The sequence below is a fragment of the Talpa occidentalis genome, unplaced genomic scaffold (assembly GCF_014898055.3).
Source record: "Talpa occidentalis isolate TD23 unplaced genomic scaffold, MPIMG_talOcc4v2.1 talOcc4.9, whole genome shotgun sequence".
Taxonomy (NCBI): Eukaryota; Metazoa; Chordata; class Mammalia; order Eulipotyphla; family Talpidae; genus Talpa; species Talpa occidentalis.
In genome coordinates this window covers 116,149,353-116,213,020 of record NW_023605305.1, presented here as the reverse complement: position 1 = coordinate 116,213,020, position 63,668 = coordinate 116,149,353, and the positions used below count along the sequence as shown (strand labels likewise).

Here is a 63,668-nt window from a genome sequence, read left to right as displayed (position 1 = left end):
GAAGTGGACGCAGTCGGCAGCGGACGCGGAAGCCAACACCGCAGCGTCCTGGGCCCCGCGAGCTTCCTCTCTCCCCAGGCCGGGCGTTAGATTACCCCATTTTGCAGAAGGAGGAAACAGAGGCTTCTAGCAGCTACAAGGCTTGGCCAGGGTGATGGATGCTAGAGGGAGACTGACCCGCCTGCCAGCACCCCACTTGCAGCCAGGCCAGCCTGAGGGGTACCCTGCCATATGGGGAGGAGCCTGGGGCTAGAGAAGGGAGGAGGGTCCCCCATGACGAGTCAGGATGACTTCCCAGGACAGAACCTTGCCTCTAGGCGCTTGCCTGCCTTCAGCTAGGCTTGCCTCTGTTAGGAAGGCTGTTTCTGGAGGTGGCCCTGAATCTGGGTCTTTCCAGCTATAGTAAGAGCCGCTCCTGAGGCCACCGCCCTCCACCGGCCTGAATCCCACACACCAAGGGGACACGAATGGGGAAAGCCTGCTCTGGACATCATGGGGAAACCCTAGCTGAACATTTTTGGGGACCGAGCCTACAGATTGTCTCCATGAGTGGAATAAAGCCCCCGCCCCGCCCTGTCCCATATGGTAGAAAGTGATCAGAGGGGCCTGGCTTCACAGCTGAATCCCAGGCCAGAGGACCCACTGAGGGCTGGGGTGCAGCTTCACCAGCAAGTCCCTCAAACCCCATTCCCCAGAATCTCCAGGGGGTGCTAGTGGGGTCGGGAAGGGGAGAGAGACCCCACAGGCCCCCATGACCTCCGCGGCTAAACTTCACCCAACTGGCAATCACTGAGCACCACTGCGTGTCAGGCTGGAGGGGGGCACAGACTCACTCTGGGGGGGCACCCTGTTTTCAAGTTCCTCTGCCTGGAGGGAGCCCCAGATGTCTGGTTCTCAAGAAAAGAAAGTAAGAGGTAGCACACTCTTACAGAAAGTAAGAGGCAGGGCACACCTTAGAGGAAGAGGAAATAGACCGCTCCCAGCCCCCGCTCCTGCTCTGAAGAAGCAGCAGGCCCTGGCAGGAGGGGCTGTCTTGGCTCCCGCTCCCCAGAGAAGGGAGGCGCCAATGGGAAGGGGGAGAGGGAGACCTCGGGCCAAAGCCACAGCTGCAAAGGCCCTGAGGCCGCCGCCAGCCAGCAGGAAACCAGTGCTCCGGAGAGGAAGGAGCGGGGCAGACCGGCTCCTGACGGGGCAGGATTCCGCCGGTTGTTCCACACAAAGGGCACGGGGGCCTGGGTGGTGGAAGGCCACCCAGCCGCCTGCTGTGGGGACACAGTAGATCCCTCAAGGATCTTCCACTTCTGCTAGAGACGGGATGGAAATCCCATGACAAATAGTCGGAGCCGCTGCGTGTGGGAAACGCAAGGCTTGTTCTGCAGAGCCCAGCGCCCGGCAGCGCCCAGGCCGCACGCGCGGGGCCAGGGAGTACCTGAGAGCAAGGGTGTTGCCCACTCTAACCAGGACCGACAGCCCAGAGGACCCTGGGGTGGACCCCAAAGGCAGAATGCTGGGTGTGAAGGCCGCCCATGGTGGGGCTGCGCTCTGGGGCCCCCGAGGGTCAGGCCCCCGGGACAGGAGGGGCTGGAGCGGGGTGGGCTGGTGTCTAAGGGGACCGCGTGAGGATGATGAGAAATGCCCTGGAGGTGACGCTGGCGATGGCCGCACAGGGTGGGGTTGTACAGGTAGGTAACAGGGTCAGTGTTGCGTAATTTCACCACAACAGTAAATACAAACATAAGAACGCAGGGCGATGACGAAGGGAGCGTGGAGTGGGCATTCCAGGCAGAGGTAACAGCAGATGCAAAGGCCCAGAGGCTGGACTGTGCCCGCTGCGGCCAGCGGCCTAGAGCGCCATGAAGAGGGCACAGTGAGGGGCTGGTCACGTGGCCTGGTAGCCGACGTGCTCCGTGTAGGGCCCGGGGAGGTGGCTGCAGCGGGCCTGATCCCCAGCTCACGTGCACAGCACTGAGGTAACCGAGCATGACGAGAGGTCACACTTGTTGGGGGGCCGACACGGTGCCGGCACAGAGTGGGCATTCATGAAGTTCTGGAGGGCTTCTCAGAGGGGGTGGCAGTCCGGCTAGACGGGCAGAAGGAATAAGCCTCGCGGGGAGCGGGCAGGGAAGGGGAGAGGCCTTTCTGAGGGGAAGGGAGTGGTGCTCAGCAGCGCAGGTAGGAAAGCTGGGAGCCACCGGGCAGGGCAGCGACAGTTGGGGCAGCCCCAGGTAGGTGGGCTCTGGAGTTGGGGGGGCTTTGCAGCATTTGTAGTGGGTGCCAAGACCTGGCTGGAGAGGCGGCCACCAGGAGCCTCCGGTGTCCCTGTGGAGGCCTGCCCGGCCTTCACCTCAGCGCAGCCAGGCACCGAGCAGCTCTCTGAGGGCCGCTGGGCCAGCGCGGAGGCAGCCCCCGCCCCGCGGCTCCAGCCCCGCCCCGGCACGGCGGCTGGCACACAGTAGGGCTGGCACACAGTAGGGCTGGCACACAGTAGGGCGTGCCCTGCTGACTCGCTGGGCGTCTGACCCCGAGGGCCGCGGACCGGAGGTTCTGACAAAGGGTCGGGAAGTGTCCGGCACGGAGCCTGCCGGAGGCCACTCCCGGGGCTGGCCCTGGGGAGGACTCGGCCCCGCCGGCGCGGCGCGGGGCGGGGGCGCCACGGTCCACAGGGGCGCGGGGCAGTCCGGGGCGCGCGGGTGCTCCCGGCCCGGCGGGGGCGGCCCGGCGGGGTCCCGCGGCGCCCGGGCGGGCCGGCCGGGGCGGGCGGGCGCGGGCCGGGCCGGGCCGGGCCGGGGCGGGGGGCGGGCGCGGGGCGGGGCGGGCGGGCGGAGCGCACCATCGCGGCGGCGGGGGCGCGCGGGCGCGGGCGCGGGCGCGGGCGGCGGGGGGGGTTGCGGGGCGCGCGCGGGGGCGCGGGCGGGCGCGGGGCGGGGCGCGCGGGCCGCGGGCGGGCGGGGCGCGGGCGGGCGCGGGGGGCGGGGCGCGGGCGGGGCGCGCAGGGTCCCCCCGCGGAGGCGGCGCGGTGGCGGCGCCCGCCCGGCCGGCGGAAGTGCCGGATCCGCGCGGGGCCGGCGGCGCGGGGCGCGGGCCGGGCGCGGGGGTCCATGCGGCGCAGGGAGAAGCGGCTGCTGCAGGCGGGGGCGCTGGCGCTGGCGGCCCTGCTGCTGCTGCCCCACGCGGGGCTCTGGGCGCCGCACCGCGACCGCCAGCCCGACGGCAGCCCGGGGGCGCCCGCGCAGGTGAGTCCCGGGGCGGCGGCCCGCGCGCCCCCGGCCCCGACCCCGCCGCCCCCCGCCCCCCGCCGCGCCCGGGCCCCGCGCGCCCCCCGGCCCCCCGCGGTCGCCCTTGCGGGCCGGACGGTTGGGCCCGGGCGGGGCGGCGCCGGCCGCGGGCAGGACCCCGGGCGCCTCGAGGTCCGCGCCCCGCGCGCTCCCTCCCCTGCGCCCCGAGGCGGGGTCGCGCTCAGCCCCTCCCGCGGGGGGCCTCCGCGCCCGGGTCCGGGGCGCTCCCGCTCGCCCCCCTTCTGTCGGGGTCGCTCTGCTCCCGTGTGTCCTGCTTTGATCTGCCCCCTTCTTGGGGCCTCCCCTGCTCCCCGCTTGCTTCCCAGCCCTCTCCCTTCCCCGGGGGCTCCCTGGAGGAGGCGAGGAGGGTCACTCCCCTGGAGCTTCAGGTGGGAAGGGGTGCGCTCCTGGTCCTTGAGGGCAGGCTCCCTTTGCCCTGGGAATCCAGAAGTGGGGACTTAGGCGGGGGCACCCCCAGATTTCCCAGGGGCTGTTTGTGCCCAGTGCCCTGGGCACCGGACGTCAGACGCCCTCCCTGCTCCCTCTGCGCCGCGGGCCCTTCCGAACCCCTGGGTCTGGTCAGGTGCCGGCAGTGATGCTTCTGCCTCCTCTGAACTCACCTGTGTGCGCGACCCCCGCGGGGACTGGCGGGCCACAGCACAAGTCCTGTGGGACGGCCCCTGCCCGCCACGCTGGCTGGACCCCCGGCCCCGGGGACGAGGTTTCATTTGTGCTTCGGGCGCAAACTTGGCTTCTGTTTGGCGGGACGAGGGAAGAGCCGGCCCTCCAGGCTGGCGGCGGCCTCTCGGCCCTGCCGGCTGTGCCATGCTGGCGGCTCAGGGCGGCCGGTGCAGATCCTGCTCTGGCCCGCGGTTGGACTCTCGCCCCTGAGTGGGCTCCAGAGGCGCTTTGCCGTGGTGGGGTCTCTGCTCTGCCCCCGCCTGCAGCGGCATCCGGTCAGGAGGGCCGGGTTCTGTCCTGCCGTCGTCGGCTGTGTGTCCTTGACCCGTCTCGTCTCCCTCTCTGAGCCTCCCTGTTCCATCTGTCAAGTGTGGCGATGGGGCCAGTCCCCCCTTCCATGGTACCCTGAGGGCCTCAAGGACGCCACAGTGGCCACGTCCCCTCCCCTGGGACAGGCATCGCCGGTTGAGGGGGCTCCAGACTGGACGCGGCCCGGCCCGGGGAGGAGGGGAGACAGCTGGCGCTCCACCGGGAGGAAGCCCTCATGTTCCCTTTGCTGGGGTGCCGGAGCCCCCCAGTCTTCCTTCTCTGCAGACCCAGACGCAGAGAGAAGGTCAAGGTTAACTGCCAGTTTGACCTGAGCTTTCCAAGTCGGTTCCTCACTCATGCAAGAGAGATTGGCTGGACTCGGGCCTCCTTTGGGGCCGGGGCGAGGGGTGGGCTGCAGCCGGCGATGGCCGGAGCCGCTCGTCAGAGCCCCCAGCTAGGCTCAGGGGGATGCCCGGCTCCTGCTCTCCTCCGCTCTGGATGGTGATGAAGAGCCGGGAGGAAGCGGTCAAGGGTGGGGGCCACAGCTGACCGCGCTTCCTGTGCAGGGGGCCTCTCTGCTTCCCGGGAGCGGCTCTTCTAGGTGTGGGGGCCCAGCACGCACCTGCTCCTCCTGGGCCGCGCCGCCAGATCCCCACACTGCCCCTTTTGTTCCGCTCTCCCGCAGATGCTCGGCCTGGGCCAGCCTTGCCTGCGCGTCGTCAGCTGGCCTCGAGGCCTCCCTCCCGCCCTAGCGCTGGGACTTGCGGGGAACACGGCCAGCGACGGCGGGGGGCCCGGGGGCCTGGGGGCCCTCTCCACAGCGCCGGCCAGTTCTGCGTGCAGGGCTGGCTCTCTCGTAATCGTTGAGAATGATCCAGAACACCCTGCGGGTCTCCCGGGCAGAGAGAGCTGTAGGGCTCTGGGGGGCGTTCGGGACGTCGTCAAATGGCGCGCGGAGGCCGGCCCGGAGCTGCCTCTCTGAGGGTCACTTCCGCGGGCCGAGGGGCCTCCCAGCGCGTCTCGCCGCCGGGGGAAGCTCCGGCCTCTCCTCCGCCGGCCGCGCGCAGTGGGCGCTGTCTGCCCCCGGCGTCCACGCCCGCCTCCTCCAAGGCTGCAACACCAAGCAGGGGATGCCGGCCCTGAGGCGGCTTCACTTCCGCTGGGGGAGTCTCTCCTCCGGCCCGTCTGCCCCGCGTCCCGGCCGCTGCGACACTTGCCTGGAAGCGCCCGCTGGGCCGTCCGGGGTCTGAGCCCTGCTTCTTGGCCCGGCGTGGAATGGGGGTTCGCGGGGCCCGCCGGCCTGAGTCTCCTCCTGGTGTCAAAGCTGAACTTGACTCCCAGCACAGCCAGAAGTCGGGGTTTTCCCTCTTTTTTGCCGTCTTTTCTTTCTCCCGGTCTCCTGGCAGCAGCACCTTCCCTGTCAGAAAGCTGAGCCGCGGGAGCTGTGGCCAGGAGGATCCTCTCCCGGGTGGGGGTGGCTGGGCCCCTACTCGCTGCTTGCCCAGCTGAAATCCGACGCCCGTGGGCGGGTCTGCGGTGGCTTTCGCGTCCTGCCCCCAGGCTCCCGGGAGCTGGCCAAGGCAGGCCTGACCACACGGGCCCGCGGGCTGCCCTTCCCTTGCCTGGCGCTGGGCGGCCACAGGGGTTTGCCAGGCGATGGAGGGTGTCAGCACAGGGGCGGCCTCCTGAACGGGCTGGCGCACCCCCTGGTCTCGTGGGCGCAGAGGCCGAGGCCCAGGAGAGGACGGACATCTGTGCTCAAGGGGCGGACGCAGAGCGGAGCCGTCTCGAGTGGCCGCTCCGTTTCAGCACCACCGTTTCTTCCCGCCGCGCCTCACGACCTTTCTGGTCGCTCCCGAGCCAAGGCTACGTCGCTCCCCGCTCAGAGGCCCGTTCACTGAGAGGAGCACCCGGCTTCTATGGCGCAGATCCGTATTTGTACATTTTCTGACACGTGAGGCGGCAGCGGGACCAGCAGGGCGCTGGGAGCGGGCTGCGTGTCGCGTGCCCTGGCAAGCTCGTGGCGAGCGCCTGGAGCCCTGGCGCGGGTGGCCGTGACTGCACTGGCCGGGCCTGAAATGAGGGCAGGACGTGTTCGCTCCTGTCACGGCACTGGGCTTCGGGGACGGCGTGATCTGGAGGCTCAGCTGCTGGCCTGAGCCCCCATCGGAGGTGAAAGAGCAGCTCTCGGACCTCCTGTCCCCCGGCCCGCCCTGCGCGGGAGGGGCCGTGTTCTCGCCAGCACCTGTGCAGGAGGGGACTTGCCTGCAAGTCCTGGGCTCTCCAAGGCGTGAGCAGCCCCCTTTGGTTCTGATGCGCTCTCTGGACTGTTCAGTCACGGGGCTGAGCGGTGCTGGTCAGTGGACCCACCAGGAGCCAGGCAGACGCGGCCCTCCACATTGCCGGAAGAGCCAGTCCCCAGAGAAAAATCTGGGTGCTCTTGTGGGGAGGAGAGGAACTGGAACTGCGGGAGAGGCCACCAGTTCCACTCGAGTCCCAGGAAGCTGCTCCTGGCACAGAAGCCCCGGTCTGCAGGCCAAAGCCTCCATGCCACCCTCGGCTCAGGTGCAGAGCATAGCCCAGAGGCCCTGGGGCTCCCGGTCTCCCCAGGTCCAGAGAGTCCAGTGATGCAGGTGAGCCCTGATTTGATCCTACTTGTGAGCTCTGCCAGCCGCCACCCCACGAGGAGCAGAGTCTGAGAGCCCCCCACAGACACTCAGTCACACACCCAGACACACACCAAGTCCGCCATCGAGGGCTCCTCTCACGATGGAAGAGAACTTGGGGCTCGGCAGCCAGGCTGGCCCCCAGCCTCGCGCTGGAGGGCGACGTGCTCTGGAAGCCGAGCAGCCGCGCTGGCCGGGCCGAGGGTATGGGGGGGTGTGTGTGTCTCACCCTCATGTCTCTCTTCTCTGCACTCTGGAGGTGCCTGCTCCCCGCCCTCCGCGGAGTCCAGAGAGCGGGCAGGAGCCTCCCGTCCCCTATCCCCTTCCCTGGGGTTCTGAGGGAGGGCCCCTCAGCACCGGGCAGACAAACCCTGTTAAGTTCTCCTGCTGGGGACGGCGGGTGGGCAGCCCAGGGCTCTGGGTGCTGGTGCTGGTTCTGGTTCCCACCCCGCTCGCTGGGCTGTGTTGGAGGCCGTGGGTCTCTGAGCCAGGACCGAGGCTGGACCAAGGACCTGGGGCCGCTCTCCCCCCCACCAGCTGCCAACCGGTATCTGAGCAGAGGGGGTGCCATGAGCTCTCTGGACGGTCGTGTGTCCCTGAAGGGGGGTTCCACCCCACCCCTGCCGAAGCCCCAGGGCCAAGCCCCCACGCCTCCTCTGCAGAGCCTGGGGGCCTGCACTGTGGCCGAGGCCAGACGGCGTACAATGCAGACCCTGGGCCTGGTGAAGGCCTCGGGCGCCCTCTCTCTGCCACACCCCTAGTCGTCAGCACCCCTGAGCCAACCACTCCCCAGAGTCCCAGGCCACTCTCCCCGGGGTGCCTGGGGACCCGCCTTTGAACTTAGGTTCCTGGGAAGTGTGTTTATCTGCAGTTCTGAGCCGCCAGCCAGAGCCCCGGGGGAGCTGGGAGGGCCTGTGGGCAGAGCCCCAGGGGAGCTGCAGAGTGCCTGTTGGCAGAGACGTTGGGTCTGCCAGCGGCTTGTGGCCGGATCCGAGATCCGGTGGGCGATGCTCTCTGCAAGGCAGGGCTTGGGGCTTGCACTTCCTCCAGGGTGGGGCCTCGGCCTCCCTTGGGCCTGGGCCAGGAGCCTCCTGGGAGGGGACGCAGCAGTGGCCCTCAGGCCCTCCGGAGCTGAGACCTGGACCAGAGTCCAGCCCAGCCCTGCCCGGGTTCCTCTGGGTCCTGCCCCTGGGCTCCAGCCCCTGCTCAGGAGGGCCCAGGACCACCACAGCCAGGTCGCCGTGACGATGAACTAGCTCAGGTTAAAGCAGAAAGCTGAGGTTCGGAGAGCGCAGACCGTGAGGCTCGGGAGGGCGGCCGCGAGGATCCGGCCCAGCTGAGAGTGCCCCTCTGGCCAGCCCTCCCTGGGGAGGCTATTGGGAGGCCCACAGCGGGGCTAGTGTGGCCGGGAAGCTCTTCACTGCTGCAGGCCGCAGGCAGCAGCGCCAGGGCAGGTTCCAGCGGGGCCCAGGGCCGGGGGGTTCCCCCTAACCAGGGCTGTGTCGTGCATCCCAGGGCGGGGGCTCCCGGGACGACAGGTCGGGACGTCTGGGGAGAGCGTGTGAGAATCACGCCTGTTGCTAAGAAGTGTCGTGCGCCCCCTGGAAACAGTCACTTCCGCGTGCTTCCTGCTGAGTATTGATCGGCCCGAGCCCGATTGGTGAGAGAGAGAGAGAGAGAGAGAGAGAGAGAGAGAGAGAGAGTGTGTATATGTGGTGGGGCAGGCGCCAGGTGCTGAGCCACCCCAGCCTGCGTGGAGAGCTGGCGATCCCGCCGCGGGCTGGGCTCCGCGTTTGGGTGCTGGTTATTTTATGGCTAATAAACCTTAATGACTGTCTCCTTCAGAGAACTCCTTTTATTGTTTAACTGGGCCTTCGCGTTGCTGTTGTCTTACACCTGGCCTGTGTGCTTGGAAGGAGGTTGCAGGCTGCTGCCCGCCCCCCGTCCCGCCTGGGCTTGGCCACTTTCCGTGAACAGTTCAACTCCCGGCGCACGGGGACACGGCGCGGCGGCGAAATTCCCACTTCCGGCTTCTGGGCAACCATCGAGGTGCGGCCGCTGGGCCGGGGGCTCTGTCCGCTGGCCACAGCCCGGTCACACGCTGCCCCTCCCCACCGGCCGGCCTGGGAGCCCAGTTGCAGAGGAGGAAACTGAGGCTCGGGAGTGTCCTCAAGAAACGGGGCCAGAGCCGGTGCGTGGGGTGGGAGGCCCGAGGCGCTATCCAGGCTGCTGCACACAGGGGCCGGCTGCAGGGTGGGTGCGGAGCTCGGCCCGGGGGACGCCCTGCTGTGTGCCGGGCGCTTGGCCCCTGGCGAGGCCTGTCCTGGCGCGTCTGTGGGGTGAAATGGCTGTAGGCGTGCGCACAGCCCGGGGAGCACAGCCCGGGGTGGAATGCGGGGGGAGAGGCTTTCCCAGGAGGAAAGGTGTACAGGTGCCACATTCCCCGGGGGGAGAGGCCGTTCTGGACCCCTCCGACAGGGGAGACCCCGGGTCTGCGAGCTGAGGCCCTTGGCTCCAGGCCCCTTCAGGAATCTTCCCTCGGGGGTGCTGGGTGGCCCTGGGGCGTGGTGTACCCCCTGCCGCTGGCCCTGCTCTGCAGCTCATCTCACCAAGTGAGCATCCAGGGAGCTTGTGCTCTGACTGTGCCCCCTCCCCTGCCGAGAGAAAAATCAGGGGCCCAACCACAGTCGCACCAGCCACGAGTCCTGCTGCCACTCTTGGCCGCCCCTTCCTTGCTCACCGAGGCCAGCAATGCTGCCAGCCGGGGGAGCCGGCTAGTCTTCAGCTGGGGACGCAGCTCCTCCTGCCGCCCTCCCTGGCAGGCATCAGGGCCGCCCCCGCTGGACTGCCTTCCCCGCCAGGCGCCCTGCCGGATGCTCCCCAGGTGCTCCCTGCCTAGGCCCCAGAGGGGCTGCCCTTCACCTCCTTGCAGCAGGAGAGCCGCCAAGACCTGCCGGGACCCTGGGGCACGTTGGGAGGCTGCCAGGCCAGAGCATTCGAGGGATGTTTGACTCACTTAACCCGACTCGCAGGCTCCTGCGCTCTTCTGTGGCCTCAGGGACTCCCCCACTCCAAGCTCCCACCTCCCCTCTCCCGAGCTTTCTGCCCCACCCCCCATGACGTGTGTGTCCCTGCAGTGTCTCCGGCCTCTCCTGGGACATGGCGAAGGTCTTCTGCGCAGGGGAGTGTCGCCTGGGCCGGCTCCACTCTGCACAGAAGGCAGCAAAAGTGGACAGGATGAGGGGTGTGTGCATCCCTGGGGGCTCTGGCTTGCCTGCTGCCTGCTGTCCGGGCTCTGGGGGGGTCTGTGGCGGCTTCCAGCATCAAGCACTCGGTCCTTCTGGGGCGAAAATGTAAGAACATTCTCGCTAAGTGGATAAAGACTATAAATAGTCTCGTGTCCGTGAAGGTCGGCTCTCGTCGCTAACTGAGTGCATAGGAAGGGCTTTCGGATTCTGGACTCAAGGCTGAGGGGCTGGTGATCCACGGCTGCTCACCACCTTTCTCCAGCCGCTGCCACAGGGGCCTTTGCACGCTCAGCCGTGCCGCTGGCTCCCCAGCTCAGGGCTCCTGGGAGCCACCCCCCCCCGCCCCCGCCTCTCTGCACCCCCGCCCCGGCCCTCCGCTCACCCTGGCCTTGAACACTCTCCGCGGGTGAGGTTCTCACGGCGGGGGTGCTGGTCCAGTGCCCAGGTGCACACACGTGTGCCAACATGGGCGCCCACAGACACACGCCAGCCACAGGCAGACGCTGGCTGCCCCTGCCCTCTGCCAGCTCCGGCGTGGGGGCCCAGCCTTGGGGGCTTTCTGGGCCTTCCTGCTCCACCCCCACCCATTGGAGCTGTTTGCTTTAAAGCGTTAGTTTGTGATGCCCGCGAGGATGGCGCAGGCGGCTGACTGTCCCCCTCACCGCCTCATCCGTGGCTGGCACCATGCCTGGCCTGGACGTCGCCCATCCGTGGGGAAATGAACAGACATTTGGGTGGACCCCACACCAAAAAAAACAAAACCAATTAGCCTTAAAGGCCTTTACAGCAACAGCCGGCGGGACCCGCCTGGGAAGCCTGACCCGCCCCGGCTCTGTTGGTGTCCAGGGTCCTGGCCCGATGTCCCTATTCTCAGGAAACACGCGCAGGCTGAGGGGTGAGGGCTTGTCACAGCTTCAACTTTGTCTCGTGTTTGGGGAAGCCCATTACAGGTGGGTGGGGAGCCGAGCACGGAACAGCCATGAGGAAAATGGTCACAGCAGCACCAAGGGGAGGCTGCCTCTGTCCCCGCCCAGCCGTCACCCGCCACCCGCCCACCCGTATCTAAAACTACCTGCTGGTACCATGTGTAGACGGTGCATTTTCTCTGTAGTTTGAGATTATTTCACTATAAAATTTTTGTGTAATTTACTGGAATAAATGAACAGGGAGGGGTCAGGACCCCCAGTGTGAAGGCGGAGGGCAGGAGATGGCTCCTGAGGAGGCGCCAGGGGCTGAGCAGCGGGCAGTGGCGGGAGGAGCGGCTGGGTGAGCTGGTGCCTCCCGCCGGCTGGTGCTCACGGGGCGGTGCGGACGCTGGGGGGCCTGACCTGCTGGGGCGCCTCCCCTGCCAGAACCCCACTATCCTGGGGTCAGCTTCATGCTGGACTCGCCTGGGGCCCTAGGTCTGGTTCCAGATGGGGCGTGACAGGTCACCCCAGCACGTGGCTGCCGCAGCAGACACATGACCCCTCGTCGGTGCGGGTCCAGAATCTGCTGTCCTGAGGGGCCCGTGACTGGGCAGAGGCCGCCCGGCCCCCGCTTCCGGCCACTGCACGGAGGTGAGCTCAGGCTTGGCCCGTGAGGGCCTCTGCGTTAATGGCTTTTGTTGCTTGTTTTTAAGTAACGGTGCTTTCGTGCACTTCTGTTGAAGGACAAGACGTTGCACATTATAAGTGTGCGACGCGGACTTCACAATCCGAACCATCGACGTTTCTCTTGTCCTGGCTTGCCCAGACGCCGCCCCTCTGGGCCCGCCCATCGCGCAGGCTGCCCGCACCCTGCTCCCTGGAGTCCAGGTCCTGCAGACGCCCCCCGCAGGGCTCCCACGTGCTCCCTTTGGGTGTGCATGCTGCCGCGGGTGCTGCGAGGCGGCTTGGCCCTCGCCGGGCTCCTGCCGTTCTCCTGTCCTTACTAGGGTCTTGGGGGCACGCGAGCAAAGGTGATTAAAGTCAGCTCTCGAAAGGCCCTGAAGTGAGCCTCACGAGGTCATGTGAGGGCGGCAGGCGGTGGGATGGGGCAGCGACAGGGTGGGGGCATCTGGGGGACCAGATGGCAGGGCAGCGCGGCCTGTGGCCCCCACTGGAGGCAGGAGGCCCACGAGGGCATTGGCCACAGCAGCGCCAGGAAGGGGTCGATGCGTGACCAGGCTAGACGCTGCCTCCAATGACAGGACAGCGGCCCTCCTGGGAGCGGGGCTCGCTCCAGCCCATCCCTGGCCCCCGCCTTCCGCATCCATCTGTGTTCTGCAGACTTCAGTGCCCTCAGCTGCGCCGGAGACGCGAGAAACTCAGCTCGTCCCGCCTGTAATTTGTTGCTAATCCTGATGGATGAGGTGTGCCTGGGAGGCTGGAGCTTGGCCACGCTGCCGCCCGCCCGCTCAGCAGCTCAGCACGTCGCTCTTCGCCTTCCTGCCGTCTGGGCCACCGCCCACCGGCTCTCCTGCCCAGGCGACCTCCAGGTCGAGCTAATCCGGACCCCACCCTTCCACCGCAAGGTCCCAGGCCGAGGGCTCAGCCCATGTGGCGAGGATTCCAGCCCAGGCCACCTGCTGTGCTTCTGCGAGCCGGCGTGGAGCTGCGCCCACGACCCGCCTTGGGCTGCTGAGGTTTGCTGCAGCGGCTCTCGAGCTCAGAAGCGTCCACTCCCGCGCGGCCTGGGGCGCTGAGCAGGCGCTCCTGTCCCCTGGAGCTGGGGCGTGCCCCCGTCTTACCAACCCGGAAGCTCCCCAGACCTCCTGACCAGGAGCTTTTATAGACCATAGTCTGCACCCCTGCCCAAAGGTCGCGGCCACGTGGGCGCCCCGCCCCAGGCTGCCGTGCTGGCACCAGCTCAGGTGTGCTGGGGCACTCCTGATGATTGACGTCACGCTGTCCCTGGATGTTCCGGGGCCCGGGGGCTTGTGCCAGGGGCCTGGGGCAGAGACCGAGGCCCTTCTCATCAGCTCATGGCCCCACCATGGCCCCCACCGCGCCCCCTGCCTCGGGCTTCGCCTTCCACCTCCTTTCTGTTCTCACCTCGTTGAGTTTCCTGCCGTCTCCTTGCTGCTTCTGCGTACGCTTCTCTTTTCGCTGTCTCCTCTCTTCTAGCTCGCTCAGGACCCCGCTGTCGATCCGTATCTTTGCCCTGCTTCCAGCCGGAGGGGCTGGTGAACCCCAGCACAGTCACCCCCTTGTCCGGCTTCTGTGCTCTTGTTCATGTGGGTTCAGTTACTGCTTGTAAGTCCGTTCACCAGGCTGCTGCCGTCCCCGTCTTTTGCTGGACGGAGCCACGCTCCTGCCCGAAGCGTGTCCTCGCCGGCTTCTGTCGGTGGGTCTCTCCACGGCAAGCTCTCAGGTCTGCTTGAGAGGCTCTCCAGTCGCCTGTTCCGGCCCGGGCACCTGCAGCCTGACCAGTGCTTATCCTCAGGCCTCCATCATGTTCTGCCGCCCGCCGGCTCCCGTTACAGCTGCCGGGAAGTCAGGGGTCACGTAACGATTATTCCTTTAAGTTAAAGCTGTATTTCCTCTGGCTACTTTTAAGATTTTATCTCTTTTTTGATGTTCTGCAGTTGCACTGTGATATAGGCTTTTTAAAAGCGACTTTATCCAGGCGTGATTGTCATGCAGTAACCTCATGTTCACGCAGCGTCGCTGGTGGGTTCCCGCGTGTGCACTTACCCGTGACCGCCCCACGTCGAGATAACGAACACATCCACCGCCCCCAAAGTCTCCTTGTATTCGTAACCTCTCCCCCCATACCCCTGGCCTCCCCCATTCCCCAGGTAACCGTGATCTGCTTTCTCTCACTGTAGCTGAGTTTGTATTTTCTAGAACTTTCTGTAAATGGAGTCACATGGTATGTACTGTTTTTTAATCTGGCTTCTTTCACTGAGTATGATTATGAGATTCATCTTTGCTGTAACACGTACCAACAGTTTTTTTTTTTTTTAAGATTTATTTTTATTTATTTATTCATTTATTTATTTATACAAGCACTGGGTACAGTCAGAAGCGCGGGAGGGTGAGAGAATTCACCAGAGCCAGAGCGGGGAGCAGAGCAGGCAGAAGGACCGAAGGACACTGCTGAGGGGAGCAGCGGGCGGCAGGAGAGGTCTGCGCGCCATGCGGGACCCTCCTCCGGTGGCCGGGGAGCAGCCGGGGATCGAACCGGCGCTGCAGAGGCTGCGGGCAGCTTCGCAACCCAGCGCTCAACTGCTGCGCCACCGGGGAGGCCCAGTTTGTTCCTTTTTTATTGGCCTGTAGTATTCCTTGCTGTAACGAAACCATTGTCTGTTTGTCCACTTACCTGTTATTGGGTTTCTGGGTTGTTTCCACTTTGGGGCTAGTCCAGAGTTGCTATGAACATTCGTGTACAGCTCGTTGTTTGGACATATGCTTGTGTTTCTCCTGGGCAGTACCTGGGGTGGAGTGGCTGGCTTGTGTGTTTGATGTACGTTTACCTTTATGCTGTGGTTTTGCCGTTTGCGACACTCAGCAGCAGTGGATGGGACTTTCAGTTTCTCTACGTCCTTGGCAACACTTAGTGTGATCAAGCTTTTAAATTTTAGCCATTCTAACGGGGGCGTGGCATTACCACGCGTGGTTGGATTTGTGTTTGATTCTGTGATGCCTGACGATGTCGACATCTTTCTCATGCTAATCGGTTCTGCAGACCACTTGTTCCCCTGTATCTGTTCAGATCCTTGGCCCAGTCTTTAAAAGTTTGGTTGTTTGGGTTCTAATTATTGAATTTCGAGAGTTCCTTACATTCTGGACGCAAGCCCTTAATTAGACGTGTGCTGTCCATGGCCCGGGCCCCCTGCTGCTCACCCCGCCCTGCAGCTCCTGCCTGGCTGTGAGCCGGGTTTCCTGTGGGGCGCCTGGGCTGCGAGGGCTGTGGCTGAGCCCCCGGAGCTCCCTTGAGGTGCCACCCATGGGTGCGCCACCCGCGCGGAGGGAGGAGAGCGAGGCTGCAGCCACCTCCTGTGTCCCGTCCGCCCTCCCTCCGCTCACCCTCGGGGCCCGGGTGTCTGTAGTCGCGACTGCTGATCCTGAGAGCACTTGTGCTCTGCTGCTGTCTTGCAGATGCCCGCGAGTGCCCGGCTCACAGTGGGGAGTCGCGCCAGCTTCCTTTCCTGCTTTCCTTCCCATTCCCAAGCTCGTTTGTCTTGGGAAACAGAAATTTACATACAGACATGGGCGTGAAGTCGGTTTTAAAAACACTCGAGAAGGTGGAGGCGAGGACGGGCTGTTCCCGGGGGTGGACGGTGAGGGCCGGGTTCTCGTTGAGAGTCCGACCTTGGACAACTCGCTCGGCCCTTCAGAGCCCCAGTTTCCTCATCTGTCCAGGCCGTAAGCCCCGACCTCTGCTTCCCGGGGGGCTGTGATGAGAATGAGGCTTTTCTAAGGGACGTGGGACCCAGGAGGGCTGCCCTGGCTCTGGGGGGCCTGTTCCCGGGCTTCTCGGCCGGGTAGTCGGTGCTCCCCATAGCCCCAGGGGTGGGGCCGAGCAGCCTTGCCGGCCGCCCTGTCACAGGGAGGCGTGGGAATTGCAGGTGAAGGGTCCCTGCCCGGCCCCTGTGCTCAAGAAGCTCAGCCGAGAGCTGGTGGCTGGTCCCTGCGTCCCTGCGGGAGGTGGGCTCTGGTGGCTCTGGTCTCGGTCAGGCCCTCGACCTTGCAGCCCTCGCCCAGGGGCATGGGCGGTGCAGGGGCGAGGCCGGGCTCTGCAGGGGCACCGCTGCCCGCTGCCTCTGGCCTTCTGGAAGGCGGAGCTGTGTGAGGCGTGGGCTGGGGCCTGCTCCCCTCTGCGGCTCTGCCAGCCCTAGGAACCCCGAGACCCAGAGACCAGGCTCCCACGTGGCCCTCACTGGGGCCGCGGGGTAAGGAGCTTGGGCAAAGCGTCCTCCTGGGCAGCGGAGGCAGCTCTGGGAGCTGTGAGCAGGCCAGACTCCCTCCTCGTAGGGGCCGAGAGCCCTCTGAGCTGGACCCTACGAGCTGGGCCCCCCTTTCAGAGCTGGGTCAGCCCTTAGGCAGTCGCGGGCGAGGCAGGCTGGGCGCCCAGCGGAGGCCCCGCGGGTCTGCCTGGGCTTGACCGTGCAGGGCTGACAGGGGTTGGGACCAGAGCGGGCGGCCGGCCGGTAGGAGTCTAGGCTTTACCCCGGCGGGTGGACACCGTTAGCTCTCCCTGCCGTGGCCCCGGCCCTTCTGCTCCGGGCGGGGAAGCGGGTCTGCAAGTGTCCCAGGCAGGAGCGGCGCTGGGTCCTTCTCCCGTCTGTAGTACGCAGCTTGGCACGAAGGCGTGTTTACTCCTTGCCAGACGCTGTGCTAAGCACTTTGCAGAGTGACTCACTCAGCCCGCACAGCCGAGCGTGTGAGGCAGACACTCCCCTTCATTCGTGCAGGAGGCCAGGCGTGAGCACGTGGGGCCAGGCCCGGGGAGGCTGCCTTCAGAATCGGGCCACACAGGCCCGGCCAGCGCCTGGGCCTGGGCCCCCAGCTCAGAGGCCCCAGCTCAGAGGCCCCAGCTCAGAGGCCCCAGCTCAGAGGCCCCAGCTCAGAGGCCCCAGCTCGGAGGCCCCAGCTCAGAGGCCCCAGCTCAGAGGCCCCAGCTCGGAGGCCCCAGCTCAGAGGCCCCAGCTCGGAGGCCCCAGCTCAGAGGCCCCAGCTCGGAGGCCCCAGCTCAGAGGACCCCAGATCAGAGGCCCCAGCTTGGAGGGCCCAGCTCGGGGGGCCCTCCCTACCCCCCTTTTCCTGCTGTGCTCTCCAGGACCTCGTTGGGCAGCCCTTATCCTCCTGTTTTGGGTTCATTCCTCTGTTTCCTGGGGACCAGGGCTTTGGGGGTTTGAGGATGTGACCCAGTGTTCCCCCGCCTGCCACCTCGGAGTCTGTGTTCAGTGATGCCGCCAGGCCGCTCCACCCCACCCACCACGCTTTATTTATTTATTTTTTTAAGATTTATTTATTTATTTATTCATTCATTCATTTATTTTATTTATACAAGCACTGGGTACAGTCAGAAGCGGGAGGGTGAGAGGATTCACCAGAGCCAGAGCGGGGAGCAGAGCAGCCAGAAGGACCGAAGTACACTGCTGGGGGGAGCAGCGGGCGGCAGGAGAGGTCTGCGCGCCATGTGGGACCCTCGCCGGCGGCCGGGGATTGAACCGGTGCTACAGAGGCTGCGGGCAGCTTCACAGCCCAGCGCTCAACCGCTGCGCCATCAGGGGAGGCCCTTGAAAGCATTTTTTTAATCATTAGTTAGTATCCACATTAATATACAGGTTGGATTAATCTATTTCAGGCAGAAGTTTGTCTCCAGAAAGTAAAATGGCTTGAGTGTGCCTCCTCCCCCTGCACCTTACCAGGGTTAGGGCCTCTTCGCAAAGCTCGCTGCTGGGGCCACAGGGAGGACTGTGGGGGACACCAGGAGACCCAGACTGGCCTTACCACAAACCATGTCAACCATCTCCTTTCCATCTCAGTTGCACCGAGCGAGAGCGGCCGTCACTGTGGAGCGGGTGGGCCTCTCCTGCGGCCAGGCACACGCCTCCCGCCGCTCCGGGTGCCCCGACCTGGGCTTCTGGCTCCCTGGCGTGACGGCAGCTCGCCGCCCTCCCCGGAGAGGAGAGACTGCTGAATGGGAGACTGGACCGCTGGCTCCAGACCCCTGCCCGCCCTGCCCGCCCTGCCCACCTGCCTCCCCCTGCCCCTGCCCCGGGCAGGAGGCCCCCCAGGGCACTTCCTTGGGCACCTCGAGGACTCAAGCGGTGGGGGGAGCGCGCCTCCTGCACCCCACCTCCCCACACAGCGTGCTGAGTTCAGGCCCGTTAGCCGGGTGCTCGGTCACTGGCCTTGCGGGAGGAGGTGTCGCGGGGCTGAGCAGCTGCTCGGGAGGGTGGCAGGAGGCCCCGCAGCTTACAGGACACCTCAGGGCATGGACAGGCTGCCTCCAGACCAGGTCTGTGGCTCCCTGCAGAGGCCCGTGTCCTCGCCCGCTGCCCCCGGGGGGTGGGTGTGCCTGTTGCACATATGTGCGTGTGTGGCCTGGGGTGGCCGTTGGAGAAGAGAGGAAGAGCTCCCTCGAGCCCCAGAGCACCCGTGTCCTGACCACACTCTGCCATGCCTCTCCGCCCCGGCCAGGGGTCTGACGGAGAAGCTCCGGGGAGACACATCGAGATTACCCAGGAATCAGTCACGCGCAGCGGGTCTTCTCTGCAGGCAACTGTTCGGTTTTATTTCCTTTTTATTTTCCTCCCTGAGATCAACCCTTCCCTGGGATCAACCCTTCTAAGAGCTCGACCCCAGCTAGACCTGTGTGATTTAGTGGTAAACCTAAGATGGCTTCCAGAACCTTCTGTGGAACTTGAGCCATTCAGGGCAACTGAGAGGCCAGGAGGCCTCTGGATGGTCTCCGACTAGCTCCAGGTGGGGCCTGAGCGCCCACTTACGATGTCCGCTGCGTCGTGGGAGACCCAGCTCGTTGGCGGGACGCGGAGATTTGTTGTCTCGAGTAACAAGGAGCCAGTGGAAGGGTGGCTGTGGGGTTAGTTAACTCAGCAGCTGAGCCACCTTCCCTGAAATCCGTCTTCCTGCCGCACCACACTCGGTGGCCCAAGCCGGCTGCTGCAGCCCCGGATGCGTCGCGCAGACGCAGGAGCCTGCAGGGTGCACGGCGGGCAGACTCGCTGCTCTGCTAGGAAGGAGAAGGGGTTGGGGTGAGGAAGGAGCGTGGGGTGGGGGAGCTCCATCCCAGTGCCAGTCCTTGCTCAGACACCTTCTCGTCTGCCCCAGACGTGGCTTCCACATCCAGGCGTCGGGACCACCCCCCACCCCGCACTGCTCTCGGCTCGCCTTGCCTGGCTCCGTGTCCTGCTCTCCGTGTGGAGCCGCTCGCTGGGCAGCCGAGCAGGCCACGCGCTGTCCTCTCATTCCACTGCACACCTGGGCTGAGGCCGGCCCGCGTCTGGCATACGTGCCGCTGTCTCTCGAGCAGAGCGTGCCAAGCGCAGGGGGAAACCGAGCCTTCTCCTCTCCCCTGCCCCGTCTTTGAGAACAATCTTTTCGTTTTCCGCAAATTGGCAGCCGGGCCCGCAGGCTTGTTCAGACTGCGGTTGCTGCCCTGGCCAGGCCCCAACATGACCCTTCGCGGGGGTCTGTTCATTCCCCAGGGGCTCTCTTTGGGGTGGCCCCCCGGCCCCTGTGGCACAGTGCAGCAACCCTGATCCTGGGGGTCCGGGTGCGCCTGCTCTGGCTGGCAGTCTCCTCCCCCAGGCCTGGGAGGGGCCACTCTCAGGGGCCTTGGCTGCCCGCCCTGGGCCCGCCGGCGTCGCCCAGATTCACAGCCACCCTGGAGGCAAGACAGGGGGCACCGGCACTTGGCTGGCACAGGTGGGCAGGGAGGTCGCTGTGAGCCTGAGCCCCCGGCTGTGTCTCTGCCACAAGACGATCCCCTTCTCTTCACCGCTTTTGTCTGTCTCTCCAGGGCTCACACAGTCAGCAGAAGAGGGTTTTCACCTTGGGGCATGGACAGAAGCTGAGGGACTGGCATGACAAGGAAGCCATCCAGAGGGACGCTCAGCGCGTGGGTACGGAGAAGGGGCAGCACGGCGGCGTGCTCGTGCGCATGTGAGCGAGCGTGCGGGCAGGCATGTGCATGTGCGGATGTGTGTGCACGCGTGTGTGTCCTCTCACACGTGGCCCAGCGAGACAGCAGAGGGTAGGCCGCTGCGAGGACATGGCCCGGCCCAGGTGGTCAGCTCTGTCTAGGGCCTGGCCGCGGTGGCACTGCAGGACCCACTACAGAGCTGGTGTGGGCTGCCCAAAGAGTGGGAGCTGGTGCTGTGTCCCCCGAGGCCCGAGGGTCTCGTATCCTCTGCAGCCTGCGGGGCTGCTGTGGGGACGGGGTCTGCAGGGGCAGGCATGGGGGGCTGTGCTGGCCCCCCACAACCCCCACATCACTGTCCCGAGCATGGGGTTTATCTCTGTGGCTTCATGGTGGTTTCCACCCCAGACACACCCAGCCACCGCCCTGACTCTGCCCCGCCAGGACACGGAGAGCAGGGGCGGCCTTACCCAATGACCGACGCCGACCGCGTGGACCAGGCCTACCGTGAGAACGGATTCAACATCCATGTCAGCGACAAGATCTCCCTGAACCGCTCGCTCCCCGACATCCGGCACCCGAAGTGAGTGCGCCTCTGCCCTGGGGCCGCTGGCTGGGAGGAGGGAAGCAGGCTCTGAGCTGCAGGGCAGGGCCCGGGGCTGGTGCTCAGCCTGCAAGATCACACTCGCACCTCACACACCCACTTCCTACTCGTGGGCCTGACCCGGGGCTGCTGTGTCTGTGACCAGCGTCCCCAGCCGCTTGGGAGACGGTGTCGTGAGCGTCGTGAGGGGCATAGAGCAGGTGGGGCCTCAGCCTCCTGGCAGAGCAGGGCCTCTGGAAGCTGGCGGGCTGGTCACTGAGGCTGTGGGGACCAGGCCTTCGAGCCTCAGCTCCCGACCCAGCAGGTCCAGCCTGAGATGGGCCGTGGGTCCTGCCCAGCAGGCGGGTCAGGGCCCCTGCCCTTCATGCACACGCCATGCCCTACACCTGCCTGGATGGGTGCAGGGTGCAGTGAGGGACCCCGCCACACGGCCCGAGGGCTGGAGAGGACTGGCAGGTGGGCGGCCGGCCGGCCAGGCTCTGGGCAGTGAGGACTGACCCTTGTCCCTGTCCCCCTCCAGCTGCAACAGCAAGCGCTACCTGGCGTCGCTCCCCAACACCAGCATCATCATCCCCTTCCACAACGAGGGCTGGTCCTCCCTGCTCCGCACCGTGCACAGCGTGCTCAACCGCTCGCCCCCCGAGCTGGTCGCCGAGATCGTGCTGGTGGACGACTTCAGCGACCGAGGTAGGATCCGCCGGCCGCCCCTCCGTGCCCGCCCACCCCTCTGCGCCTGCCGCAGCCTGGGGCCTCTGCCCTCAGCACCCCCAACCCCCTCCGGAGGCCCGAGACAGGGTGTGTGGCCTGGGCCTGCCCATGCACGCCCCGAGCCCTCACAGCAGCCCCGGGCGGGCGCTGCCTCCACCCAGCCTGTGTCAGCAGACACCGAAAAGCACAAGTGCAGGAGACGTGACGAACAAGGGCTCAAGCGTGTGCTGCACGACTAGAGTCAGGGCCAGGCAGCCGCTGGAGGCTGTGGCCCAGGCGGGGGCCAGGAGGGAGGCCTCCTCCAGTGAAGACACGGAGCCCCTCCGCCGGGCAGGTGGGGACCACGAGTGTTTTGACGTGGGGCCTCCTGGCAGAGGCAGGAAAGGGGGGTGGAGGGGGACCCGCACCCCACCCCACAGACATGGGGCGAGGCTCAGAGCCACCTGGGGCGCACCCTTGGCCATGTGGCTCCTGCAGGGCTGGGGACTATGGTTGCTCAGGCCGTCTTGACCCCAGGCCCGGGGCCGGCCAGACAGAACTGGAGCCAAAAACGAAGTCAGGGAAGGGGTCGCTCTCCGGCCAGTGCTGCCAAGGGCTTCTCTGCCCCAGAGTGTTCTCAGGGTGGGAGCCGGACCCAGGCCCCTCCTGTGCGCCCCCCTGCAGGGGTGCCTCAGAGCAGTGAGGGGGTCTGCGTGCCCTCCAGGCCATGGGGCCTGCCCTGGCCCTGCGACGCTGCGCTCCTGAGTGCGTGAGGTGGGTGTGAGTGCGCACGCGTGTGTTGGGGCAGGCCCCGTGTGCACACTCACGTCACATGCCCATCCTGAACGCGGGCTCCCCTCATCAGAGGCCCCCCGCCTTTGACATCTCTCACCTTGTGGAACCCCTCATTTCTTTCCTGGCTCTGACCCCAAGCGAACGATCCCACATAAGTGCTCGCGGGCGTCGGGCATGAGCGCCCCTGCAGAGCGTGCATCGCCGCCTCCTCTGTCCGCCTCCATCCTCCGCTCGGAGGCCAGCCAGGGGCTTGACTCGTGGGGAGGCAGGGCCAGAGCTGGCCTCTGTGCTCCCTGAGCACCCAGTCCCCAGGCTTGGCGCCTCCCCAGAGCTGGGTCTGTGCCCAAGGGTGCTGGGAGCCACTGGCAGGGTGTGTGCCCGCTCTGCAGCCCGCTCCTGGCGGCGCCTCAGTGTCCCAGCCGCAGCCCTGGTCCTGCCACTCGCTCGCTCTTGATCTGTCTGCTTCGTGCCGCCCCCAGCCCGCCACCTTGCGCAGACGCCCCAGCCTCCGCCAGGTGCCGGCGGCCGGGTGCAGTCGTCGGACGGAGCCCAGCACGGCGAGCTCGGGGATCCCTGCGGCAGGCGGTGGTGGTGGTATGGGCACCACCCATGCTGGTTTATGGGAGGGGCGTCGGGTCAGCATGCAGCTGAGGAGGGACAGGTCCAGCCACTGTTCAGGGGGTTTGGCGAACTGTGAGCCCCCAAATAAGATACAGGGGCTCCCCTTCCACCCAGTGTGGCCGCCGGGCCAGACCCAGCTGTAGCCCTAAGGGGCTGGGGCAGCCGGGCCCGCCAAGCACTGGGGTGACGCCCTCCGAGTCTCACACCGGAAGTGGGGCGCGATGGGCTCTGCCCGGGCTGCACCTTCTCCCTCTCCCTGCTTCTGTCCCCTGCTCCCCTCCGCCCCGCCCCTCGGCCGGTGGGCCGGAGTGAAAGGCTGCAGTGGGAAGGAGAAACGGGCACTCGCTCAATGACCCATTGATTTCTGTTTTCTGTGCTGCAGCCAGGGCAGCCTCTGCTCCTGGGGTGGAAGCCCAGACTGCGGGCCTCGGGCCCGGCAAGGACAACGACACGCGCCCTCTGTCTGTCTGTCTGCCGCTCTCTCCTCTGTCTCTCTCTCCAACTCTTTCTGTGCCAGCCACGCTGGCCTCCTCTGTGCTCTGGGGCCGCGTGGTCAGGGCACAGTGAGTGAGTGGATGTGTGCGCGAGGCGGGCGGGGGATCCACCTGCGCCGCAGGACAGGTGTGGCGTGGAGGACACCGTGGGTCCATGGTCGGTTTCAGAGCCGTCGGATGTCTGAGGCAGGGGCTGCCCCGGGGCTGGGGCCCTCTGGGCTCGCAGGTGCCTCCAGAGGTCAGCTTGGGCAGCGGGCGCAGAGAAGAAGCCTCCCGCCCTGTTGGAGGCAGGCGGCTGGGTCCCCCGGCATCACTGGACAGGGACAGGCTGGATCAGGGCTGCCTGGGGGCTGGGGAGGTGGGAACCCGCAGGCTCAGGGCCTCTCCTGGCGCTCTCTGCTGGTTCCTGAGACGCTGCTAACTAGGAGGAGCGCCACTGCTTAAGCCTGCGGGAGCCGCGGCCTCTCCAGCCGCTCAGGGGACCCTGGGCCACGGGGGCTGGGACTGCGAGGCCGTCCAGAGCCAGGGACCGTCTTCCTGGCTCCCAGCACCACCTCGTCCCTCCTCGCCTCAACTGGGGACCAGGAGTGTTTGCACGCGTGCACCCCATCTGTGCCCAAGGCCACTGCCCAGGAGATTGCTCCCCCGTTACCAGACACAGCCAGCCTGGACCGTCATGCCCCCACCTTGAATGTCCGCTCTGCCCAGGGTCCCCAGTGACAAAGGCCACGTGGACACCCCAGCACACAGGAACATGAGCATCTCAAAGAGGGCAGGTGCCATGCGTGACCTGCAACGCGCGCGTCTGTCCTCCGGGTGCCAAAAGGCGAGGTCAGGGCGACGCTTCCGAAGCCCTGGTGAGCTGGGGGGTGGGGGGAGGGCTGGGGCGGAAGCCAGGACCCCTCTTCTGTGGTCAGCACAGAGCCCCAGAACCCCACCCGGGCGCCCACCTCCCACATGGCTGCCACATTCTTCGGCTGCATTCTCTGGCCAAACAACCGTTGTTCTTGTTTCAAGAAGAAATTCCTGGCTGCCTCGGGAGAACGCTTTACGCGGCCTGTCCTGTCCCGAATGGAGCTTCTCCAAGGGTGGGCTCTGCTGGGGGCTCTGCTGAGGAGGGGCTCCCTGCACTGTGGGGGAGCTGGGGGTGCAGGCGGCTTCACAGAGTGCATCCCCGGAGAGGACGTGAGAATCCCAGAGGCCTTGGTTCCCTGTTCCTGCTGCTCCGCCGCTCCTGGCCCCCACATTCAGACAGCTTTGGGGTCCTGGGCAAATAGGCTGCGTCCCCCCAGGAAGGCACTTATCTCAGGGTGAAGGCTGGGCTGCCTGTGAACTTGAGGCCATGGCGCAATTGGTGACAGTGCTCCCCTGCTCCCCTCCGTTTGGGGATGGGGCGTGGGCGGGGCCAGGTGAGGAGTTCAGTGGGGGAGGAAGCTGTAGGAAGGGCAGCATCCTGGCCTGCCCCCCACCAGGAGAGCCGCCACCCCCTCCTCCCTGCACCTGGGGGTGGGGGGTGCGGAGGGCTCATTCCAGCAGGTGGCCGGGGTCTTTCTGGTGGTGCTCCCTGAGGCTGAGCCAGGAGCCTCTTACTCCTGTGAATCATCCTGGCCCTACCCCCACCCCACCCCCCCACCCCCATGCTGGCCACCGCCCCCCCCACCCCCCTGTATCCGCTCCCCTTGCTTCTCCCCAGGCCTCCCAATCCTCCCCCCCCCCCCCAAGGCAAGAGACCCTGGTCCAACCCCAGGGCCCCCGGGGATGTCCTCGGCCCAGTGTGCCTCAAACTAGGGTCCAGCTAGGGTCCAGTAGCTGCAAGAATTAGCCAGGAATTTTTTAATCTCCCTTTTCATTTTGATTTTTAACCTTTTAAAACATTACTTTAGCCACTGGAAAGACACCCCTTGCCGTGGAAAACCCACAGCTGGCTGTGTTTACGAGCCTTTTTCTCCCTCAAGGGGACTGTTTGCGCTTAAATTTGAGGACGCTGGCTCAGCCCGGCCGGAGGCGCTGGCCGGGGGCGGGTGTGAGGGCGGCGCTGGCAGAGGTGCGGGCAGCACGCGTGCGGGCGGGGCGGGGGCACAGCTGCAGACCCGCGCATGAGCACGTGGGAGTCTGGGCTGTGGGTGCGAGCACAGGTGGCTTTTATTGTCTCCTTTTTTCTGATCCATTAAACCCCTTTGGTCTCGGGGCTCTCCAGCCGGCACGTCGCCGCCTCTGCTCTCGGCCATAAAGTCCTGGCTTTGAAGAGTTTACGATCCTTTCCGGGGTCTGCGTAGAGCCCCTCAGACCTGCCCGTTTGGCTTTCAAAATAATGTTTGAAAGTGGATTGAGCTGCCAATACGGAGGAGACGGGAAATTCCCATAAAATCTGCGGCTCTGCGTCCCCTGATGGCGTCCCCGAGCTCACGCCCCGGGGGCCCCAGGGCGTTCGTGAGTTTCCGTCCTGCCCTCAGTAGCCTGGCCAGGGAGCCAGTGGCCCCTCTGCTCCCGTGGGGGCGCCGGCATCCATGGGCCCCCTCCCCTGAGCTGGGGTGGTGCTGCAGAATTCAGGGCTCAGGAGGGGCGGCCCTGTGTGTGCGGCACTTCACTTCATGTGGCATGGACGGCGCTGAGCGGGGCAGCCAGGACCCCCCAACATCCTGTAATCTCTGCATGTCGGACAGAAGCTCTGGTGAGGTGTTGGTGCCTCTGCCCAGCAGCCCATGTTTCTGAAAAGGCCATTTTTCTTCCTAAATGAGACCCCTGGACATGAGAAGGGCTACTTTGGACAGGCTGGCCTCTATGATGTAGAAGAAATGGAATTCGAAGTGTTCTGGCCAGGACTGTCCTTGGTCCTTGGGGCTTCCTTGCTGGCCAGGCAGCAGCTCCTGGCCTGAGGCCCACAGCGGTAGCAGCATGGCTGGCAGGGTTGGCACCTGACTGCGCGGGCCTGCCGAGGACTCTGCCGCTGCCCTTTTCCCTCCTAGCCCTAAAAAAGGTGCACATGAGGAACTCTGGGTACCCGGCTCCTTCTCGCCCGCCAGCCTTGACAGCCCCACCTGCGGCCTGGCTTCCCCCCGGGCCGCCTTGCCCAGATGTGACACCATGTTGACGTAGAAAGCACTCGGAAGGGTGAGCTGGGGGCACATACAGCTGGGATTAGGGACTCCCAGGGGGTGAGAAGTGGGGGCTGGAAGGGGAGATGCATGGGGCTGGGGGCCTAGATGCTGCCTCCCCGCCCGCTGGCCTGCCCGGGTGCCCGCCCCTTGACTGGCACTAAAGGCAGGTCAGAGATACCGAAGGCTCCAAAATTCTCATTTCTTTTGCCCAAATCAACAGTTAACCTGCCCGGCCCGCGGTGTGTCAGCACCCGTGGGTGCCGGGCATCAGGCTGCGTAGGCGTGAGGGCATCCCCCAGGCCTGCCACCTCCTGGTTTTCTTAAGAGGCCTCACAGCTCTGCCGTCAGGCTTCACGGCGTCCGCGTGCACCTGAAGCAGTGCTCTGTGTGCCGTACGAGGCAGAGGTTGGGTGATGTTTTTCGTGCAGTGAATGCTTTTCCCTCGGTGTCCCAGACCTGAGAGCAGCGGCCACCCTGGCCTCCGGGGCCAGTCCTGCCGGCCGCGCCCTGCGCTGTCCGCGGGCTCACCCTGTCCGGGTCACGGGCACTTGAGAGCAAGCTGTGTGATCCGCGAGAGTCCTCCAGTTTGTTATTCCTTCTTGAGATTGTCTGGATCATTCTAGTCCTTGGCATTTCCATAGAAATGTTAGACCCACAAAGTCCACTGCGCATTTATTGGGATTGGAGGGAGTCTATAGATCTGTCTGGAAAGAAATGCTTCTTCACAATGTGGAGCCTTTCCATTTCCAGATGCGATTTATCTCTCCATTTATTTGGAGCGTTGCATATAAGACAGTGTTACAAAAGCCATTTTTATTGTAGGGTCTGATTTGCTGAGCCAGTTTCTAGAAATACAGTTGATTTTATTTTAAAATTAACAGTATTGCTGAGGTATAACATGCGAACCATGAAAAGCACCCACTGAGGATCTGCAATTCAGTGAGTTTTTAAGTCTGTACAGGGGTGAGGGTGTCCGCCATAATCCAGCTTTAGGATATTTCCATCGCCTCCCAAATGCCCCTGGTGTGCCTCTCTGCTGTCCACCCCCGGGTGCCAACACAACCCCAGGCCAACACCTGTCTCTAGCTTGGCTTTCCAGAAAGTTCCTACAAACAGCCTCAGGCGGGAGCTGGTCTCCAGGAGATTCTCTGCCCCGGCACCCCCTTGGTGAGACGCGTTCCTGCCCAGCCCGACAGGGCCACTGCTCTCTGCCTGTCCACCGTCGGCTGCTGGGCGTTTGGATGGTGTCCTCTTGGAGGCCGTTAGCAATGTCGCTCGGAGCTCGTGCCCAGGTTTCTGGGTGGACACCCTCTCTGGGCCGTGTGGTGACCGCTTAACTGTTGGGGGCGCCGGGCTGTTCTCCAAAGCGGTGCCCACGTGGCCTCCCCACGGCGGGGGCAGGGGGGCTCCGTGTCTCCACTGGCCTAGCGACCCCCGCCGTCGGTTCTGCCGCGGCCGTCCTGGGCGGGACGCGTGCTCTCGCGGCTGGCGTGTGCTCCGCTGACGGCGCCTGCTGTGCTCCCGGCCGCCGGCCGCCTGTGCACCTTCCCTGGGCAACGTCTGTGCACGCCCTGCCCAGTCTTCTGCCGAGATAAAAGCCACATGACGTAAAATCAACCTCGTTAGATTGTGACCCGGCAGCAGTTGGTAGTGGGGACGCTGGGTGGCCGCCCCTCGTCCAGCCCCGGGGCTTTTGTCACGCCAGAGGCAGCCCCGTGCCCGCCGCTCCTGCTTCTCCTGCCCCGGCCACGTGGCTGCAGACCTTTCCCTGTCTATGGATTTGCTGTCCTGGCGTCCTGTGCGGCGTGCCCCGTTTCTTTGGGGGCTTCTGGGTTCCCTTTGCAGCGTCGTGTCGTTCACAATCAAGGCCGCCTGCCTTGCTCTTCCCCGTCTCTGCGGCTCTCCTCCCTCCGCACAGCGCTGGCCGGCTCCTGCAGCAGCGCTGAGCTGAGCGGACGCCTACAGCGGCGCCATCCTGCCCCTCCCCTGTCCCCTCACAGAGCACCTCAAGAAGCCCCTGGAAGACTACATGGCCCTCTTCCCCAGCGTGAGGATTCTCCGGACCAAGAAGCGGGAGGGGCTGATAAGGACCCGGATGCTGGGGGCCTCGGTCGCCACGGGGGAGGTCATCACCTTCCTGGACTCCCACTGTGAAGCCAATGTCAACTGGCTGCCCCCCCTGCTTGGTAAGGGCTGCCCTCGGCTGGGAGATGCGCTGCGAGCAGCTCCCCCTCCCCCGCTGCTGACCCCAGATGGGCCGCCCCAAGGTAGACCGGGCCACCACCCGCCAGCCAGGAACCCAAGGCTTGGGCATCAGCAGCCTCGCGCCAGGTCTACTGCTGTCAGCTGGCAAAACCAGCCCAGCCCCAGTGCATGCCCGTGGGGGACCTCAGCCCCCACAGTCCTCTCGCACAGCACTGGGTCAGCCCGGCCCACCGGGGGCCAAGGTCCTGCACGGCGGTGAGCGCTCAGGAAGGGGGGCCCTTCTCAGACCTTCCCTGCAGAAGTGCACAGGCATCGTTCAGAGCCTGGGGAGAGCCTCCCCGAGACCTGGCGGCATCCTGTCCTGGAGGGCAGAGTCCTTCCCGGCCACAGGGGAACAGGGGCTGCAGCCCTGGTCCTGTATCCCCGGTGGGCCTGGGCTGGGCCTGGGGTGTCCCTGGGCTGGGCTTGGGGTGTCCCTGGGCTGGGCCTGGGGTGGGTTTGGGATGGCCTGGGGTGTCCCCAGGGAGCACGCAGCTCCTGCCTCCCGCCCCTCACACACCTGGACCCGCAGACCGCATCTCCCGGAACCGAAAGACCATCGTGTGCCCCATGATTGATGTCATTGACCACGACGACTTCCGGTACGAGACGCAGGCGGGGGACGCCATGCGGGGGGCCTTTGACTGGGAGATGTACTACAAGCGGATCCCCGTCCCCCCAGAGCTGCAGAAGGCTGATCCCAGCGACCCCTTTGAGTAAGTGCCAACAGCCCAGCCGCCCCCCGGGCCCGTGTCCAGGCAGGAGCTGGGCAGATGCCCCCCCACCCCCAGGCATTCTCCCTGGAACACGGCTCTGGCCCGTATAGCGTCTCTGAGCCTGTAAGAGAGAGAAGCCGGCCTGGGCCTCCTGGCTGGGCCCCAAACTGCTTGGCCTGGCGGTGTCCGCCCACCCTGGACAGCGGGGCCGTGGCCGGCCTGCCCACCCCAACCCCCTCTTCCTGGCAGGTCTCCCGTGATGGCCGGCGGCCTGTTCTCCGTGGACCGGAAGTGGTTCTGGGAGCTGGGCGGGTACGACCCGGGCCTGGAGATCTGGGGCGGGGAGCAGTACGAGCTCTCCTTCAAGGTAAGCCCTGCTCTGGGCCTGCTCTGGCCGCCTGGTGGCCCCTCCCTCCTCCCCGGGCAGGGTCTGGGGCTCCGGGGCCCTCAGTGCGCACAGAGCAGTGGGCTGCCCCCAGCAGCCTGGGGCTGGGCTCACGTCCACCCCCTTCAGCTGCTGGCGTCGATGGTCTCGGGGGCTGGGGGGGTCACACAAAACACACAGGCCGTGGCATCGCCACCCAGGAGGCTCCCTGGGCTGGCCGCCTGAGTGCCCTGGCACCCCTCCCAGGCGCCCCTCCTGCGCCCGCTTGATTGTGCTCACCGCTAGCCCAGGCGCCGTGGGGGCTGCGGATGGTGGCCAGGAGGAGGTGGTGGTCACTGGTTAGCCACCCTCGTCGGTGGGATGCCATGAAGCCAGAGGCAGGTCCATCTTTGGGACTGTTCGGCTTGTCCTGGGCCCCCCTGCTGGGCCAGGCCTCCCCGATCCCTGGCTAAGGCAGCTCCCCGTCCCCCAGGGGACCCGCATCTTCCCTTGGCCCAGCCCTGAGCCCCAGTGGGACAGCGACTGGCATCGGGAACATCACTCACCGGCTGAGACTCAGTGCAGCCGGCAGGCCTGGGCCTTCCGTACTGCGCCTCCCGCCAGCGCGTGACCAGACCGGGACCCATGACACTTTAGTCCTCACGGGGTGTGGAGAGGGTCAGGGCAGGCTTGTGGCATGGGGTTCAGCGAGCGTGGGTGGAGCAGCTTCAAACTGGGGGTGCAGTGAGGCGATGATTGTCGTTGACCAAGGAAATAACCGCCCCGAATTCTGCAGAAACAGTGTTTGGGTTTGAAGCGCTCATGTCCGGAGTGCTGAGTTGTGTCTCACGGGGGAGCAGCCCCCTCGAGGGGCCAGACACTGATACTGGGGTGATGAAATATTGAACAGCTGTGAGGGCACAGGCTCCCCTGGTCATGGCAGATGCAGCCGCCAGCATCGGTGTGTCCACAGGGGCGGCCAGCTGGGCCCCAGGACACCCGACACCCCTGGAAAGCGTGGGGCCAGTGGGGCCAGACCAGGCCCTGCCAGGCTGGAAATAAGAAGACCCGTCCCTGAGGCCAGACCTGCCGACCGCCCCGCTGACCTGGCCGCTGGGCGGGGGGCCCGGGAGCACTGGCAGGACGCCTCCTGTCATCTCCACCGCCGCCTCGGGCAGGCGCGGGTGTCAGGACCCCAGGGTGCTCTGCCGCCCCCTGCAGTGAATTCCTTGCTGGCTGTCGGGGCAGCGAACAGGCCCCCAGCCAGCCCCGAGTGTGGGGAGTGTGACGGCAGCCAGCGTGCCTGCCGGGGCCGGCTTGGCATTTGGCTGGTGTGGGCGCACGGCCCAGGCGACCTCGTTCCCCAGATGTCACACCTGAGGGGTCCCCTGAAATGGCAGAGCCGGAGTTAGAGGGCTTCTTACTTCACTGCTCCCCGGTCCATCAGCGACACAAGCTTCACTCGTGAGACTCCCGGGCAGCGCCCCCAAGTGCGCCACCAGCCAGGTCCCGCCGCGCCCTGCCCGAGACGCCCCGCAGAGCCGCCTCCGCGGAGTAGACGGAGAGGACTCGCACAGGGGCGTTTCTAAACCCAGATGATTTCACTCTGCGTGTTTCAAAGACCCGTCTGATGATGCCCATCGGGTCCAGCAGGAAGGACCGCTGGGCCCAGGAGCGGTCGGGACCCCCCCGACTGCCCATTAGACTGGCAGCACACCCCTGGTCCACGGGAGCCTTGGCGAGGAGGAGCCTTGGAAGCCTCTCGAGGGAGGGACAGAGCTGGCTCCTGGCTCGGATCAAGCGTGTCCTTCCTCCCGATGGGGAGAGAAGGCGCCGGCTCCTTCTCTCCTGGCTCTGAGCCCACAAGGGCCACCTGCCCGTGCCTGGGCCCTGGGCCTGGGCAGAGCCCCCACTGACCCCCCCGCCCTGAGGACACAGGAGCCCCCCCAGCTGCCAGGTGCGCCATTTCAGCCCAGCCCCTCCAGCTCCTCTCTAAGACCCTCCTCCTCTTGGGGCTGGAGAAAGGAGTCTGGTCTCGAAGGCACGAGTGTATTTGCAGAAATTAAGATAAATTGATCCATGAGTCCAGGCTGGTGAATTAATGATTTGGCTCCAGCCCCACGCTAGGCCGCCTATCCTGATGGCAAAGCCCCAGAAAGATGTTCCAGAGGCTCAGAAATTAATCCCAGAGTTGTTGGCTCCCCCTTCCCCCGCCCTGCCCACAGCCAGCTGAGCTGTTACCCAAGTTCTTCCCCACTTGGCAGCTTGAAATCTGTGACCCCCAACCTGGTCCACCCACCTGGGCCTCGCCCACTGCTTGGCACCCCTGCCCCTCTCTTACCCCCTCTGCACTAGTCCGGGCTCTGGGCAACAGGCGGCCAAATTCTTAGTCCTCCATTTAAGCAGGAAGGCCCTGGGGGCTGCAGAGTAGACCCCGGGCTGGGCCAGGGCTGCCCGGGCCCTTGCAGGCTCCTGCCCCTCTCCCCGGGGTGGCCTCCCCCTCGGGCAGACACCCCACAACCCAGTGAGAGAGTTTCCCATCCTTCCTGCCGAAGTCCCCAGGGTGAGTCCACTGGACTGTTGGTACCTGTCCAGGGCGGTGATGCGAGTTTAGTGGGGAGTCGGGGAGCCGGACGCCGGCCTGGTCGGCTGCCAGGAGCCAACAGAAATAGCTCAGTGGGTGCACCTGCCCTGCGCCATCGCCTGCCCGCCGGGCGGCCCGCAGCCCGCCGCCACCAGAGCAGCACCCCGCGTCAGGACTTGGGACGAAGGAGGACACGCCGCTGGCTGCCGCGCCTGATCGATGTCGCCTGCTTTGAAAATAAACCTCTCGGCCTGGCCTTGACGTGAATCCATCAGGAGCCCATTATCTCGAGCCCAGCGTTCTGTTCTATTGACTGGCTCCGTTTCTTCCTCTCCCCGAAGATCAGAACACAATTGCATTTCTCCAGACAGCACTTCCACAAATTGCCGCCCCGGCATCCGGGGCCGGTCTGGGGTGGGTGGCGGCGGGGGAGAGCAAACAGACCTGCCGCAGGAGACAGGGGAAGAGCCTCGATGAATCTGGGTGGAAAGCCCAGCCCGGAGCCCGGGAGCCTTCCCAGGACGGGGAGACGACCCACTCGGTGCCCGAATGGGGCCACACCCTGCTGCGTCCACCCTCACCCCCGCCCGCCAGACCAGACCACACGGAGGCCTGCCCACCCCAGGCCCACCCCTGCAGGGCAGTTGTCAGCGAAAAATAGGAGTCGCACCGCATCTTCTCCCCAGGGAAGGCTTTTGGTGAAGAATTTTTAGTCTGTCCTGGAGACCCTCTGCCCGCCCCCCCATCACGCCCCCTGCTCAGGCCACTGCCATCCTGGCCCCGCCCAGGGCTGCTCTCCCACCCCGGCACTCACCCGCAGCTCTGGGTGTGCCTCGCCCCTCCCCGGCACTGAAGCCTCACCTCAAGCAGCCGCTCCAGGTGTCCCTCGCCGGCCCCGGGACAGTCATCCTCAGCCAGCGGTCAGCACCTGGGATCAGCACTCATGGGCCAGGGGCTGGGGTGGCTCAGGGGACAAGGAGCAGCCGGGCCGGGGTCTGTCACGAGGGTCCAGCCGGTGGAGCAGGGGGCCTGCTGTAGAGAGGTTTGCCGGAGCCTCCACAGGGCTGCCCGGGGTCCTCACGACACGCGGCCGCGCGCAGGGGTCCAGGCCGCGAGGTGGAGGCACCACCCTGTGACCGTCATCTCTGCGGTGGGGTTTCTGGTGACTGCACCCCAACTTTACTTTTCTGTTTGCTCGAGAAGCTGTGGAGAAAAGGACGCTGTGGCCCAAGGCTCCATCCCACGGCGGGGAGAGGCGTGGTCTGTGCCTGCGGCCGGACGGGCCCGAGCCGGCCCTTCCTTACGCGTTTGTGCCCCTCTTTGGCCTGTGCAGGCGCCAGCGGCTGGGGCTGGCTCTGCAGTTTGACCTTTAAACAGCAACTGCGCCTGCAAAAGACCCCACCTAGACAGAAGCAGCCCTGGGGGGCACCGCTCAGCCCAGTGATGCTGTTTTGCAAGGACGGTGTTTTACAGGGGTGACGCGGTTGGCCCCGGGACACATTTGACAGGGAACGGGTGGGGGACAGGTGCCAGGAGGCCAGCCACCCCCCCACCTGTGACCAGGGCCCGGCTGCCCTGGCGGAGCGTGCGGGGGGCCCCGGAAATGGCCCTGGCTGTGCAAAGGAGTCAGCCCGCACCCAGGTCACACTGTGGTCAGCGTCCACCCCAGGCCCACTGGGCTGACCCCCTGCCGCTGGGGAAACCGAGGAAATGGAGCACCGTGGTCTAAGTCGAAGGCATGCTGGGGGACGGAGGCAGGACGTGGACCCAGAGCCCCGAGGAGGGTCTGCTGGGCCACCTGCTCCGTGGGGCGTCCGTGCCAGCCGGCCTGGTTAGAATTTCACAGCGGCGTCAGCCCAGCCAGGGCCCTGCGAGGCCAGGCTGGAGGCGATGTGGGTCGGGCTGCAGCGAGCCCACTCAGCACCCAGCCCAGAGACGGTTGGTGGGGGGGGCGCTTGCAGCCCATAAGACCCCGAACTCTGACCCAGGTCAGGGCGCGCGGAGTGGGGCCGCCTGAGCCCCTTGCGTGGTCTGGGGCCAGGCTTCCTGTCCCGCTCCGCCCCGGCCCCGGCCCTCCACGAGCAGCTCCTGGAGCGGGGCCTGAGTTTGCCTCCTGTGGCCGGAGCTCCGGGTTTCCGGAAGAGGGTCCACGCAGCCTGGCCTGGCGGTGCCAGCGAGGGCCCAGCTGTCTGTGCCACGCCCCTGGCTCTGAGGGTGGGACTGGAGCCTCCCCCTGCCCCCGGCAGACCCGGAGCCTTGGCAGGGCGCCACATCTCCCTCTCGCCCCGCTGCAGGTGTGGATGTGCGGGGGCCGCATGGAGGACATCCCCTGCTCCAGGGTGGGCCACATCTACAGGAAGTACGTGCCCTACAAGGTCCCTGCCGGAGTCAGCCTGGCTCGGGTAAGGAGGGGCTCGGGGGGGCTGGGGGACGCAGAACCCCAGGCAGAGCGACCCCCCAGGTGTGAGACGTGCCCCACACCCCTCTCCAGGTGAAACCCAGCATAACGGAGCATAGCATTTAGCCTAGGGGGGCGCGGGGGCTAAGCCTCCGGGCCGTGCGTCCCCCTTGTTGAAAGGAAGCTCATTCTCCCGCCTGGCTGGGCCCAGAGAGTGGAGACAAGGTGCCCCTGGGTGGACCTCGAACACCGTGTGTGGATTGCAGTGGGGTCGGGGTGTGGATGACCTGCAGCCTGTGACCTCACGGTGGGACAGGACAGGCCGGGGTGCCCGCTGGGACGGCGCCTGCGGGCCCTGGCACGGAACCCTCCCCCCACCCAGAGCCCAGCGGCCCCTCGGGGCCGGCCTTAAACCACCCACAGCCGCAGGTGCATGCTGGATAGAGAGGCAGCTGCTTTGCTTTGTTCCTGTTTATCGCCGACCCTTGCTAGTGAGTGTTAGAACGTGAAGTGTCTCAGGAAAGAGATCAAGGCGGTCACAAAGCAAAACCGAGAGGGGCAGGGAGAGCCCCGGGGCGGGGGGGCTTGTCCAGCCAGAGCTGTGGGCTGTGCCTGGCGGACCCTCCTGCCCTCCACTGCCCCTGCCCAGCCTCATGGAGCCCCTCCCTGCGGAGCCCCTGGCTGCCCCGCACCTGACTGGCCACCGCAAGTGGGAGGCACGGGAGCTGGAGGGTCATGGCCGGCGCCGGCCCGCAGGACCCGGCCGGCCCAGCCCAGACCCCGTGGCAGAAGGGAGGCGCAGCGCCCTATAGGGGCCAAGGCCCCCCCCCCCCCGCCCCCGCAGCCACGGAGTCTGCAGAGGCTCCTCCCTTCTCCCCCCATTTCCCCCCTGTTCCCCACCTCTCTCCCCCACTCCCTCCTCCCTCCAGGGAAGTTGGGGGAGGGGGAGCCACTGCTAGGAAAGAGGGTGGAGGACCAGCGGGCAGAGCCACCGGGTGGTCCCGGCCGTCAGATCAGACTCTCTAGAGCGAGTGTAAGTGTGGAGAGAAACACGCCAGGCCTGAGAGCGTGGGGCTGGCCGGGGCCCGGGGTGCAGGTTGGCCTTGGCCCCGCCCCGGCACCCTGGCCTACCCCGGGAGGCCTGACCGCGCCCGCCGCTGCCGCAGAACCTCAAGCGCGTGGCGGAGGTGTGGATGGACGAGTACGCGGAGTTCATCTACCAGCGCCGGCCCGAGTACCGCCACCTCTCCGCGGGCGACGTGGCGGCCCAGAAGCAGCTCCGCGCCAGCCTCAGCTGCAGGAGCTTCAGGTGGTTCATGACCAAGATTGCCTGGGACCTGCCCAAGTTCTACCCACCCGTGGAGCCTCCGGCTGCGGCCTGGGGGGAGGTGAGTCAGGCCAGAGGCGGAGTCAGGAGAGGTGGGACCCCTGTTCAGAGCTGGGGGGAGGTCTCCGAGGGCCCAGAACGCAGACCCCCTCCCGCCACCCCTAGTCCCATCGAGGTGGGATATTTCATTTGCTATTTAGTTTTCTAAGTGGGGAAAGGTGAGCGCCCGCACACGCCAGCCGACGCTGCCCCCTTCTGCGCTGCTACCTGGTGCCACCGGGGGCAGGACGCTGGTGCCTGTGCGGCCGAGCCCACGGCAAGCACACCCCGACCCCTGCAGAGCCAGCAGGTTTCCCAGGAGTCATGTCTCCTGGGGTCCTTCTCCGGGGGTCAGGGTGAGAGGACACCCAGCCCCAGGGGGTGTCCCCAGAGAAAGTCAGGGTGTCCCCAGAGGAAGCAGGTGTGGGCCAGGCTGGCACCAGGTGGGACATGTACAAATCCACGCTGCACAATAGGGCTGTTCCTGACTGCGCTGCCTGCCAGCCACCCTGCAGGAGCATTCCCAAGTCTTCTAGAATCTTCTAGGAGAGTGGCATTGATCTCCCACGGGAAGTTCTTCTCTCTGTGGCTTCTTGGCTTTCTCCCCGTGCTGGTTCAAGACCTCTTAGGAGCAGACACTGAGATGGGGTTTGATGTCAAGAGATTCTTGGGAAGCACCCAAGAGAAACCATGAGAAGAACCATGAGGCCCTTCTGACGTCTGGGAAGGGGTGGAAGAGAGAGGGAAGGATGCAGGGGTGAGGCTGGGATCCCAGGCAGCAGTCGTCTCCAAGGACACCCAGGCCAAATGAGGCCAGTAGGGCTGCCGCCGGTCCCCCTCCCTGGCAGGAAGCACCCTGGGTCTGGGTGGAGGGCTCAGAGCAGCTGGTTGTCACCGTCCCGCAGCAGGACGGCATCCTTCCCCAGCCCGCAAGCCCAGGAGGACGCTGTCTGAGTGACCGCCCCATGTGCCCCAGCCCGGCCCGCTGGTCTTACGAGCTCACCCCTGAGCCCACTTCCCTGCCCGGGGTCCCTCCTCCACCGCCCCACTGTCTAACCGGTGAAGGATGAGAGGCAGGAAGAGTCCCCAGCCCTGCAGCAAAGGTCATGGCCTTGACTCAGCAGCTCTGAAGGGATGGGCCTGGCACCGCCTGGAAGGGGACAGCCCATTCCCGGACCTGTCGTGTCAGACTCTCCAGCACGGCCTGGGAGTCCTGCGAACACCCTCTCCGGGCCCCGGCCCCAGGCCACGGAGCCTGCCTGCCCGGACACAGTAGCTCCCGGGTCCTGCTCCGGGATGGACACTGCCGCAGAGGCCCGGGCCCGGCCACCTCCGGACAGTCCGCGCTCTGCTGCCCCACCCCAGCAGGCCCCGGGATCTCTGCAGGTGCCTCACTGGACTCTCCCTCTTCCCACCCAGATCCGCAACGTGGGCACGGGGCTGTGTGCCGACACCAAGCACGGTGCCCTGGGCTCGCCGCTGAGGCTGGAGAGCTGCTTGCGGGGCCGTGGGGAGGCAGCCTGGAACAACATGCAGGTGCGGCCCGGGGCCTGGTCGGGGTGGGGGGGGGCTGCGGGCAGTCAGGGGGCTGTGGGCGGGGCCCGGCGCCCAGTCGGGAAAGGCTGGCCATGACCGGGGCAGTCAGCCAGGGAAGGAGCCACGAGAGCTTCCTGACAGCAGAGAAGAAGGGGGGTCACGGCACCCTAAACCCACCCATCTGGACACCAGCAGCCAAAGGCCACGGCCCGCTGCCCTCTGCGGAGGGGACACGCTGGCCCAGGCCTGACAGGCCGTGCTCTTGCTCTGCTCATGCCTCAGCCAGAGGGAGCCGCCTGTTTGCACACTCCAGTCCGGAGGCAACTTCATGACTCTCCAGAACTGATAATTGAGTTTAGCAAAGTTGCAAGATGTAAAGATTTTATTTCTATTTCTATATGCAAATGAAGAATCAGAAATTAAAATTAAAAGCAAGCATTTACTGCAACAAAAGAAATCACGAAATACCCAGGTATGTTTAGGTCAAAGATCCATTTATAAAAATTAGTTTTTAGCTTATAGAATTTGTTTTTTTTTTTCTTTATTTTTTAAAAGATTTATTTACTTATGCATACAAGAGCTGGGGTACAGGCCAGAGGTGGGGGGGTGAGAGGACTCACCAGAGACAGAGTGGGGAGCAGAACAGGCGGATCCACTGAAATCCACTGCTGAGGGGAGCAGCGGGGAGACAGGAGAGGTCTGCTGCGCTATGTGGGTAGCTCCCTGGCCAGGAATTGAACTCGTGCTGGAGAGGCTACGGCTTGCTTTATAGGTTGCGTCTTAACCCTTGCGCCACCAGGGAGGCCCCCTACCTGATAGAATTTGAAACTCTAAATAAATGTGTGCCCGTGTCCATAGGCCAGGAGACTCAGCCGTGACATCAGTTCTTTGCAAACCAAAATACAGATTCAACACACTCCCAACAGCCTAGCAAGCTGTCTCGTAGAACTGAACACCTGCCTGGGAAATTCACCTGCACGTTTCGGAGAGAAGTGCGTAGCCAGGGCCGGGCTGCCCGCCCCAGGTGCGTTCTGTGGCGACATGGCCAGGGAGCGTGATGTCGGCTAGGGCAAGGCCCCTGGGACAGAAGCGCCCCCACCTTCACAGAGCACTGATTTTTGCAGAGGCCTAAAGGCAGTTCTGTGGAGACGAGACAGTCTGTTCAACAATGGCGCTGGAGCAATGGGCAAAAAAATAATTTCTATGCATGCCTCATCTCATCCCATGTACAAAAGTCAACTTGAAATGGATCATTTAAAAAAATAGTTTTAAAAATGGATCTTTGGGGGCCTCCCTGGTGGCGCAAGGGGTTAAGACGCAACTTATGCAGCTGTCCGCAGCCTCTGCAGCATGAGTTTGATCCCCGGCCAGGGAGCTACCCACATGGCGCAGCAGACCCCTCCCCTCAGCAGTGTACTTTGGTCAGTATACCTGTTCTGTTCCCCACTCTGTCTCTGGTGGATCCTCTCACCCTCCGCACCTCTGGCCTGTACCCCAGCTCTTGTATGCATAAATAAATAAATCTTTTTTTAAAAAAATGGATCTTTGACCCAAGCATAAAACCTAACACGCAATCTTTGTTAAGAAAACCGAGTCAGAAGTGTTTGACCTTGGACTAAGCTGTGACCTCTAAGCTGCAGCACGAAACTCACAGTAAAAGAAAAAACTGAGATGTGAATTCTGCAAAATAAAAACCTTCTGCTCTTTAAACGACGGTGTTGAGGTGCTCGGATGCCGGCCAGAGGCTGGGAGAAAGAGTCACAGAGCAGACATCCCTAAAGGCATGGGCTGGAATACAGAAAACTCAGAACTAAAAACACAAACCACCCAGCCCAGGAGCGGGCAGCAGATCTGGGGAGACACCCTGGCAAGAAAGGGTGTCCATGCCAGACGGGCTTATCGAAAATGCCCCACTTCACCGCCCCCCGTCGGCGCCAGAGGCCTGAGCTGAATCCATTGTGAAAACCGGCCGCAAGGCTGGCTGAGCGCCGTGTCCTGCGTGGGGCTGTGGCCGGTCCAGCGTGGGGGATGCTGCCTGCGTTTTGTTAGAAAGTTAAACGCGGACCCCTGGGGCCCAGCATAGATGTTCTGCCTGCAAGAAGAGAAGCCAGTGCCCCCACAAACCGTGCTGATGACCTCTGCTGCCGGGACCCCGAGCTGGCAGTGACCCTGACGTCGGCAGGCTGGCACCCCAGGGCCAGAGTTGTGTTCACGACAGAACTCAGGCTGAGGAGGGCCGCGGACCAGGCCCGGGGAGGGCTCGTGCCAGGGCGTGCGGGTGGGGAGGGGGCAGGAGGACGCGATTCCATAGGGACTTGGTGGCACTTGGGGGGTGACGGGCATGTTCACTACTGGAGTGGACACATGCCAGACGCACCAAATGCTTCGCTCTGTCACGTGCCGATCTGCCGGTCAAACAGCCAAGGAGAAAGCCAGGGCCGCACTGGCCGGGTCTGCGTCCTGAGGCCGACGTCACAGGCCGCCCAGGAGCACCCGAGGCAGCTGCTTGATGGCGAGGAGGACTCGGTGGGGACTTTTCCTTGTTAGAGCGGTGCCTGCAGTGGTGTGGGGTTCGGCATCTGTCCACGGGGCTGGGGCGAGCCGGGTGGAGCCACCCAGCCTGGCTAGTGCCGGGAAGCGCTGCCTGCGTGGGGTGGCAGGGCAGGAGGTGGGCAGCGCCCTCTCCTGCACCTCTGGGTTCAAAATTACCCATAATGTAAAAAATCAAAAAACCTGGCGGCGGAAGAGAGTGGCCCACGACTGGCCGCCGCTGACGGCCCCTGTGCACAGGTGTTCACCTTCACCTGGAGGGAGGACATCCGGCCTGGGGACCCCCTGCACACCAAGAAGTTCTGCCTGGACGCCGTGTCGCACACCAGCCCCGTCACCCTGTACGACTGCCACAGCATGAAGGGGAACCAGCTGTGGAAGTACCGCAAAGTAAGTGGGGGGCTCCCCCACCGTGGCCTGTTAGAACAAGCCACGGCACCTCCCTCCCCCTGCAGAGCCACTCACACCCGCTTTGTTCTACAAGCTGGCCCGGCCGCTCCAGCCAGAGGCCCTCACTTCTGGGTGGAATCTCTAGAATCTTACAATCTATTAAGGAAGCCCCCTACCCCCACCCACCAAGAACCAATGAATGTGCCCTGAGCCGGGCCGTGGTGGGGACCCAGCCTGCCAGTGGTAGGCATCCCGTCTGCCTGTGTCCCCGGAGGCAGCATGGGGCCTGAGGCCAGGCCTGCGCCCACTAGCTGGGGCCCGGAGGTGTTGGGGTGGCCGAGCCAGCCGGTGAGTGGCTGCATCCCCGTCTCTGCACTGTCACTGCTGCTGTTGGACGCCCGAGCCCAGGCCGCCCGCTGACGCCCCTGTCTCGCAGGACAAGAGCCTGTTCCATCCGGTCAGCGGCAGCTGCATGGACTGCAGCCCGAGTGACCACAGGGTCTTCATGAGCACCTGCGACCCCGCGTCGCCCACCCAGCAGTGGCTGTTTGAACACACCAACTCCACCGTCCTGGAAACGTTCAATCGGAACTGAGCCTGCTGCCCTCGCAGGCCCCCCAGGCACCGCGGCGGGCGAGGTGCGGTCGGCCGGACCAGAGGGCGCTGGGTGCTGCAGGTGGAGCCCCGCAGCGAGGGTGGCGCAGGCCTGGGCAGAGTGGGGCTTTCACCCCTGCGGGCGTGGGCATCCCAGGGCTCTGCCAGCACGTCACCCTGTCCCCTGGGCGCTAGGCAGGAGGGAGGCCAGGGCCTCCTGCAGGGTGGCCGGCCCGCAGCAGCTCTCACACCACAGCCCTTTAGAAAGAGGCACGTGGGTCCCTCTGCCCCCAGGGAAGGGAGCTTTTCTCAGAACCGCTGGTCTCGGCTCTTCGGTGTTGGCCTGGCCGCTGGCACCCAGCTCCTGTTCTCAGGCACGGCCGGGGAGGCCGTGCACACAGACCCCCACCTCGCAGCCCCGTGCTCACTGCTGCCAGCTGCCAGGCCTGCGGCTGGGGTGGAGCAACCAGATTCCCTTTGCAGCCTCGGGGACACGGGATGTCCCTCTGCTCCCCGGTGTCCGAGACCCCCTGCCAGGGGCTGGGCCGGCCAGGCCACCCTCTTGTCGGGGCTGCTTCCAGCGAAAGGTCTAGTAGGAATTCAGGCTGAATGTCCCTGATCGCGCTTCCATCTCCTCCCTCTTCCTCTCCCTTTCTTCTCTCTCTCCCTCCCTCACACACACACATACACAACCTGCCTCAGGAGGATCAGTGGGGTGCAGCACTCACCTTGCCGAGTCTGGAGGCCTCCAGGGTAGACGGGCAGGATGCCCTGACCCCACAGGTCTCCAGGGATGCTAAAGGGCTCTGTAGTTCCATCGCGACCCAAAGTGTCTGGCCTGCAGGTGCATTTCTAGAACACTAGCCCCCAGCCTGGTGACCGGCCTGGAGCCCATGGGGACAAGCAATGTCCATCACCCGCAGCAGAGGCCTCGGGGCCAAGGTCTCCACAAAGACCCGGAGCCCTGTCCTCACGCTGCGGGCGCCCAGCCAAGCCTCCGTGTTCACCTTTTACTGGGTCGACTCTGAGTCAGACCCCACCCCTGGGCCCCAAAACCGAGTCCCCAAAGGCGGCTCCCAAGCTAACCGGAGCATTTCTGTAACCAGCCTGATTCAGGAAGCCAAACAGCACCTAGAAGCCCGGGAAGCCCTCGCCGTCAGCCCCAGGGCCAGACCGATGCGGCCTGACGACTGGCCACCGGACAGGCCTGAGGCCTGAGTGAGGCTGCCTCTGGGAGGCAGGCTGGTGGCTGCCTGGGGGAGGAGACCCTGGCTACAGTCCTTCTGAGGACGGCCCCAGCCCAGCACAAGCCCTGCTTGGTCTCCTGAGGGAGAGGGGCTGGTCCTCTTACTGCCCCTCCCTGGCGTCCTTGTCCAGATGAGTGCCCCCTCCAGGGAGGAGGCAACAGAGGAGGCCTGGCCGGCAGCCAGCGCTGTGGCTGTGGGTGGAGAGCTGAGTCAGGACTCTTCCCCCAAGCAGTGCAGCGTCATTAACATATAAACTGTGCCTTTTAAAAAGAAAAAATGCAAATCCCTAGACTTGAACCATTTCCTAGTGCCTTGCTAGACAGGCCGGGCAGGGCTGCGGGAGGGGACCCTTGCGTGTGCAGTTCCCACGCACACGCGCCTGCGTGTTGGCGCATGTCTGCGTGCGTGCGTGTGTTAATGTCCAGTTTCGAGCAGGAGACGTGGTGTGTAGAGCAGGGTCTGAGACAGAGAACCCCAAGCGCCAGGCCCCAAGAGTCTTATCAGTCCGAGGTCCGTGGCCTGGAGAGGCCTCAGCAGCACCCCAGGGCCCTGTTTGGCAGCTAGGCCTGCACCCCATCCCAGGCCTACCCGGTCCTACTCCCAGCCTGGGGCTCAGGGCAGCAGGAGCGACGCACGCAGGCCGCCGCCTCCTCCCATCCTGCGCCCGGCTCTGGGCCTCGGCCAAGCTGAGGCTCCTGAGTGCTCTCTGGTGACAGGGCCCGGCCTGCAGGCCTGCCGGGGCGCTGACCACCGCCAGCCGTGTTTGGGAGGCCGCCAGCCTCAGGAATTGGGGCGCTGCCCACACCCCCTGAAGAAGCGGATGCTGTTGAGGGAAGCAGCCTTGCTCCGGGGTCTCAGTGGAACGACAAAGCACTTTACAGCCTAACCAGGAAATCTGGGTCCCCTGCTTCAGGGCCCTCGTTTGTACACTTTGGATGATTTTCTAATGCCTGGGGGCCGTGTGGTTTTGATGTTTTCTGAGGGTTTAAGTGGGGGGAGGGCCTGAGTCTGCACCTCTGTTGGGGGTTCCTTTCTGCTTATAGATGCTCTTTTGTGAAAATCCAAGGAGTGTTTCCCTAGTGCTTGATCTTGAGCTGAGGGTGCTGCCCGCCCTGGGGTGCAGGGGGACCACTTTCCCAGTGACAGTGTCCTCTTCACAGCCCTCAGCCTCTGTCTGAGGACAACAGCTGGGGGGATCCAACTCTTGACCAACTTGGGGACAGGGGACCCCCAAGGGAGGGCAGGGAGAGCCAAGAACTCCGACAGGGTCCCACAGAGAACGCTCCAGAGGCCAAGCTCTGCTGGTCGCCCGGAAAGGGGCCTCTGTGTAGTGCTGGCCGTGCGCGTGTGGCTGTGGAGTAAACCCTGCACTCCCTCTGATGTGGTCTCCGGCCTCTTCCTTGTACGGCGCCTCTCCTCCGGCGGTCCCACACGTCTCCACTGAGCCTGCCTCGGGCCCTCCCAGCCCAGGCAAACCCCAGCGGCAGGCTCTGGGGAGGGAGTGGAGCAAGATGATGCCGGGTGTGAAACAGGGTGTTCTGGTGACCCAGTGGGGTCCGCTTTGGTGGGATGGGCAGGGAATGCCTCCCCATGAGAGCCAAAAGCCAGGAGGGACTGTGAGCTGGGAGGCCGTTTGGGGGAAAGTGCTGTTATAGGACAGGGAGAGGGGCAGCCCAAAACCCCGCAAACCTGCCTATTCTACATGGGTTCTGCCATCCGCCGCATCAACAGAAAACATAGGAGACTTTAAGGGGAAGGAACTTTAATAAAACTAGGAAACAATACAGGTAAGACAGAGTCTAGTTTCTAAATCAAGCACCCAAAGTGACCTGTCCCCTCATGGGTAAAAGTCCATCCATATGGGGTTGGCCCAGAGCAAGGCCCCAAGGCCTGCCCCAAGTCTAAAGCATCTTCCAGTGGGACCCACAGAAAAGGGCCAGAAACAACCAGACAAGCCCGGAAGGAAAAGAGCAAAATCAACATCAAGATAAAAGCTGCCATTGTCACCTCCCCACAGGTCTCACCCACATCTGTGTCACCCAGTCCACGACTAAAAGACAAGCGCAGTTTCTTCACGTGTCTCTAGGCTCCACGCGCCTCCTCCAGGGCTCCTGGCTCCATCCTGCTCCTTCCTTCCTCAGTCTCTTCTGCAGCTTCTCCTCTTCCTGCTCAGCTCCACCCTCCCTTGGGTGGGGCAGGGAACCTCCCCCTTTCCTGGGGACCACCCTGTTACAGTGCCAGGCGGAGGGAACAGCCAGTGCAAAGGCCCAGAGGCAGCACAGTGGGCTGAAGGGTGTGTGTGGGGAGGGGGCTGCCTGCAGACGCGCTGCAGACCACAGCCTGGGCCTGAGGGCTCAGGAGGGCAGTGACAACATGTAGTAAACTGAGCTGGTTCCTGACCGTAGCCATCAGCCTCGTCCCTACTCACCAAACAGCAGGAGAACCCGATCTGGGGTACCGGCTGGAAGGGCTGCCATGCCCACGTGGCCGCTGCCCCGAAGACCTCACGCAGACCCTGCCCCGCAAGGCCCAGCCTCCGCCCCGTGGTACCCGGGGGGTTCGGTTGTGGCTTGGCCTTGTGGGGCCAGGCCCGAGTCTGGGGGCGCTGCCGCCTGGGCCCACAGGGGTGCCTTGGCCGTGCCCGGAGACGGACCCAGGCGAAGACGGGGCAGGCGCCCTTGAGCCTCGACCGGCGCCAGCCCTGGCTTTGGCCACTTTCGTTGTGCTTCGCTTGGAAAGTCCCTCGCCATCAACAAGACAGCGCTCGGTGTAGCTTCGTGTTGTGGTGACGCGGCTTCATCACATGATGGCAAGTCAGGTGCGCGCGGGGCTGGGAGCGTCTGGCCCACTCCCCACGGGCGCCCCTTGACCGACCCCCTCCCTGTCCCTGAGCTAACCACGGCCTTGGTGGCTCTCGCAGGTCAGTGCTTCTTCTCCCTTTATTTAGTTACCTAGTTGTGTTTGGCTGATTCTTTCGTTCATGTATCAAGAGCGACTTGGGGGAGACAGTGTTTGTCTTTCTCCGGCTCCATTTATTTCAGAAAGCGTTTTCCCACTGTCTTTTCTCCTGAAACTTGCGTTGGGTTCTTCCAAAGGATTAATCTGCTTGACTAGGAACAAAAGAGGAAGATGGGAGCATTTCAGGCACTGGGGGGGCCAGTGCAGGGCAGCAGCGATTGGACGGATCAGAGAGGCTGGACCAGGCAGGACAGCGGCAGCAGGGGCAGAGGCAGGCCCCAGGGCGGGAGGTGTGTCTGCTTTAATTTATTTTTTTAAAGATTTATTTATCTATGCATGCAAGAGCTGGGGTGCAGGACAGAGGTGCAGGGGGTGAGAGGATGCACCAGAGACAGTGGGGAGCAGAACAGGCGGATCCGCTGAAACACACGGCTGAGAGGAGCAACAGGGAGACAGGAGGGGTCTGCTGCACCCTGTGGGTAGCTCCCTGGCCGGGACTGGACTCAGGGAGACCCTGCTCTTTATTTTAAAGGAGCAGAAAACACGGGGGTCGGCAGCGGAACTCCCGCCTGCCGTCCAGAGCTAGGGAGCGGCTTGCTGGCCCAGGGTGGCGGTGGGCACATGGGGCACAGGGCCCGGGTGCTCCTCACAGCTCCTGGTGCTGGTGTGAGGACAGGGGGTCCCCTTCCTCCTCCATCTTGGCTCCCCAACTCCCCAGCCTGCAGTGGGAGAACAGCCCATGGAGCCTGGGGAGGTGTTGGTTCTTGGGGCGCAGAGGGAAATCCCCCTGGGTTCTTCTGAGGCCGGACGGACTGGCAGTTAGCAGCAGAAGGTCGGAGAAAAGGTGGCGCTTCCCGCACGCCTGGAGGGCGCCTCCGAGCTGTGGATGCCGAAGACTCACACGGCAACCCGGGGCATCATCTGCCTGTGATTGGGGGCCTGGGGCGTGGAGGGACAAGGGGGGGACACTTCCCATGACACACGAGAAGGGGGTGCAGTGTCTTCCACTCTGGGGGTAAAGGTGAGATTCTCGGGTAGTGGGGGGCGTACTCGCTGATAAACCTGCACCTGGGTGAGACCCCAAACAACATCCCCCTGGGTCCTCCAAGGGGGCAGGGATCCTGCTGAGATCAGGACAAGAATAACAGTCCCATCCCGGCAGCAGACGCCCCCAGGTTCTGGTTCCGGCCATGACCACGACCTCCGGCCCCATCAAAGCGACCTTGAGGGAGGTGCCCACTTGGGAGCAGAGCGCCCTGGCCCTTTGGGGAGACAGACCATGTGGTCTAATTCTTGGAAACAGACTCCTCGGAGCACTTGGCAAGTTGCTCAGAGTTTCAGAGTTTCCTTTTCTCTGAACTTGGCCGGGGCTGTGGCTTCAGGCCCAACGAGGAGCCGGTGAGTAGACGGGGGTGGACGGAGTGGCCTCCAGTGCTCTTCAGGCTGTCCCCCTTCACACGCCTCCAGACTGCCTTCTCCAGAGGGCTCTGCGTGCGGGGGGGGGGGGTGCCCAGAGCCTCAGAAGGTGCCTCCCACCCTGGGCCTCAGGCTCTCCAGCTCTGAGACCCACTCCCCTGCTCCAAGCAAGCTTGGTTTGTTTTCTTAGCTCAGGGGGGCTGGGGTGGGAGGCAGGGGAGGGAGTGGGCTCCCAGGGGCACAGCAGTGAGCAGGCCAACCCAATTCCGTTGCTGTGCCTCACGCCCTAGGGCCTCAGGTGTTTGGCCCCTAGAGCCTCCTCCTGCAGCCATGCAGGGGCCTACCAGCCTCTGGCCTGGGCAGTGGCTGCCTCTCGTCCCCCTCACTGCCCTGGCTTGGGAATACTTGGGACCCACATAGCGCCCCAGGCCACCTGCGGATCTTACCTTTAAGCCAGACTTGATTCAGGGCCAGCAGGGGAACAGCCCTGGCTGCTCACACTCACACTCACACACAGTCTCACATGCCCCCTTGAAACAAAAGAACACACGGGTGAACGGAGAAAGCAGGTTTCTTAGCAACTTTGCAGCCTTTGTTCCTGAGCCGCAGGGAGAGCGTCTGATCTCCTGCCAGCTCTGCCCAGGGCAGGGAGTGGGCACGGGGCATGGCTGCTTCCTCTGCAGGGGCTGAGAGCTGACCTTGCCTACCCCAACCTTCCATCCACTGGGCAGCAGGGCCTGAAGCCTGGACCACGGGGCGGGCACCGGCTCACTGCGGCTTCTTCACAGCAGCAGCCCCAGTCCCAGGGCTGCTCCCTCAGCCAACAGACGCCCACACGTCCAGGGCCCTCAGAGGTCTGCCCGGTGCCCACAGCGGCCGGTCCCAGCTCTGTTCCAGGTGTGGAAAGACAGGGGTGAGTAAGGCTAACTCGGGGTGTCCACAGCCCAGTGGTGAGGAGAGGAAAGAAGAGGCCTGGGCTACCCTGCTCTGCCAATAGCTGGGCCCCAGCCTTTGCTGCCGTCGTGTGCAAAGGACACCACCCGCGACTCCTGGTTCTTCTAGGACAGTGACTATGCGCACCGGACGGGCTGGCAGAGAGCCAGAGAGAAGGCCAGTAACAGCACGTGGGCCTCCCACCCCCGTGGGGAGAGCTGGCTGCGCCGTGACGCCCCGTGGCTGCAGGTGCACCCTAACAGCTGGAACAGAAGGACTTGGGGGGCGGAGGGGGTGTCAGTCAGAGAGATACCGGGAGGGCACAGCAAACAGCACTGTGCAGATCCAGCTCTGCCTTCTCCATGGGACAGCAGCCGGGTCTTCCCCCGCAGACCCTTACCATACACATCTTTTTTAAAAAAAGTCGGCGTAGCCTCCAGGCGCTGCCCATGAAACCAACCATTTGCCAGAAAGAGGCATTTTGGAGTGGCAGATTTGTGGTCCTCCACAGACTCAAACCCCAACTTCGTCAGGCCCAAAGTTCCTGCTAACAGAAACTGCGTTACCCTTTGGATGGGGTGGCAGGCCCCGGACTGGGGCAGGCAGAAAGCCTTTCAAGCAATCACCGAGCCGAGAATTGCTGGGGAAGTGACTGAGACCATGAAAACTGAGATTAGGGACGTCTGGCCAGAGGACAGACCAGCGGCCCCTTTCCTGCTTCCTGGAGAGCCTGTGGCCGAGGCGGGGAATCGGTGGGCGTGTCCGCCCTGGGCAGCTCCTTTCTGAGCCCGCTGCCCTTTTCCTTACCTGCCCCCTTGTCCTCCCCTAGAAAGCCCTGACTTTGTCCCCCTTGGGGCACATCTTAGGTTTTCAACCTGAACCTATGTGCCCCAAATTGGAATTCTTTGGCCCCAAATAAACACACCTTCCTTTGTAATAGCCTCCTGGATTTTCAGGGAGGCGTGCGAGGTAACGGCCACTTCCGGAGCACTGGTTGCGCACAAGAGACCCTGTGCTGAGGGCTTCTCCCCACAGCTGTCCTGTGATAGAGCTGCCTTCCCTGGCCATCCCACTTTACAGAGGGAGGAAACTGAGGCTCCCTTGGTTAGAGCGGCAGAGCTGGGACTCAAACAAGGACCCCCAGTCCAGAGCCAGCTTGTCCAGACGTCCACCCGGTTAAGAACCACATTCCCCAGGAGGTGTCTGGAGACCCGCCTGCCTTCTTCAAGGCCTGGGAGCCGCTCAGCGGCCTGTTAGCGGTTGGAAGGGGCTGCAGTGGGAATGCACAGATGCCTGCGGTCAGAGGAGGGGGCGGGGGCCAGCAGAGGGAAAGGAGCCTTTCCCCAGGCCAGGCCACCTGCCTTTGGGGGCAGGCAGCACACACACACACACACACACACACACACACACACACACACACACACACACCCCCGCACTAGGGCACCCAAACCCCAGCTGGTGGGTGTAGAATTTCGCTTTGGCGGGGAGGCTGAAACTAGTTAGGTGAGGGACTCTGAGTGGACCCACAAAAATGACTCCCTATGGGGCCTTTTTCCTTTAGCATCATGCTGTTGTTGGCTGGGGGTGGGTGGGGGAGGAGCCGCCCTGAGGAAGGAGCCTAAGGGCAAAGGACAAGGACCCCAGACCCACCTTCTGGGTTTTTCCATTAAACGTGATTTATTCCATTGAATGGCTCCTTTATTCTGAGCGTCTTCCTGCTTATTTAGTATTCCATGGGCTCTTCTGGACAAGAGAGTGTCCTTGTTATCTGGAAGAAATGCAGGGCAGAGTCAAATGCCCAAGCACGAAGGGTCATAACATTTAAGTTCTTCCTGGCTCTCCCGTATGCGCGTGTACGTGGGACTTTAAGAAACACAAACAGCATGGGCCCACAGCTGTGTGTCTGTTTTTCCAGACACTTAATAAATAGCATGGTATGATTGATAACATTTAATATATTGAAAAAATGTTGGCTGCACCCCCCCATTCAACCACCATGACTGAAGGGTCAGCGCATGCAACACCCAAGCCCCCCACGACAGACACAGCCCCGCAGTCTCAAAGCTCGTGACCTAAGAGAGAGACGCGAAACAAGAGGGTCCTGCCCGGAGAATAATTGCACATTGTGATGACTCCTAAGAGGAGACACTGTACAGATAAAAATGATGGGCAGGGGTGGGGGGAACTAGGCCACCAAGTCCTTTTAATCAGGGAAGGCTCCCTGGGGGAGGTGACTTTTACACTGAGACTTGAGGGATGGCGCTGCCCTGGGAGGAGCAGGCAGAACAACACTGGGGCAGAAGACAGTGCAAACGCAGAGACCTAGAGGTAGGAGGGAACTTGCCTTTATGAGGACCTTAAGGAAGGAGACCTGGGGCACTGCCTAAGTGCACTGGGGAGCCAGGCACTTACAGAGGCTGTGCCAAGGTCAGGTGTGTGTAGAGGTTCCCAGGAGTAGAGCAGTGTAGGGGCCAGCTCACAGGCCAGGAGGCGCTTTGGGTGAAAGCCTGGGCCTGGCTGGCTGGCCGAGGGTGGTCTTGGAGGTGAGAGGAAGGAGAGCAAGTCTGGCTGCGGTTGGGGGCGGGTGGTGGGAGTTGAGTCTCGCAGGCTGTGCCGTGGCCCTGGAGCGTTCTGAGCGAAGAGCTGAGTGCTGCCAGTCGGAGCTCGGAGAAGAAGCCTGGGGTGGGGGAATCTACGAAGTTGGGGGATTGGCTCGGGTGTAACAAATGGCATGGCCCTGGCGAACCCACATTACCCACTTAAAACCTAGTTTTACTAAAGACTTTAAATCCAGCTTCCAAATTGTGTTAGTCCATTCTGAAGGCAGCCATTTTTCACATGAAGTTAAGAGCAGGCACATTCACGGGTTCCGATTACCTTTGAATGAATTCTGAAGTTTACCAGCTTCCATCCTCCTGAAACAGCAGACTCACAGCCTTAATGAATCGGATGTCCTTAGACATTTCGTACTAAATTACAAATTTAATATGCCTGATTTTCTCAAGTCCTTTAAATGCCCCACAGGGCAGACTTACAAATCTAAAAAGCAAGCTCTTTCTAAGCACTTTGCAATTGTTGTAAATTAATTACCTAAATACATAAATGCAGCAAATTAGATTCTCCCGGCATTTCCAGAATCTTAAATCTTACATAAAGGAGACCAGGGATCTCAGCAGCTTCTCCCCTATTTCCGCCCATTCATTGCTGGAGCGTTCATTCTATTTCCATTTTGAAGTTACAGGGTTACTCCCCCCAACAAATGGGTCAGAATTTCTTTCAAATACAGGTTCCCCCTTCTATCTGAAAGCAGCGCACTCCTAACTGGTAGGTTGGTTTCTGGGTCTGGGAACACTGTTGCCACTAACTCATATGGAAAATTTTGTAAGTATCCCCAGACCCCAGAAAATTTTAAAAGTATCCCTATCAAGTCATAGTAAATAGGAAGATTCTACTTTCTCGGAGGGAGGAAAACCTGTATTGCTACTTGGAAACAGTCTATTTAGTAAGGTGGGGAATAAAGCACTCCTTGAAGACTGCAAAACTGTACATAGAGGAAAATCAAAAGCATGTGCACCCCGCCCCCCCAAGATACAGAGGCCGCGGGTATCTGGCTGGGTCCAATTAGGGGAGAGAAATCACACAGTAATTTGAACAAGGAAAGATTAATACCAAGATTTATTAGTTCTAATGGGGGGCTGTGGTCACGCAGGGTCAGGGACCTCCAAAGGACACAGGGCGGGCAGAAACAGGGAGGGGGCAGCGGAAGGGGCCGGTGCACAGGCAGGGTGGGCCGGGCCGGCGGGAGGAGCAGTGTCACCAGCGGCACGTTGGTGCTTTTTGTAGACAGAGTTCTTGTTCTTTTTTTTTTTTTTCCATTATGTCCACAGGCGAGCACACATCACATCCATGTGCACATCCATGTGCAAAGTTATGTTCTGCGTGTTTCAACTGAGCATTGAAAAGGCGTTCTTGCAATTCGTTAACTCTGCTGCAGAGTCCCTGCTGGGTATTGTATGGCGATGTCCACGTCCTCGGTGCAACCCCCTTCAATGCTCAAGCAGCACGAATGAGGCCGAATGGCCGCGATGCTGGGGGTTTCCTTAGGCACTGCCAGGGGGACTTGGGGGGCCCTATCTTTCCCGTTACAAACAATCCCTGATGAACTGCATTGTCCCGAGCGGGGAAGCAATAAACGAGGGGACCCGAGGGGGCCCGAAAGTGGAAGGTCACGGCAAGGTCACAGGCGGGGCGCTCACTGGGGAGTGACAGCCCCGCTTCAACAGGACACCCCCGGGCCTCCCGTACCGCCCAACGGGTCCCGCTCTCTCGCACCACCCCAGCCCGAGGCGCCGCCCCGCCCTCAGGAAAGGCTGCTCGTCGCGCGCAGCCCTTCGGGCCCGCCCGGGGCGGGGTGGCCGGGGGTGGGGGGGCTGGGGGCCCCCGAGGCCATGCGGGGCCGCCCCCCGGGCTCCCGGCTGGAGCGCAGGCACCGCGCGGGCGGCCCCGGCCGGCGCCCCCCGGCCCCCGCTCGCGTCCTTCCCGCCGCCCGCGCCGCGGCCGCGCCCGGGCCAGCCCCGCGCCCGCCCCGCCGGGCCCGCGCCCCGCGCCCGCCCCGCCAACTCCTCGGCTCCCACTTTCCCGACTTTGAAGCCGCCCCAGCCGAGTCCAGGAAGTAGCTCGGCGCCGGGGAGCGGCGGCGGCGGCGCCCAATGGGGCGCGTCAGCGGCGGCGCCCGCCCCGCCCAGCGCGCGCGCGCGGCCAATGGGCGCGCGGGGGCGGGACTTCCGCCGTCCCGCGGAGGGCGGGGAGCGGCGGCGCGGGCGGCGGGCGGCGGGCGGCGGCCGGGCGCGGCGGGCTCGGGCGCGGCGGCCGCGGGGCGGGGCGGGGCGGCCCGGGCGCCGCGGGTTCGAAGCCGGGCCCCGCGCGGAGGCCGCGCCCCCCGGGAGCGGCCCGGCCGAGTCGGCCCCGCCGCCCCGAGAGAGCGGGCGCGGCGGGGCCCCGACCCCCGGCGCCCCGAGACCCGAGACCCGGCCGCCCGCGGGCCCGGCGCGGGGGGCGGGCGGGGGCGGGCGGGCCGGCCGGGGCGGCGCGGGGCCCGCGCGCGCGGGCGGGGGCGGCGGGGCGATGAACGGCTTCAGCACCGAGGAGGACAGCCGCGAGGGGCCGCCCGCCGCGCCCGCCGCCCCCGGCCCCGGCCAGAGCTGCTGCCTCATCGCGGCCGGCGAGCGCTGCGCGCGGCCGGCGGGCAACGCCTCCTTCAGCAAGCGCGTGCAGAAGAGCATCTCGCAGCGGCGGCTGCGGCTGGACGTCGACAGGAGCGTGAGTCCCGGGCGCGGGGCGGGCCGGCGGGGCGCGGGCGGCGAGGCCGGCGCGGAGGGGGGGGCCGGCCCGGCCCGGGGCGTCTGGGCGGCTCCTGCGCGCTGCGCCCGGACGGCCGCCCCCGCGGGGCCTCCCTGGGAGCGGGGGGGGGGGGGGGCTCGGGCTGCAGCGCCGGGCCCCAAGTTTGGCGTCGGGCTCGGGGGGAGCCCCGCGCGGGCGCCCTGCCGGAGCTGCGGGACGCGCGCCCGCCCTCGCCGCCGGGACCGGCGCGGCGCAGCCCCCCCCCCCCCCCCCCCCCCCCCCGGCGCCCGCCCGGGCCGGCCCAGTCCCGGCGCTGCGCTTTCTCAGAGAAAATCTCTCCACAGCTGGGGCGTCTGAGGCCGCTGATTAATAGCTCGCTGGGCCCGGGGCCGTGCCCCAAGCTGTGCCCCTGTGCGAGGCTGGGAGGAAGGGCGGGGGGCGCCCCTCAGGCCCTGGGGGGCTCACGGATCCCCGAGGCAGCCCCTCACTCCCCGCACCCCTGCCGGAGCCTCGGGGGAGGCTTCCAGGAGCAGCACCTCTGCCCGGCCCTTCTCTCCAGCCTCTCCCGCCCGCCCCCAATTTCTCCTCAAAGTCGGATGAGATGCGCCGCGGCCGAGGCGGCTGCGCCATTAAACGTGGCTGGGGGCGTCGTTGGCCTCACGAGACCTTCACCGTGAGGAACGGCGCGCGCGGGGGCCAGCCGCCGGGACGGGACGGGACGGGACGGGACGGGACGGGACTCCATCCCTGCAGCCGCCGCTCTCCCGCCCGCCCCGCCGGCGCCGGGCGGCGCGATGGTGTCCAGTCCTCAGAGAGAGAAACGGCCGGCTCGCCCAGGCCCGCGCGCTTGAGGGCCTTTGCCACCCAGCGGGGGCTCCGCTCTCCAGGCAGCCCCGGGAACCTGTGTGGGACCAGCATGCCAGCCCCCTGCCCTCCCGGGGCTGCCTCTCCGGGGCTCACTGGCCTGGCGTGGGCTGGCGGGTGCAGCCCGTGTCCTGAGCAGGCCTCTGCTCTGCCCGCACGGCTGGGGCAGGCGGAGCAGGAACTGTCTGGAGCAGGAAGTGAACAGGAAACAAAAATCAGGGCCTGCCCCGTGGGTCTGGGAGCTCCGGCCCGCCCCCCTCCGCCCCTCTCCCCGATCCTGAATGCCTGCACTCCAGGGTGTGCCTGAACATGACCGGGGAGAGATGAGGACTGTGTCTTGTGTAGGTGCCCAGCAGCGACCCTGGCAGCTAAATGGCAGCCCCAGAGCCCCAGCTGGGCAGCCAACCCATGTGGGCCCAGTCGCGGTCTCGGGTAACCAAGGAGCGAGCTCTCCCACGCTCCTCAGTCGCCGCCTTACTGGAGGGGGTGGTGGAGAAGACTGCAGGGGAGTGTGAGGTGGTGGCCCTGGCCAGCTTCGGTTCCTCCCGGGGTGGGTGGGCTGAGGCCAGCTGCACTAAAGACGGTGACTCCTGTTCCACGCGCCCCATGTTCCTGCGGCCCAAGACTTGAGAAAGTGGCCCCTTGCGCGGTGCGCCGCCCTCCTTCACCCCGGAGAGCGGCCTGCACTCTAGTGCCGTGCTGGGCAGCAGCCGGAGGGGCTGCAGCGCATGCTGGGGGCTGCCCAGCACAGCCCTGGGCCACCCTCAGTGACATTGGCTTTGTCTGACGTCTGTGCACGGAACTGGGCCCGCCAGAGCCCTCCTGCTCTGCGGCCATACGTAACTGAGGTCTTTCGGTAAAGAAGCAGCTTTTTAGATGCATAAATGCTGGGGGCCCTGCTATAAGCAAAACACCAGTGCGCTGTGGACGCCCACTGCCAGGACATGCCAGTCCAGCCACACCAAAGTCGGGGTCATTGAGCCAAAAGCAGGCTTCGCTCCTGCGTGGAGAGGCCTGTGCGCCCCGAGGTCGCGCCCCGAGGTCACACCCCGCGGCATGCTTTCATCCTAGTGAGCCTAAGGAGTGAAGACACTTGGAAGCCCCTCGGGTGCACCTGTCCAACGTGTGTCAATGTCAGCGCCTCCATCCCACCGTTACTCATGGGTACCCTCCCTGCGGTTTGTGAGGGGCTCCTCAGCCAGCCCTGGCCCTTAAGCTCCTAAGCGAAAGCCCAGCTCCCCCCATGCCCACCCTGCCGTGCAGCCTCCAGCTGCTTGTGTGGGTGCCTGGGGGTCAGAGGTCAGTGCCGTTGGGGCACGATTAGGGCCGCCCAGTCCCTCTCCTCCACGTCTCCCCCACGGTGCATTCCACGCCAGTGGTCACGGCACCCGCTGCTTCATACCTGGGCATTTGGCTTTGCCAGATGCCCGAGCCGGCGAGGGCGCCGTGCCACAGTCGCCTCCAGGACAGGGCGCCTCTGACGCCAACTTGCTCCCCCAGGTCCGGCACCTGTACATCTGCGATTTTCACAAAAACTTCATCCAGAGCGTGCGAAATAAAAGGAAGAGGAAGACCAGCGACGACGGCGGAGATTCTCCCGAGCACGACACTGATGTCCCTGAGGTAAAGCTCTAGGCCGCAGCAGGAGCTGGGCGGGTTCTGTCAGGCCCATTTCCAGCCTTTCCGCCTTCTCTGCCCAGAAGGGGCCTCAGCCCTGCAGCTTGACGGTGGGTGCACTTGAAAAGTGACCTGTGGAGTCCTGGTAATGTCAATGCTGAGGGTAGGGAGCCCAGGAGTGGGCCAGGCAGCCGGCCGGTGGCCTCTGGGAGGCCTGCCTGGAGGCCCAGCCAGGCACCAGGTCAGATGGCCTTACGCCTTCTGGCCTCGGAGCCTGGAGGCCAGGGGCCTGCCGGGCCTGTGTCCCGTCTGCACAGGAGGGTGCACGCAGCTGCGCTGCTGGCTCTGTCTCTCCCTCTGTCCTGCCTCGACCCTGCACCATCCCACAGGCAGTGCCAGACTGGGGTGCCTCAGCCTGGCCCTGGGGTGTGGGGGCCAGCTCCTGCTCAGGCGGTGGGGGCTGTCATGGGCCTTGATCGACCCATAGAGGGAGTCTCCCGCCCCAGAGGTGCCCACCAAGCCCCGTCTTCAGATATGCTAAAGCTCCTGGGTCCGAGCTGTCCCTAGCGAGCCTGGACATGCAACCCACTCCCTCCCGTCTGCTGGGTGCCGCGGCCCTCAAGCAAGGCCACGGGAAGGACACCGGGTTTCCTCTTGATTTCAAGCCAAAGCCCCGCGGAGCGCTGAATGTGAGGCGGGAGCGTGTCCTCAGGCGCCCCCGCCGGCACCGGGAGGGACGGGCGCGGGCAGGCTGTGTCCTGCCCCCTCCGGCCTTGGGTTACCGTGTCTGTCAGCCACCGGAGCGGTATTACGGTTATTCTGTAAAGAGATGGATGCGTTTCACCAACATTAAAAAAGGGTTTGAGGAATGTTTGGGAAAGAACAAAGGACTCGGGCCTCATTGCTGGTTCATTTTGTCTTTAAGTGCGTGCCACCTGCCTGAAGCAAGAACAGCTCTTTTAGAGGCAGGTAAAGGCAGCCCAACCCTGGGCCTTCCGTATTTCATGCCTGTGCAGCTCTCCTCTTCCTGTGCTAGACAAGAAGGGTGTCTCCTGGAGGCACCCTTTCCCCACGGCAGCCTCTGAGTGCTCTGGGGGTGGTCAAGGATTCTGCGACCTGCAGGCCGAGCCTGAGAGACTGTCCGAGGAAAGCAGCACTTCCCACGGCTCTCCTTCACCCCTCTGTCCGCTCTGCTGCCAGGCCCCACACCTCTTCCTCCGGGGTGCCTGCCTGGGTTTAACCTTTGCTCCCAGGCCTGGTGACCTCTCCAGAGCGCTCACTGCTCTATCTCATACCTGGGTCATCTCCTCTGCCCCATGCGTCTCCCCTGCAGACCCCACCACATCCATCTTCTTGGAACCCCCTTCGATCTGCCGTCCATGCTCCCATCCAGTCTCGGCCTTAACACCCCCGAGTGTCGTGGCCCCGGCCTGCCTGTCTGTGCCCTGGCTCTCTGTGCTCTTGGTCTGCTCCCTCACCCTGTCCACCTCCATCCTGGCCACCTCTCCTGGCTTAGGCGTCACTGCCTCCGTCAGCCTCTGGGACCGCCCTTCCCAGCCAGGACTCTCCGCTGTTGTTGTGTGCTCCCAACTGTCAGTCCTCAGCGGACCATTTCCAATCTCCTTCCGTGGTCCTCGCACCCCCGCCCACCTAGAGTAGCGCCAGGCACAGAGGCCCTGGGGGCTGGCTGGCTGTGACGGCAGTTTGTCTTCTCTCCAGGTGGACCTGTTCCAGTTGCAGGTGAACACTCTGCGGCGTTACAAGCGGCACTACAAGCTGCAGACCCGACCCGGCTTCAACAAGGCCCAGTTGGCGGAAGTAGGTGGCCAAGCGCGCCCTGTGGGGAGGGCCAGCCCGCTGCCTTCCGTGGGCCCTCGACCTCTCCCATGGTGTCTGCTGGTGGAGATCCCCTCCACGGCTCGAGCCCGCGCCCTATTCCTCTTGTAGACCCCTAGCTTGAGGCCAGAGAAGGTCCCATTTCCAGAAAAGCGGCCATGGCTCCGGGAGAGGACTGCTGGGAGCTGGTGGCAGGCTGGGGCAGAGCTGGGCCTGGGCGTGCAGGCCGCTGGTTGAGGGCTGGCATGTCGGGCGTGCGAGCTTGAGTCTTGTCCTGCAAGACCTCAGTAGATGGAGGTTCGCTGTGGGCATCTTCACCCCAGAATTGTGGCCGGTGGATCGCGGAGCTCCTCTCCTGGAGTCCTGCGCTGTGGCCTGGACATGTCCAGGGTGGTGGGCGGAGCCCAGGCGTGTCTGCCCCTGCCGGGGTTCACCCTCAGCCAGTTGGGAGGGTGGCAAGCCGCTGGCCCCCCTGTTAGCAGACATGCAGACTGGCTGGCTGTCCCTGGGCGCTGGGGTTCCCCCTCCTGTGTCTTCCCAATGTGTTTCTGGCCGTCGTGGAAAATGGAGAAAAGGAGAGAGGTTCCTTGCTATCCAGGGACCCTCCCCACCCTCCGTGGGCTCCAGTTCTGTGTCTCCTCCGTCCCGGCCCCTCTGTCTGGGCAGAGCTTCCCGCAGGCCGTCTTCCCCGCTCTGGTCTTTCCTGGAGAGGCTCCTGGCTAACCCATCATGTTCCTGGAAGCTCGCACCACCTGTCACGGGCTCACAGCCTTCCCTGGGCCCTGGTGGGGGACGGCAGGGGAGAGGGCCCGTGTCCTCGGGGCTGGGCATGTGGGCGTCGGGGGTGGAGGAGCCGTGACCTGTGCCTCCAGCAGACCGCCCGTGCCGTGCCGTGACGTCTCGACTTAGGCACATCTGTCCAGGTGGCTGCTCCCCTGACACCATTTTAAAAAAACATTTTCCACCCAGTTCTGGGGCCTGAGAGGGTTCTGGGACCAGTCAGAGTCCGTCTTCTCTGTGGGGTGTGTGAGCTTGTACCCCTGAAGAGAACTGCGCTGTGGGTGGGTTGGGGGTTCAAGGGCTGCTTTGAGAGCCTGCAAGCCCAGCACCTCCCTGCCGCCCCAGCCCCGGGGGGCGCTGCCTCAAGGCTCACGGCGTGGCTTCTCACGCTCAGGGCTCTCTCCCCGCAGACCGTCAGCCGCCACTTCAGGAACATCCCGGTGAACGAGAAGGAGACCCTGGCCTACTTCATCTACATGGTGAAGAGCAACAAGAGCAGGCTGGACCCCAAGCCCGAGGGTGGCAAGCAGCCGGAGTGAGGGCTGCCCGCACGGCCCAGGCCACAGACCCTGCCGCGGCAGCGCCGCCCGGACTGTCACGCGTTACTGTAAATAAAATGGCGTGCGGGCGCGCACCGGGGCCTGGCGGGAGTGGCCGCTGCCAGCGTGTGCCCACGAGGCCTTGTCTCCAAGCGGGTCCTGGCCGGGGCCCCGAAGAGGGAAGAGCAGCCACGCAGATGGCTCCCAGCGCAGCATCGGGCGGGCCTGGAGCCGGAGAAGATGCAGGACGCGTAGCTTCCGCCTCGGTCGCCAGCCTTGTGGCCTCCCAGCCGCTGCGCTGCTGCCCTCGCTGGCCTGGCCCTGCACACGGAGGGCCCCGGCGCTCCCGCGGGACTCCTGAGCGCATGGAGGAGACTGAGCCCCCGGAGGGCGCGGGCGGAAGGTGGACTCCTGGGCAGTCGCCGTGCCAGCTGCGCCTGTGGGGCTTCCGGAAGAGCCGGTGCAGAGCCCGCGCTGCCGGGGCTCGGCGCTCCCTGGACGAGGTCGGCATCGGGACTTGCGCCGGCTCCCGGGCCGCGTCGCCACAAGGCTGGTCCTGGTGCAGCGTGGCGGGTGCTCTGCTCCGCAGCCGCCTGGCGGGGCCCAGTGCCAGCGCACGTGTTCCGTGAGGGCCTTCGCCCCGCGAGGGCACGGTCGCACAGATGGATTTTTCAAGTGTGAGTAATTTACCTGAATTTTTTATGTTCAGAAACTCAGATTCCTCTACCTAATTATATCAGAGCCAAAGTATCCTTTGAAAACAAAGCTTTATATCCAAAAGTACGCCTTTGCTAGCCGTTTCTAACTAGCGTGTCGGCGGAGCGTGTGACACGGGGGGAGGAGGAGGGGCCTCGCATCCAGCCGCTGACCCTCCTGCCCTGTGTTGTGTCCAGAGTCTCCTTTTTCGCTCAGTTTTAATTCTGAGTTCTCGCGCCTCAGCGAGCAGCCAGCGAGCGGCAGGGGCGTGCTAGGCAGACGGGCTGGGCCCCTCTCGCGGGAGCTGGCTCTCTGGCCACGTGATGCCCGGTGTTCACGGAGCAGGTGTGTAGATGAGCGTGCCCAGCATGCTCCAGGCCCGAGTCTCCTTACACACCCGGGGCCGCACACAGCCTGCCGGTGTCTGAGTGTGCCGGGAGCCGGTCACACCGCTCACGCGAGGGACGTGCGAGGGACGTGCGTGGCACCGGGGGCTCAAGGTACGTGGCTTTGGGTCCTTTCCTGCTGAGCCAGAAGGTGTCTGGCCAAGCTTTGCCATCAGCTGCAGCCGGGGCCGTAGTTCATGGCATCCATAAGCCGCCGTCCGGGTTTGGGCCGGGCCTGTCCCACAGCGCCAGCCGTGCAGACGAGGGCCCATCCGCCGCCTTCCGGGTAAGTGGAGGGGCCGAGCAGCCAGGCGAGAAGAGTGCCCGGCCCTGGTCCACGCCCCGCCCCACCTCCGCCTTAGCCTGCAGGCCCGGCCTGTCATGGGGGGCTGAGGTGGGAGGCAGCATCCCGGCCCCTCGCAGTGCCGCCACCTCCTGGTGCTCCTGGCAAAACTGGAACTTCAGTCCAGCACTGGCGTGGACGCCTCGGTGTGTCCTGCCCCGGCAGGCGTTGCCGGGTGCCTGGCCCCGCGTGTCTCTTCGTTTTACGGTAAAGAAACAGACAAACTTCTCGGGGCAACCAGCCAACCGCGGGGGACGTCAGCATGTGGGAGAGCGCCCAGCTCGGCCCCCCGTGAGGCCGGAAACCAAAGGCTCGAGACCAGAGTGGAGACAGAAGCCCCGCACCCCCCGCACCCCTGCTGTCCTGAGACGCGGCCCACGCTGCAAACTCGCCACCAGCCCCAGAGCTCAGACACCCCTTGCCTGCAGCTGACCTGGTGCCGCAGCCGCTTGGTGTGTGGGAGCTGGGGGACCCCATCCGCAGGGCATGTGCCTGGAGAGGGAGCAGGACAGGGGGCCCCTCCCCGGGCCTGGCCTCCCAGAGCAGGTTGGTCAGCCCCTCCTGGGCTCAGACCGCGGGGGCAGCACCAGCGTGGAGGGGCCTCTGGCCCGCCCCCTGGGTGCTCACCCGCCCTGGCCTCCCACCCGCCTCAGAGGAGCCTGGGCAGAAACAGCTCTGAGGACAGAGACCGCGCTGCCTCTGGACCGTGCCCCTGGGCACCTCTGCTCCCTGCCGTCTTCTGGGCCGCTCCCGGCGCCGCGTGCCATCGGGTGTTCGTCCAGGCTGGGGCTGTCTTCCGCACCAGCTCAAAAACAGCGGCTAGCAATCGATGCGGGGCCTGGCCACCCCGCCCGAGTCCTGGTCCGCCTGGATCCTCAGCCTGTTTTTCCACGCCCAGAGCCGATGCGCGCATCCTTAGGGGAAACCTCGGCTGGAAGGCATTAGATGGCGGCCCGCGGGGGGTTGAAAGGCTAGAGCTGAGGGCCTGTCCCGGCCTTCCACAAGCACCCCCCCACTCTGTTCTCACTGAGAAACACCCTAGGAACCTGGGGCGCCCTCCGTCTTGGCGTGAGGCAAGGCCACATTTGCAGGCCGGGAAGCCCCTTAAAGTCACCGCTGGCCCGCGGGAGAGCAGCGCTGCAGGGCTGACCTCGTCCTCCAGCCGCCCCCGAGTCCAGCAGAGCTGCCCGCCGGCGCCCTGGCCGCCCGCAGGGCCCCAGGGAGGGAGGCCCGGCCCAGCCTGTAACCAGGCCTGGCGGGAGAGCTAGCGCCGCCTGGAGCCTGGTTCTCAAGCCGTGGGGGCGGCTGCGGCTGGACTACTGCCTGCAGGTGGGCTTCGGTGGCAGGGACTGCACGGGCTGCCCGGCACAGCTCAGTGGCCCTGGGGCATGTCACCTCCTGTCCTGTCCCTGCGCCAGGACAGGTGAGCTCAGGACCTGACTGGGAGGCTGCTTCGGGGGCCTGTGTCAGGCTGGGCGCCGAGGGTAAGGCTTGGGCTTAGGGTAGCGCTGCCTCCAGCTGGTGACGCCTCGGCCTGCATCTCACTCTCCAAGCCCCTCGGCTGCTGTCACTTGGAGAACCATCTTGTCCAGCGACAGGGCCTTTCACTGTCCACTGGGCCATCAGGGGCCGGGGGTGTTCTTCATGTCCTAACTGCCTTACTGGAAAGCAAGTGCCCTTCCATCCCAGGCCTGGCAGTGCTTGCCTGCCCAGGTGGGGGCGTGTGTGCCCATCCTGTAACCTGCGGCTCTTCCTGCTGACGGCTCTGGCTGGCTCTGGGGTCTCCGTGGTGTGACATCCGTGTGGCAGTGTCGCAGGGGGCCTCCTGCTCTCAATAAATGGTCTGATGAGTAAGGACGTGCTGCTGTTCTCTTTGACTGTCCCTCCCGACCCGGCCCCGCGCACCCCCCAGGCCCCCTCGGCACACCAGCTGCACAGAGGGCAGGCTTGGAGCTTGAGCTGTCCTGCCCCCCACTTGGGGCCACCTGCTGTGTGGCCTGCAGGACCCCCCGACACACAACCTCCGACCAGACAGCCAGCCTCGGAGCCCCAAGGAACCTAACGAGACCACACGTGGGAAATGAAACTCGGGCCTGTGAGGCCTCTGGAGCGAAGCCCCTCGCCCAGCCAACCCAGCCGTAGGCCCTTTTCCAGTCCCTGTTGGCGCCGCAGCCTCGCCACAGAGAGGGGGACGTGGTGGGCGGTCCCCAGGGAGGGGGTGGTGGTGGTGGTGGTGCTGGCTCCACCTTCTGAGCCAGAAATGCCAGGTGAGGACCCACGCAGCCCTGCCCACCCCCAGGTCCATGCAGCCCCGCCCACCCTCAGACTCGGAGGCCATGTTTCCGGGGGGCCTTGGGGCAGGGGTGGGGAGTCTGGGCCCTCTCTGGGAGCCCAGGGAACGTGTGAGGGGCTGTTGCCCGGGGGAACCACCGTCCAGAGGATGGCGCTCATTTCCTCAAAGCGAAGGGAAGCGCAGTTTCCATTCCCATGGCTTCGTGTGGACCCGAGCACCCCGAGCTCCCCTTGTCACCCGACCCCACACCCTGAGGCTTGAAGAGCCCTTTGTCCCCACAGGCAGCTGCCATGGGACGAAGCGCTGGGCTCGTGGCTGTGCCCAGGAGGAGCCGCCACGCGGCCCCGTGCGGAGCCCGCGCTTCCCTGACCCGCTCCTCCCGCCACGGCCGCAGCAACAGCAGCTTGGTGGCGGCAGAGCGAGGCCCGCGGGGTCCCTGCGGTGTCGGGCCGCAGTGGGGCCGTCCGCTCCGGGCCACAGCCGGCGGGTGAGGGCCTGGACCCAGACACGGGAGCTGGCGCCCGCCCGGGCAGGTCCCAGGCTCGGCTGTCCAGGAATCCGGGGCTTCTGCCAGGCCTCAAGCACCGCGGCCACGAGGCCACCTTGTCCTGACCAACTGGACTCGCTTCCCGGACGGCGCCCCGACTCTGGCCGGGGACCGCACGGGCCCAGTGGAGTCGGGAGGCGTCCCCCGCCCTAGCCGGCCCGGAGCGCCCGGGGCGGGCTGGAGCTGCAGCGGGCGGAGGCGGAGGTGGCAGGTCACCTGCGGGATTTGATGGGGCCGATGAAACTTGGGGGGCCTCTCCAGGAACTGCCGGGGGTGGTAGAAAAGGGTCCGTGGGGCTCCAGGTCTGCTGGGTGCGAGGAGGGAGCGTTGCCACCAGGTGGCGCCCTCCCCCAGCTGGCGGCCCCAGGCCACAGGGGAGGGGAGGCTCTGACCCCCGGAGGCCAGGGCCAGGCTGGGGTCCGGCCCTCCTGGACATCCCGCACTATCCGAGCAGGGAGGGACTCGGGCTCTCGCCCACCCCCTCGTGTCACAGGTGACACAGGCCGAGCGGGGCAAGGAGGCTCCCAGGTCACACCACAGGCTGGACCAGCTCCGGGAGCACCGGCCACCCCCACCCTTGCGTGCCAGCCGGCCACCCCAAGCCAAGAGCCAGGCCTGGGGTCTGGGGAGCCCTGCGGCCAGTGCCCCGCGCACAGCAGAGAAAGGGCTGCGGCTCCCAGTTGTCCCTGCCCTTGACTTGAGGCTCCCCCTTCACAGAACACGCCTCTGGGGTTCAGAGGTTCAGGAACTGCCCCCGCCACACGGCTCAGCCCACCAGCTCGCCCGGCTGCGAGTCCAGTCTGGCCGTCCGGACCTCCCTGGTGACCTTGGCCAGCCTCTCGCGCTCTGTTCTCTGCTGCCAAACACTCCGCCTGACGCCTCTGCAGGGGGGAAGGCGGTGGGGACCGGGCCGGAGCACGACCGGCCTGAGGCCCTCCAGAGCCCGCGCTCTGCCCGCCCGGAGAGACGCAAGGCCAGAGCCCCCGGCACAGGCCCGCGGCGCGGCTGCTCTGGGGTCGGCAGGACTCAGCTGCGTGGGGTTCCCTGGCTGGGAGGGGGGGGCGCCACGCACCCTCC

At 64.9% G+C, this 63,668-nt stretch overlaps 2 protein-coding genes across 4 annotated transcripts; both read left to right on the top strand.

The window, feature by feature from the left end:
• The first annotated feature begins 3,098 nt into the window (after nt 1–3,098).
• GALNT10 (polypeptide N-acetylgalactosaminyltransferase 10) lies at nt 3,099–44,440 on the top strand. 2 transcript variants are annotated; one of them, XM_037498513.2, is made up of 12 exons: nt 3,099–3,233; nt 19,636–19,738; nt 20,200–20,338; nt 20,880–21,046; nt 28,055–28,240; nt 28,831–29,014; nt 29,264–29,381; nt 34,257–34,364; nt 35,527–35,748; nt 37,146–37,262; nt 40,053–40,202; nt 40,639–44,440. In XM_037498513.2, exons 1-12 carry the CDS (start codon nt 3,099–3,101, stop codon nt 40,795–40,797), a joined length of 1,788 nt encoding a protein of 595 aa, XP_037354410.1. In that variant the 3' UTR covers nt 40,798–44,440. The 2 variants fall into 2 exon arrangements, with proteins under 2 accessions (XP_037354410.1, XP_037354411.1); XM_037498514.2 differs by lacking the exon at nt 3,099–3,233 and adding an exon at nt 6,304–6,898.
• Nucleotides 44,441–52,474: 8,034 nt separating this feature from the next.
• Nucleotides 52,475–59,383, top strand: SAP30L (SAP30 like). Of its 2 annotated transcripts, XM_037500026.2 has the most exons (5): nt 53,005–53,363; nt 55,055–55,177; nt 56,097–56,136; nt 56,891–56,989; nt 58,198–59,383. In XM_037500026.2, the coding sequence occupies exons 1-5, from the start codon at nt 53,287–53,289 to the stop codon at nt 58,324–58,326; spliced, it is 468 nt and encodes a 155-aa protein (XP_037355923.1). In that variant the 5' UTR covers nt 53,005–53,286; the 3' UTR covers nt 58,327–59,383. The 2 variants fall into 2 exon arrangements, with proteins under 2 accessions (XP_037355922.1, XP_037355923.1); XM_037500025.1 differs by lacking the exons at nt 53,005–53,363; nt 56,097–56,136 and adding an exon at nt 52,475–52,669.
• Nucleotides 59,384–63,668: the final 4,285 nt, after the last annotated feature.

Bases quoted from the DNA above. Each gene is read 5' to 3' on its own strand.
- GALNT10 (XM_037498513.2), top strand. From the start codon at position 3,099: ATGCGGCGCAGGGAGAAGCGGCTGCTGCAGGCGGGGGCGCTGGCGCTG. The intron at 21,047-28,054 runs GTAGGATCCGCC...GTCCCCTCACAG, and splicing joins GGACGACTTCAGCGACCGAG to AGCACCTCAAGAAGCCCCTG. The intron at 34,365-35,526 runs GTAAGGAGGGGC...CCGCTGCCGCAG, and splicing joins CCGGAGTCAGCCTGGCTCGG to AACCTCAAGCGCGTGGCGGA.
- SAP30L (XM_037500025.1), top strand. From the start codon at position 52,475: ATGAACGGCTTCAGCACCGAGGAGGACAGCCGCGAGGGGCCGCCCGCC. The intron at 52,670-55,054 runs GTGAGTCCCGGG...TTGCTCCCCCAG, and splicing joins GGCTGGACGTCGACAGGAGC to GTCCGGCACCTGTACATCTG. The intron at 56,990-58,197 runs GTAGGTGGCCAA...CTCTCCCCGCAG, and splicing joins ACAAGGCCCAGTTGGCGGAA to ACCGTCAGCCGCCACTTCAG.